The 60,937-nt window shown below is 35.9% G+C and overlaps 4 protein-coding genes and 2 pseudogenes across 6 annotated transcripts; 2 read left to right on the top strand and 4 right to left on the bottom strand.

Annotated features, from left to right (window-relative positions):
• Positions 1-18,370: 18,370 nt before the first annotated feature.
• On the bottom strand, positions 18,371-18,818 carry KRTAP15-1 (keratin associated protein 15-1; the record flags this gene model as incomplete). The annotated part of the gene is given in 2 exon segments (XM_082655348.1): positions 18,371-18,580; positions 18,582-18,818. Coding segments are annotated over 2 exon segments (447 nt in total).
• A 3,043-nt stretch (positions 18,819-21,861) lies between these two features.
• LOC309823238 (keratin-associated protein 13-1-like) lies at positions 21,862-22,377 on the top strand (annotated as a pseudogene). The gene has a single exon. The product of its transcript is annotated as a keratin-associated protein 13-1-like (transcript).
• A 4,086-nt stretch (positions 22,378-26,463) lies between these two features.
• LOC309823239 (keratin-associated protein 13-2-like) lies at positions 26,464-26,973 on the bottom strand (annotated as a pseudogene). Its single transcript has one exon. The product of its transcript is annotated as a keratin-associated protein 13-2-like (transcript).
• A 3,945-nt stretch (positions 26,974-30,918) lies between these two features.
• LOC309823205 (keratin-associated protein 13-2-like) lies at positions 30,919-35,226 on the top strand (the record flags this gene model as incomplete). The annotated part of the gene is made up of 2 exons (XM_082655347.1): positions 30,919-30,935; positions 34,749-35,226. The coding sequence occupies 2 exons, from the start codon at positions 30,919-30,921 to the stop codon at positions 35,224-35,226; spliced, it is 495 nt and encodes a 164-aa protein (XP_082511473.1).
• A 14,016-nt stretch (positions 35,227-49,242) lies between these two features.
• LOC309823204 (keratin-associated protein 13-3-like) lies at positions 49,243-50,699 on the bottom strand (the record flags this gene model as incomplete). The annotated part of the gene is given in 3 exon segments (XM_082655346.1): positions 49,243-49,452; positions 50,316-50,636; positions 50,640-50,699. Coding segments are annotated over 3 exon segments (591 nt in total).
• Positions 50,700-56,234: 5,535 nt separating this feature from the next.
• On the bottom strand, positions 56,235-56,738 carry LOC309823240 (keratin-associated protein 13-1-like; the record flags this gene model as incomplete). Its single annotated transcript, XM_082655385.1, is given in 3 exon segments — positions 56,235-56,276; positions 56,280-56,333; positions 56,337-56,738. Coding segments are annotated over 3 exon segments (498 nt in total).
• Positions 56,739-60,937: the final 4,199 nt, after the last annotated feature.

The raw sequence follows: 60,937 nt of genomic DNA, 5'->3' as shown, positions 1-60,937 counted from the left end.
AGTTAATAGCTGTGATGCCTTGGGGCATGTTATTACTTAAGTGCTCTGTGACATCTGTGGAATGGGGGTAATAATAGTATCTACCTCACAGGATGATTGTCTTAAATGAATTAATACATCTAAAGTTTCTGGCACATAATAAATATGAATAGACACTATTTTTACTATTATTATTACCAAGTTGAGATTCCTTGTCTCTATTAGTTGTCTGATTATCTAATAGGTAGCCTATAAAATCTGCAAGGAAAGTGCTACAACATTCAAGCCAAATATGTTTCCAGCTTTACCTAATGTACAAAGGCATAAAAGATAACTGCTCTTTAGTGTTTACTAAAGAATCTACTGAGAATTTAAATTCATGACTTGAAATAACTTGGGTTAACTGATTTTTATTTTCAAGATATTTTCTTACCCTTCACGAATTGATTTTTACTGCTAAAAATAAAACAAGTAAGCATATGCTTTTTGATGAGTTTGAGCTACAGTGCTTAGCAGTTAGTCTGGCTGGCCTCAAATTTAATCACTTGGGATCAATTGAATTTAATTTAATAAAAAATCAACCATTTAAAGCTGAATAATTTGCAACAACATGGATGAACCTGGAGGATATTTTGCTAAGTGAAGTAAGCCAGACACAGAAAGACAAATACTGTGTGATATTACTTACATGTGGAATCTAAAAACGTCAAACTCATAGTAACAGAGAATAGAATGGTGGTTCCAGGGTTTTCGGGCTGGGGGAAGTGAGCAGATGTTGGTCAAATGGTATAAACATTCAGTTATGAGGCGAATAAGTTCTGGAGACCTAATATATAGCATGAGGACTGTGGCTAATAATAATGTATTTTATACCTGAAAATTTTCAGGAGAGTAAATTTCAAGTGCAAAAAAGAAGTTAACTATGTGAAATGATGGATATGTTAGTTCACCTGATTATGGTAATCATTTCACAATGTATATGTATATTACAACAGCACGTTGTACACCTTAAATGTATACAGTCTTTATTTGTTAATAATACCTCTATAAAACTAGAAAAAAGTTGCCATTTAAATGTGCCATTTCACACTAAACATTCTATCCTCCTCATATATCTATAGATGGGGAAGAGGAAGAAAGAAAACCCCTCTCTTTCATAAAATTCACTAAGGTTTTATTCCTTTCCTTACAAGGCAATAGTTGTCAAAAGTATGTTTGGACTCATCAACTTATTTTTATTTGTTCAATTTCTTCCTTTATTATATTTTCTTTAGGTCACTTTTAATCTCCTTTGTCCAAATTTCCCGTTCTTTTCTCCAAACATTTCCTTTACTGCAAAAGACAAAAAATAATTCCTTTCCAACATGTTTATCTCCTTAAATTCTTCCTACATTATATCTCTAAATTAAAAGGAAATAATAGAAAAACGTACAGAATCAACTAAATCATCCCTTGACAGATTAGACAGAAACTATAAATATCAAAAACAGCTCCCTTTTTGGGGTAAATATCAAGTATGTGTTTGCATTTGAACAAATGCATATGTAGATTTTGAACTTTCTATATGTGAGGACCGTCTTGAAGACTATTTAAAATGAAATTTGTATTAATCTTTATCTGCATCAATTATAAGAGGAATACATTCAATTTTGAATATGACTGAAAGGTTTTTGAGCATCTAACCTCCAAGCAGAAAAAAAAGAGAAAGTACTTTTAATATGAGTTGATAAAATATTAAAGTTGGCTGTTTCAGTCTGAGTGTTCATCAGCTAGTGTTACTGAACTGTGAAGACATAATTTTAAACACATCACCTTCCATATCTTTTCTATGAGTCTCTTAAGGAAGAGAATTGAGTCTTCAGAAATCAAAATGAGAAGTGCAGAGAAAAGAGAAGAAATGTTTTGCTAAATTGCTTTAGTTCTTGTCATACAAAGATTGAGAAACAGTATTATAGTAGTATCATTGTATGAATATACCACATTTTCTTAACCCATTCATCTGGAGATGGATGTTTAGTTTGCTTCTGTCTTGAATAATGCTTAATAAACATGGGAGTGCAGATACTGCTGTTTCTATTTTGAGTGAAAGGTACTGAAGTTTCCATGGGTGACTTTATAAAGCATTGACCTTATAAAAAAATTAATATAGAGAAAAATGTAGTTGCAGAGAAGAAAAGATATGATTAGCTAGCGTTAAAGATACTAAGAACTTTAGAAGAGACAAGTACAATAGGAGAAATATAATATACAAAAATATTATAGACATCACTTATTAATTACCTAATTTAAGTCAGGCATTTTGAATACCTTACATAAACTCTGAAAAAATTACTATCCCCATTGTAAAGATAAGGGAATTGGATCAGACAGTGGAAGTGACTTGTCCAAGACCAAGCAGCTGGTAGGTGGTAAAGTTAGGATTTGAATCTGGATTCAAAACCCATGTTTTTTCTTTATGCTACACCCTGCTGTTGCCAGAGAGAGGCATCAGTGGTGATATTTGGGATAAATTGTGGACTGCGAGAGATGATATTGATTTTGTAGTCTTCACTGGTTAATTTATATTGAGCATTAATTGGTAAAACTCAATAGTTTTAGAAACCAGAAAAGAATAGAGAAAATGAATTTTGCTTAAGATCATAAGTTTTTCATTGGCATATACCTGGGAAAAATTTAGGAAACTTTAGTATAAGCCAACTGTGAGTAATTTTCTATAGTGTTTTGTTTTAGCATATCAAATTTTACATAAATTGAAATAGATATTAATAAATACTTTGTGTATAGCTGTTGAACAAGACCTATAATTTTAAGTAGAGGATGGACAGAAAATCACTTAAATAGAGGAAAATTCATAAGGCTCAGGATCACAACAGTGGGTCTCGGTCTAGTGGGATATGGGTGAAGGAAGAATAGTCATGTAAGCAGCAGATTCTAATCTTTCTTCATCCTCCTGTTACTCTCTCTTTTTCACCATGGGATATATAATGTCTCAAACCCTAACTTTTAAGGAAGGGAAACTTTGCAAATATTCTCCCAGGTGGAATAAGACATTTTGTGGGAGGTAGCCTAGGTATTTGGAAGGAGAATTTTTGAAAGAATAATCCAAATGGAGCACAGATTCTCAAGAAAAGGGAAGATGGACTCCTCTTCATGGAACATTTTCCTAATGTGCAATGTTGCCTAACACATAAAGTCTAGCTTCTCTGTGCTAAGAGTCGTTGGATTATTATTAGAGGGCAGATGGTTTGAACAGCAGAGGTCATATAAATGAAGCATTAATTAAATGTAGTTGTAAATAAAGTAATATTTGAAAGTAAAAACAAAAAATCATGGTTGTGGAAAGACTGTATTTGATTTTCTCAAGATTGAAGAGCCTCTAAAAATCCCTGATACAGGCAGACATCTTTTTCTTTAAGCAAGGCAAACGGCTGCAGAGGTACCTCTGTCCACCAGGGGGCATGTCACCATTGTTTACTCTCCACTTTCCACTTAGGAAATTTCGGAAGTAATTTTCAGAACTTTCATTCACTCCCTCTCTTGCTCATCAGCTCATTGATCATTTGATTATCTTTCAAGACTGCCTTTGGTCTCTTCTAATTTTATCCTGGAGTCTGAAGACCTTGAAGTTGGCTGGGAGTTTCTACTGCAAGTGTCGTTTATAGGCCGACTGAGAGACATTTTAAGATTGGAATAAATCTCTTCAAACTTTCTTTATTTCAAAGCCTAAATTCTTTGTTCTATTAAGCCTGACACTTCTGTTGAGGTAGAAACTGCTGCAAATTAGGAAGAGCACGACCTAGTTTTACATGCTTTGGATGGTTGTACTCCATTGCTAGTTTGCTGAGGATCTTTCTGACCTTACTTAGAACAATTCCCATGAAAATCAATGAAAAATTAGTGATACTTAAGGACACATAGAAAAAGCCCTAGAATACTGTCTAATGCTTCTTAAAGAAAAAATATTCATTAGCAAAAATCCTTTATTTTTAGTTATTAAAGAGTATATAGATTTTTGAAACTACTGAACCATAATCCTTGGTGTACAGAAGGTACTACTGCAGCCTTTTTGCCTTTGTCAACAAAAAGAAAAGGAGATTTCTCTCTCTCTCTCTCACTTGCTCTTTCTCTGTACACACACACACACACACACACACACACACACACACACACACTCCTTTATTACAATTTCAGGACAAATTGAAATGCAAATGTAAAATAGAATATAAAAACCGAGCATTCTCAGCCAATTGATTTTTAACACTTGAACCTGAAGGAAACAGAGGCTGTGTATCAATAATAGAAAACATGATTTTCAATTTGCCTTGCAAGGCACAGTCTCTGTAAGGTGAATCCCTCATACAGATCAGAGTTAAGCAACATAATGGAGAACAGCATCTGACGTGGTTTCTGAGGCATGCCATAAATCATATTCTATTTTAATTTGGAAATGTCTCTGCTGGCAACAACCTTTGCATTCGGGGATCAAGTGGAATACTCATCTCCTATTAAATCAATGCAAAATGTGAAGCAAAGCTTAGTGGCTGTGTTGTGGTTTATTTCTCAAGGGACTCTGGTAATTACAAGTGAAAAAACCCTGGACTGTTCTCATGATAGAAGGTTGTGGAAATAAATATACCAATGCACAAGTGTTGCTTAGCAACATGGTTTTCGTAAGGAAAAAGCAATTGTTGAACCTTTCAGAAAGTCATCACTGTGAGTATACCATATTCCAGTGCCTTTAGTGAAAAGGTGAGAAAATTGGAAAAAGGTACAAACACTTTTGACCTCACTGTTGATGCTAAACTAGTGATGTTTATGTGTAAGTTCCAATATTTATTTACTCATGCAAGAATTCACATTTTGGGGAACATCTGCTACAAGCTAAGTGTGCACTCCAAATGTGATGTCAATATCTCACCTCATCAGAACAACATCCACTATCTCTTAAAGAAGTAGCAGATTACAAATAAAATGATTACCATTTCATAGTACTTCCATATTTTTTAATGGCCATAAAATTGGAAAGAAGAGCAATATTGTAGGGGTCATTGTTTAAGACTGTTTAAAACATTGTTTGTCTAGGTAGCCTTCTCTAATTACATTAAGTCCAATGAAATAAATAAAAATGAAATTTCTAGTATATAACAATAAAAAATAGAAACCTGGGTTGGATGCTGTATTAGATTTTTAATGAAGTATGTACTCAAATGGTAGGAAACAAACATACATAAATTTCCCAATACAAAGAGAAAAATGGTTGTCATAAGTAGCAATATCATAGAACAGAGGAACACTTCTGAGAGGGTGAAAGTAAGAACAGGCTTAGAAAGAGTCGAGTATTTCAATATATAAAAAACAGAGCAAGGTCAAAAACAAAAGCAAATGTATATAAAAGCATAGTATAAGAGGAACTGATGAATAATTTGAAGTGTGTCAAGAAATAAACTGGAAACAGTGGGTTGGAACCAAATCATAGATTATTATGTGAAAGAACTGTACTGAAAAGACGAGTTTGGATTCAGACTGAGCTAAGAATCCTGGCTCCAAAAGTTATTAACCCTGTGTGCCCTGGGGCATATTATTTGTTTTCCCTGACTTCTAGTACCAACCACACAGAGTTGTGAGAATTAAGGTACCTCATGGCAAGATGAGACCTCATATTTAAACAGCAATGAGAGCCAGGCACTTTATATAAATAAGTACAAGAGAGCCACACATAAGGATTCAGTATATCGTTTTTCAAATGGTATCTTAGCTTCCTTTTTTTTTCTCACAAACAAACTTGGTTAGTGTGGTTAGTGTATTCAGTATGTAGAAATAATCTTTCACAAAGAAGTATGTGCTTTAATATTTTTAAAAACATAGAAACCTCTCAGTATTTTTTTCACTTTTGATAGAGACTAAGGTTCAAGAAATATTTCACCGCTTTTAAAATTTTACTGTATGATAGAAAACAGTGCAAGTACATTAAAAAATTCTAATCACATTGGTTCTCAGTTTAAAAGAAAGAGGTGAACTTCTGCAAAGTGAGGATCATATCCCAGGATAAAAGGAAATATATCTACAGTTTTAATCTATTGTCCTGTAGGAGTCAGTCTGAGACTTACCAGATTAAAAATAAAAAATCCGAGTAGCAAGATATCTTTTAATTTCTCCCTTTTAAAACCTTGAAAACCTATTCAAATTAAAAAAAAAAAACACTAGGGCAATCAACATATGTCAGTTGAACAAAACTTGGAAGAATCATTGGCATACAGAGATTCTCTATAACTACTTATTGAATGAATGAATGATGACTGACTGAATGAATGATTGATTGAATAAATGAATGCGGGACCAATGTGGCCCACAGTTTTTGAACTCTGAAGTAAAGTATGTATCATATATGCCAACAGATAGTTCTCAATAAATCTTTATTCTTGTTATTATCATTGGCAAACCACTGAACATCTTTAAGGGAAGAAATGATATTATCTGAACTGATTTAAGAAGACAACTTTGTCTTATTATTCAACTCTGTTTTATCAATTAAATTCTGTTTTATTCAATGCAGAGACTAGATTTATGTGGAAAGTAACCAGACGCAGGGAAGTTCTTGCAATATTGTCTGACAAGAGGTCACACAGGCCTCCATAAGAGAGTAGGACAGAAATGAGAAGAAATGGTAGCTATTCAGAACATTTTAAAGTACAGACTAATCCGATTTGTTGTGAATGAAGGTTAAGAGAAAGATAAAAATCAAACGAATGTCAAGATTTTTGAGACTCGGTTACAGAAGTAATGGTTTATCTTAATAGAAATAAGATATAACAATGAGTTCAAATGTAACAAGCTGCATCTGAGATAGTGATGGTTAACATACATGGCAAGACAGAACTTCCCTGGTGGTCCAGTGGTTAAGACTTCACCTTCCAGTGCAGGAGGTGTGGGTTCCATCACTGGTTGAGGAGCTAAGATCCCACATGCCTCGGGGCCATAAAAACCAAAACATAAAACAGAAGCAATATTGTAACAAATTCAATAAAGACTTAAAAAAAAAGGTCCACATCAAAAGATATATATATATAAAAAATTACATGGCAAGAGGTATAAGAGATACCTAGGAATTAGTTGACTTTCAAGACTTTCTTAGGAAAGTAGTTAAGATTTTGAATGCAAATTTTAAAATTATCTGCAACTTTGATAGTGGAAAACATGAAAGAAGATGCAATTGTCCTGGGAGGGAATATGGAGCTTAAAAAAAGAGAGAGCATGGTACTCCATCTTGCAAGATTCCTACATTTGAGGACTGGATAGGAGGACATGGGAATGGAGAACTTATGGTGAGGTGCATGGTGAGAGATCTGAATGACACAGAATCAAATAAATAGTTTCACGAGAAGTTCAAAGGAAGAGAGAATTTCAAGAGAACGTAGAAAAATAGTCCTATGACACAGTTTAGGAAGGGCAGGTAAGGTTAAGAATGAGAAGAAAAGTACTGAGTTTGATCACTAGCAGGGCATTGGTGACCACTAACAGCATTTCAGCCGAGAGGAAGTGGCGGTGGCCAACAAAGAGTGAACAGGTAAGAAAAAGAAAAGACATCAAATATGAAGTTTATTTGTAGGGACTTCCCTGGTGGTCCAGTGGTTAAGACTCTGTGCTCCCAATGCAGGGGGCCCAGGTTCGATTCCTGGTCGGGGAACTAGATCTCGCGTGCATGCCACAACTAAGAGCACACATGCCACGACTAAAGATTCCTGCACACGGCAGCAAAGATTCCACGTGCTGCAACTAAGACTTGGCACAGCCAAATAAATAAGAAAATATTAAAAAATAAAATAAAAAGAAAGTTTGTTTGTAGATGTCGGTAAGGGTCATGGAGGTGAAAAATGGGGATGGGACATGTAAGTAGTATGGAGGCAGGGGAAGGGGCTGCGTCAGGCAATCAGATTTCACCAACTTGTTCATTTTTTCTCTGTTCTCATGATATGTGTATTTAACGTTACACTTTTTATTTGTTACAAGTTGATGAGTTGTATTGTGATTGTTTTGAGTCAGTCTAGATTGTAAACTCAGCATTTGCATGAGCGCCTTGAATTATTATTGTTCCAGTGACTAGACCTGGTAATGTCAGTGGAATGTAAGCTCTCCGAAGTCAGGAATCTTCCCTATCTTGTTCAACACTCTATACCCAGCATGTTTGACACATAATGGGTCAAAGGATGTTGACTGATTGACTGATTGATGTAGAAACCCTTTCTGACTCACTTGCTCTAATGTTTTACATGCATATCTACTTCCTTAATTGGATTCTAAGTATCTTAATGGTGAGAGGTTTCAGTTTTTAATTCTTTTGGTTTCCCACAGTTACTTTGAAGATATGTGATATTCTTAAATGGTTTCCAGAAGGGTGGGTGGCAATTAGATTAAATTATAAGGTGAAAAATATCTGATAAACTGTATTATCAGACTATTTTTAAAGGCCTACTTTTTAGGCATCCAGTTAGCTCAGGTTGTCCTAGATGCTTAGTCATGGCACATACTCTAATTCAGTGTTTTGAGAATTAATGTCTAAAATTATGTGAAATAATTACTTTAAAAAGATAAAAGATTTCTGAAAATGAAGTATTTTATTAGATTTATAATATATAAATAAATCTCTCCCACCACCAACTCCTAGGAAATTCAACTAAATATTAATGATCATGACATTTCTGCCTGCAGTTTCATTAAGGTGATAGATTCATCCAAATATCATGGTTGGACATCACAACCATTAGTAAGGCACAAAGGTTAGAATACTGGGTGCAATACTTTCTCAGACCACTCCCTAAAAATGAATGCATCAGAACCATTATCAACTGACATTCTGGAAACTTCAGTCAGGTCCTTAGGGTTCCTTTTAGCATCTCTCCTTCATTCTTCCTATCCAAGTCACTTTATTCTCTTCCTCATACCTTTAACTTCTCTCCTTCATTCTTCCTATCCAAGCTACTTAATTCTCTTCTTCATGCTTTTCAAGATGGCTCTCAAATCCACGAAGGTTGCCATGATTCTTTCTGCAATGCCATTCACTATCTGTGCTCCACCCCTTTGTATCCAGCCAAAACTTTCTCCCTGTCTCATTCTTGACAAAGAATTTATACCAGATAGTGGGATTACAGAAATGGAGTTTACCATCTGAGCAGAGAATTCCCTGGATTTCCATCTTTAAGTTATGATCCCTTGTGATATCTCACCAGGTGGAGAAACTGGTCACCTTGCAACTGATACATGAGTGTCCAGGACCTATGGCTGAATGTGTGGGACTTACCAATCAATGTGCTGGCCCTTTTGTTGGGATTCTTCTGGTTTTGAATATTAGCAATCTGCAAATTCTCTATTATGAGGACATTGTAATACAATACCTTTGAGAAAGTAGTAAATACCTGTATCTTCTATAGTACAATAGATGGTGTTCACATGTAATGTATTAAAATATCATATAAACTGTAAAACACTATATGAAAATTAAGGAACATTAAAATTTGTTAAGAGTTTTACTTGAAATAATTCAAACTTGAATAGGTACTTGATTAATATGTTTTGATTACAAATATAAGCAGAGATATATGTGAGTTATTTTTTAATTGATTTAAATTTGCATCAACATACTTTCCTAATTGTTATTTATTCCTTTTAGAATAGCAACTCTGATTTTGTCCTAAATCATCTTTCCTTCTAAGGTTTTGTAATTTCAACTGAAAAAACATGTCTAGAAATCTAAGATTTCTTCTATGACCATCTAGTGACCCATGGTAGAACCATTGTTTAATAGGAATTTTGTTCCACTTACTGGGAGAGAGAGAGTGCAGTGTTATATAAAATAATGGAAAATGTTCGAGATAAGGTTAAGTAGAAGGACATGGAATTAGCTGCTTCAGTAACTCCCATGTGGGTAATATCCTTAGCAAAAGTTTCTATATGTGAGTTTTGTATCATTAATGGGTCACAAAATCTATTTCTTGATGGTGACCAGTACTTCTTCTAGTGAGGAATAATAGAATAGGATAGGATGGGATGGGATGGGATGGGAAAAAATTTCAGAGTTATCTCACACATTTTTTTCTGAAAGTTTGGTTTTTAAGAGAGAGTAAGACACACACACACACACACACACACACACACACACAGAGACACATACAGAGAGAGAGAGAGAAAGATAGTAGGAGAAATAGGTTCTGAAGTAAAATGTGTTTCTCAGTATCGGTCAGGGTTACACATATTTGAAAGGCTCTGATATTACAAGAACTTTCCCTGTCTCCCATTGCCCTGCCTGCATAGTGAAGGCCACTGTGTCAGGGATGGTGTGGAAAATCTTCTAGTAGAAGAGCAGATACAGTTCTGGATACTGTTCTGGATACAGTTTTAAAGACTCATACATAGAAAGAGAAATAGTAAAATTCCTATGCAAAGTGTCCATTTTACTCTTCCAGCACTTGAAAACAATTTTCTTCTTGTGCTAGATGGAGTCTATTGTTTCTAATGCACTTAAATACACATGGGGATTTTCTTTCTTTCTGCTACAGTTTTTCTAACTGCCATGTAAGTTGTTTGAGGGTAAGAACTATGTTTCTTCATTTTGTAAACCCAAGGCCAGAACCGCGACTGCTACACTGTTGACATTCAGGGTTAAGTATCCACTGAAGAAATCTCCATGCTTTAGGACATATAAATTAAAACTAGTAAAAATAATACATCAAAGAACCTCACATTTGTGGCCACCTTCCATTAGATAACAAGTGTTTTTTTATATAATGTCTCTAATTCCTAGTCTAAACCTGCCAAATATAAGATTTTATTCAATTATAAAAATGAAGAAATTGAGGTTAGGAGGTAAGTCACCAAGAGTCACCAGTTTGTATGTCAGGAAAAAGTCACCCCTGATAACTAAGTTTAAAAGGAAAAAAAAAATTAAGTAGATTTCTCAAGAAGAAGATGTGGAAACTGAGATGGGTCATATTTCCACCATAACTGAGCTCAGAGGATATTCAGGATCTCAGTTTCTCAATAAAAACAGCCTCTCTCTATTACTTAGTGTTATTAGTTTCAGAAAACACTTAAAAAAAAGGAAAACACTTTTATTCTTAATAGAGCTCATTTTATATATAAATATAAAATGGTTGTATATATTAAATTGTTGTATATGCAACAGAATAAGAACCATAGACAAATAATGAATAGTTATGTGTACTCATTGAAATATAAGGCATCTTTGGGGGTTGAGCTGAAGAATCAACAAACTAAATAAATCCTAATTCCTCATAATAGAATTTGTACAAAAATGGCCTATTTCATAATTTTTAAGGGGCTAGAATGAATTTGCATTCACTTGACCACTGCTTCACAGAAGCCTGGTACTATGAACTTAAGCAATTTAGAATTTATCATTACAGACTTGCATTCCTCTGTTTCAAAAGGCAGCAAAACATATTCCGTGCATGACATACAAAAGAGCAAATTAAAATGTTTCATAATTTTAATTTTCTTGTTGGTACTTTTTGTGTTCCTTCTATATTAATGTGAAATCTGATTACTTAAGTCGATCTCATAATAGTTGGAAATCTCTAATTTAGTTGTTATGAGAACGTGGTAGCCACATGTGTTTAATGAGACTGCATTGTGCAATATATAAGAAAGCCTGCTCTTTGCTTGGGTCTTCTGCATGAACACTCTTGTCTTTGTGTAGAGGTGTCACAATTTACGTAAAATAGAGTCTCTCTTCAATTGCAGACAATTTTGTCCAATTCTCCACACTATTTCTTTCATGTCATCATTTCTCAATTTGTACTTCACTTGCTCAAAAAATATTCTTAGATACCCATCATGCATATGGCTATAATTTTTCAGAGTGTTTTTCAGCATTCATTTTACCTTTTACTGGCCTTTACAAAATAAATTTGAAGAAATGCAATTTGTTAATGGTATAGATTCTTAATAACAAAATGCTACATTTTTCAAGGCCTTTGAAAAAGTAATGCTCAATATTTCCTTGATGTCAAAAGCTTAGAAAATATTAATAAGGAAAATAGATACTTTATTATCTAGAAGACTGTGATGGTTCACCATCATCAGGATGTGCTCTTTTTAAATTAATTAATTAATTATTACTCCTTGCATTGGGTGATATGTTAAAAAGATAAAGTTTTAAAAGTAAAGCTGAGTTTATAATACATCACTAACTAGCTGTATGATCTTGGACAAATTGACTTCTTTGTACATTATTTAAAAACAAAACAAAAACAAACAGACAAACAAACAAAAAAACTGAACTCATTGTCCTGTTTTATGGATTATAAGAGTATATTGTTATAACATATATTATTAAAAATGAAAGCCCTCAAAATTTAGACTACTGCTTTTAAAAGTAACATAAAAGTAGATGAATTAATGACTGTAATTGTGATAACTAATTTTTATTTTTGTCTACAATGAAAATTTTTAAATGTTGTGATCTTTTTTTCAGCCAGCAATAAAAGCCTAACAATATAATTTGGTATTAATGGAGCGACATTGTTCAAAACGTCCTTACACACAAGCATGTTTGAAATTGTCATTAATAAGAAATATGTGCTGCTTCTGAGATGGAACATTCAGCTCCTTTGAGAGGATTGCTCTGTCTCCAAAATTTTCTACTGTTCATCAGGAAACATGACCTGTCTGCAACATAATAAGATACATGTCAGAAACATCAGGAAATAACAGAGATTTTTGTCAATCAAGACAACTTCTGAGGGACAGAAGATATCAAGGTAGTTTTCTACATTTAATAAATAATTTATAACTAAAGTGCTGTGCTCCCTTAAAAGAAGAGTGACTCAATTGTTAGCATTTTATTAAATGATACTCTGAAGGTAACAAATTATGAAGAAGATATAGTTCTTGTCTTGGGGCTTCCTTTCAGGCAAGTGGGCAAGAGTTGGAAAAAAAGGATATAACCCTCTAACTACAAAATATTTCTAATACCTTTCTGGCCAGAATGATTCCAAATGATAAAACATGAAAAAAAAAAGTGAATTGCAAATATATTGCAAAAAATCTATTGACTAAAATAATCAAATGAAAGTTCTCATTTAAAAATCTGCCCCCCAAAATGCACATTAAATTGAGATGACAGAATGAAATTCTAAAATTATTACTCAGAAATTTCTATTGATCTCCAGTTTCTTATATAATATAATCTAAATTTGTAACTATGATACCCATGGCCAAATAACCTTTCTACTTCAAGCTGAAGCTTCTTTTCCACACACAAAGGCAAGGGAGTATCCTCATAGATACTCTTTGCCTATTTCACTTGTCCTATTTCCTGTGACTTTAATCTGCCTGTTCAAATGTATTATCTTCTAAGTCCTACCTTGAGCTTTACTTTTTCCGGGAAATATCTTCCAATCTTCATGTCTTGTCTTGTGAGATTAAATCAGTCTAACTAAAATTATAGTTAGTTTACAGTATTGTTGATAGCTGTGTGTCAGTTTCATTACATTATTACCTAAACTTGTATTCTCCAGGACCTAGCATAAACCCTGGCATATAGCAGGAACAAATAACTGTTTGTTTAAATAAACTTGTTTTCTTGTATTTGAAATATTAATCTCTTTGAGTAGATGAAATATTTAGCATGAAATATTTGGTAGATACAACTGAAGAAGTTCATAGTAAAGTACCCATATGATGAATTGAATTGAAATGTTGAGATACTTAGAGAGTAAAACTTGTGATGTCAGCTTCAAAGCCTCAAATTGAAGAAATGTAGTTTATGATCAACTCCATCACTGCTGGCACATACTAAAAGAGTTGAAGTCTTTTTTGTGGAGTACACAGAATGAGTCAGATAAATTGAAGAAAGCTCTCAGAATGTCCAAGAGATATTGCAGCAGAGTCTATAAACCAGAAATTGGCCTCAATTGGTCTTGACTATTTGAAACAGAGTGGGAAGATAACTAAGTCTTACTATTACTTTTTGGTCTGGGATGATCAGAATAGGTGTGATCCCAACAGACAACTTAGACATTCTAGAGCTGAGAAGCTTGTCACAAACATACCATTTTCTTTTCTCTAATTGCATTTGAACAGATCATTATAATTGTGATAGTTGTAAACATAATCACAACTACTATATTTATGTGCAACAGTGGAATAATATTTGCCAAGTAAGTATTCAACATTATTTTAGATTTATGAAGTATAAATATATTTATTGGGTAGTCATCATTCATAACACCTCATTAATCCATGGAATAAAGTACTATTGCATTTTTACTGTTCTAGCCCTATCCCAAACATCTCATTCTCAGAATACCCATCTAAATCAGTGGTTCTAAACAAGGGATAATTTCACTTCCAGGGGACATTTGGTAATATCTGAAGACATACTTGTTTGTCACAACTGGGGTGAAGAGGGGATGGTAGTGGGAAGAGACCAGGGATGCTATTAAACATCATACAATGCACAGAACAGCCCTATCCTAACAAAATAGTATCCATCCTAAATGTTGATAGTGCCAAAAGTTATGGAAACTGTGAAGAGAATGAATACATGTATAAAGTACAGGAAACAAAGCAGGAAAGTAGAAAATGATAAAAGAAGGGCATGACAAACAATGGGGGCATGAAAGAAGTTAATGAAGCAAATATGAGAAATATGATGACAGAAATAGCATAAGTTGAGCAAATAGATTAAAAATGATCTTGGAAATAAATTCTCTGAACATTGCCCTCTGTCCTAATAAGTCTCTTGTGCACAGCTGGGTCATAGTTGTGTTCTTAGCAGAACCACACTAAAGAGGCCAGAGGGCTCATTAGCAGAAAAGAAATAATTTTTGTGAACAAATATAGACATTTTATTGAGACTTAGTTATTCTAGTGAGTGATCATGAAATTGTGCTAGAAATCTCTCTTACAAATTAGACATAAGAATCTGAAAAATTGATTATTAAAAAGTATGAAAATAATTTTGTAAACTGAGAGGAAGATTGCTTATAAGTAAAATTTTGATTTACTCTCACTTTCAGTCTTGTGCAGTAATTTAAACTATATTTTTTTATGAAACAGAAACTGTGAGCCCAGATTTTCTTGGAAACAGAGACTTTGACGGTTAATTTTATGTGTCAGTTTGGCTAGGCTATGGTGCCCAGTTGTTTGGTCAAATACTAGTCTTGCTCTTGTAAAGGCATTTTCCAGATGAATTTGTCATTTATAATCCATTGACTTTAAGGTGATTGCTCTCACTAATGTGGGCAGGCTCATTCAACCAATTAAGACCTTCAGAGAAGAAGACATTCTGCCCATCGAAAGCATGCTGCCAGACTCTGCTTGCATGAGTAGTGTAGCAAGTGTGTGTGTGTGTTTCCTTTAGGCTAAGAGGGTTGGCTCCACAACAAGTGGATCCTAGCAGAGGAAAGCTGGGTAGGTGCAGCACTGGTGGTGGGCAGGAACTGAGGGTGAGGACCTACAGAGAAGTTATGGAAGTGTGTGTGCTGTCAGGGTAACGGTTCAGTGCAGAGGGTCCCATGGAGTGGGGCGGGTGGTAAGACGGTGGTTTCTGGAAAACATACCACCAGAAAAGAGCTAGTATTCAGACATGAGTGATAAGTGAGGATATTCAACAGCAAAGACAGAACCATAGGGGACACTTAGCACTGGCTAAGTGGAAAGACTTTTGATGTCCCTTTTGAACATCTCAGAATATCACCAGACAATCTGTTAACTAAGCAAAATGAAGTGTATTCAAACTTCCTGCAGAAAAGGGAACACCGTTGCATGGAGGCATTTGGCTGTGTCTCTATAGACAGACATTAGAAGTGAGATCTTGGGCTCAGATGGTTTCAAGGCACAGAATTGATCAGCACTGGGCAAATTTATTAGTTGATAGTTTAGAATTGATGGGCATGGCAAAGAGGGGGTACCAACACGAGTCTCTTGAAAAGTTAACTGTTGCTTAATTAGAGAGCTATTTTTCAGGTCTGCAGACTGTTGTATTCATACTACAGGAGTTTCCTGAAGCATACAGTGAAATGATTTATTGGTTTGGTCTCATCTTTTCCCAGGAAAAGTTTCCTGAATCAACTAGCTCATGCTGACACAGTTGGTCTAAAGCAGATTGAGACAGATGGTCTCAGCTGTCATTTCCTTTCCTCCCATCCTTTCTTTTTGGCTTGAAGAGGAGAAGCCAGGAGGAGCACATTAATGGAAGACAAGGGAGATCAAAGCAGGTAAATAAAATGATTGGGCCCCTCCAAGTCACAGGCGGCCTACGTAATCACATGACAGGCTTGAACTCAAGATAAAGGGAGGAGGCTTTAATATGGCTGTAAGACTGGTTCTTAATTTATACTGGAGTAAACTTAACTACTAATATGGAATAAAATGTTTCTTAATATCTTAATGTGATCATAGATCTGCACAAGGTATTATTCAGAAATTCAGGGAAGTTAGAGTCTGCAGGTCAAGAGTGAAGTTCCATAGCAGGAGAAAAATGAAGCACTTTCCTAATGATGCCCTACTGGGTCCAATCTGTTTAATACATCACTTGCATTTAAAATCAAAGATGGCCATCCAATAATTCTGAATTGTTTCTCACATTCGGTTGTAAGGTTTGACTTTCACTCAGTGAGTCCCATATAGGGTCTAATATAGGAATTAATTTTTTTGATTGATGAAAGTAAAATAAAGTATATTGAACTTAATTCATGGAAAAGTCTTTTTTTCAGTTATTATTATACTATTTGTCATTATTTCGGCTTATTTGAAATCAGAATAAATTTCATGAACATGGAAACTATGAAAATGTAGCTCTCAGAACTTCCCTGGTGGCACAGTGGTTAAGAATCTGCCTGCCAATGCAGGAGACATGGGTTCGAGCCCTGGTTCAGGAAGATCCCAAATGCTGTGGAGCAATTAAGCCCATGCACCACAACTACTGAGCCCACGTACCACAACTACTGAAGTCTGTGCACCTAGAGCCTGTGCTCTGCAGTAAGAGAAGCCACTGCAATGAGAAGCCTGTGTACCACAACGAAGAGCAGTCGCCGCTCGCTGCAACTAGAGAAAGCCCGCGGGCAGCAGCAAAGACCCAACACAGCCAAAAATAAATAAATTTTAAAAAAAATGTAGCTCTCATATCTCCCACTTCAGGGAGCATAACTGACTTACAGTCCCAGCTGCCAGTCTCTGAATCTACCCCCACGTTTATGCCAAGGTCATGCTGTGCCCTGTTCTTGGCCAGTGACTGAGCTTGGCAGGGATACTCAAGCAGGCCCATCTCTGTGACTTGCGGGTGACTTACCAAAACTTTCTTGGAACTGCCTGAAGAAGATTATTCTAATACAAACTTCCTTCCTTCATTCCCTCTTTCCTTCACTGAGTTCAGACCTGCATTGTTGTCTGCTGGATCTCCCAGAATTCTCCAGCTACCTCCCCATTTTCAATGACAGGTATTTTCCCCAATAAATATCTGTCATGTCAAATCCTAGAGAGCAGCTATTTCTCAAAGGACCACAACTAACACATTAGAACAGCAAGATTTATATTTTTATATGAACTGGTAATTTACATTTACTATTGTCAATAATGAGTTTTGTGTGATATTCTCACCATTCTTTGAAGTTTCTGTTCTTTGTGTTCCCTTTGAAACACGTTTTTATCACCATTTTGCACTTGCTACATGGCAGTGAGTTAAAATAGTGTGTGTGTGAATTCCGTGAAGGCAGGGAATTTATGTCTTCATTCAGCATAAATGCCTGGTCTAGCACCAGAACACAATAAATATTTTTCAACGAATGCCTACCTAAAAACAAAATTTTCTAAAGCAATTAAGTGAACAAATGCACCCATTGAGGAATATAAACCTGTTAAGATATAAGATATGCCATATATTTAGATTCTCTAAACTTCCTCTTTTCTACCCAGCAAAATATTAATGAAACATACGAAACAAAGAAAACAACAACAACAAGATGTTTAGCTAATGAAGACAGTTGAAGATACTGGATGCATTCACTAAATGTACCATATGGATAAAAAAATGGAATGCCATAATTCATGCTAGAGAAATAAGTTTATTTTAAATGCCATATCTATTTGAAGTACACTTAAGTGAAAGAGTCTCAGGAGGAAAATAAGAATCTTATTAAGATAGTAACAGAAATGATTCAGAACATTGGTATAGGAATGAAAATTCAAGATATATCTCACATGTCTGATTTAGAAAAGGTTACAGGCCAAGGTTACTTTGTTACTTCTGGGAGGACTGTGATAGCGAGTCCTAGTGTTGAAGATGGTCAGTAGTCAAAGATGTTGGAGAGGCTGAGTGTTAAAGTTTCATAAAGTGCAGATATAACCATGAGGTAACGGGAGACATTCAGTAAATTTATGCAAAAAAGCGAGAGCTAAAGGCTGGTTGGTAACAAGATGACTGGCAATTCCTGGAAGAAAAGTAAGCTGGGCAGCAGAAGCTGGATCCACACCCCAGAGACTGGAAGCCAGTATTTCCATAACCAAAAGATCCAAGGCCAGTATTTCCAAAACCTAGAGATCCAGTGTAATTTGTTTGGCAGGGACTGTGGAAGATGATATTTTTTTGGATGGAAGTAGGATTTCTGGTAGGATCTGGTCACAGCCCATGGTGTCTGGAAGCTGGTGGGCTTAAAGAAGTTCTCATGACAACCACCGTGGAGAGAGGAGCCCAGCTGGAAAGTGTTGGGGTGGGGGTAGATTATATTGATGGGGTAGAAAGAATCATAGGTGGAAACTGGGTACCCCAGGTAACCTCCGAGGGAGAGGGAGGAGAAGTTTCCGGAGCTGCAGTTGAAAGACATGTTGTCAGGAATTCTAAGTTCAACTGAGTTGCAGAGGGAAGTTTGTGAGTGTGAACATTACCTTCTATAGTGGACAGTTATATACTGTACTCTAGCAATGGGTGTAATAGCATGTGCCCATTTTAATAAGAACGCTTAATTAGGTTCTAGTCCAAATGAAATACATTAACCTTCAAAGACCTTTTTTTATGAATGTGGACTTTTAAATGAAAGAATTGCATTCGTTTTTTAAAGTAATTGTTCATGAAGCAAAAATGTTACTGTACTATAATTGTACCTATAAGATTGGTATTTTATTCATCCTATCCTTAAAGATATTGTATTGAATGGGTAACACAGTGAGAATTTTGTTGTGTTTAAGGCTCTAAAAAATACTTTGTATTCTGGAGGGGACATTTATTTAGTTCAAAGTTTAGCAACCAGATTGAGAAAAAGAAACCCTCAGTATCTGCTCCATCTCCCAAATTTTGTGTACCTTATAGAAGAAATAACCTACTTACAATCCTCAATTGGTACAAACATTAGATGAGTGTTTAAACACATTTACATTCTAGTTTTCTTATAGCACAGGTACCCAAGCTGCTCTTGTGTGCATGAGTTTTTGATTTAAAAGTAAGGGTTCAGTATTTGCAGAAGTGCTTTGAAGATTACATTATAAAAATACTTAAGTCAAGAAATTTTTGTTCTGAAGTTGATTTGCTTCTTGAAAGAACTCATCAATAAATTTAATTCTCAAAAAAATCTCTATCCCCATAAAGTTTAAGTAACTTTTGGTGGTGTTGATGTTACTGAGAAGTAAATGATAAGCAGTATACATTAAAAATGGGCTTTTATTCCCTTAGTTTTCACTCATAGAGTGGGATTTTTATTACAGAAGGTAAGTAAAATCAAGAAATTAGGAAAGTGTCTACCCCGGGTAAACTTCACCGAAAGATCAAGTTAGAAAAATTCATAGTTACAAATGATCTTTATAAATTGAACTGAGAGTGGAGGTTATCAAAATGTATGATAATGTAAAAAAGAGAATGAATCCTTTTGGGACCTCTGATGTGGTAAATATATCAAATGATGTATATATATTCTGCCTAGAGGACTAGTATAAGTATTTTTCTAGACTCATAAAGTTCATCATCGCTAACTGTAAATAGAGTAGTGCCTGGTACAGGGGATGGCTTAAGATAACCTGTGGGTATAGGCAAATCTCTTAAGACATCTATCCTCAAAAATTGATGTATTGTCCAATGGAAATGAGCTGAGACTCATTCTATGAAGACTTGAAATTACTAAGTGGAAGTTTTGAGGAAAGATTCAGCTAAAAATCTAAAACAAGGTACTTTTGCAGGTAAGTGAGATTTCCATCTTGGGGGCGCTTATTAGATATCCACCTAAAGAGGTATTGTAAATGGGATTCCAACATGGTAGAGTACTGAAGGTAATTGCAAAACTCCCTTCCAAACTGTAGATTTTATGAGTCTGAACATTTTGAGTAGACAAATTGGTCTTCAATCATGTTGCGTATACTAGGTAACATAATACGTGCTCCACTACTGTAATAAACAATTCTTATTTATTAGGCTTCTTAATTATGAATAGAAAAAAACATTCTAGTAGATTCCAAACCTTCCTGTTTTATTTGTTAATAAATTATTGAACATCAAAATATCCATATAAATAGTTAACTCAGCTAAATTGAATTTGCTTGCTTCAATGTCATCCACTCTTATATAAGCTATTTCTGTGGAAGAATATTCTATGAGATCAGATATTAAGTAATTTTGAACATCCTTTTCTCAACAAAATGGAGGTTTGTGTACCCAAGCACTTTTGTTCAAAATTAGAAGAGAAATGTTTTTCTATGAAATGAACAAATCAAACAGCACAGAAGCCACAGAAAGATAAACTTTCTTAATCTCTCCTCTTCTTCAAGGTTGTCAGTCTTCATTAGCCTACTACACAGAGGTGGAATACAAGTCATAGAACAATAACAACAAAAAAAAATGACGATTATTTTAGAAATTTTCTAATACTTGTCAGAAACACCTGAAAACAATTTAAGTCAAAGTGATATATGTCACTTTCTGAGGCAAAGGAAAAATATGCTTAAGATGACTCCTTTGCTCCAAAAGTTCAAGGCAATTACCTTATAAACTTTCTATAGAACAGGGGCATTTTTCAGATTCTGGGGAATCCTTTTAGTGGTAAACATTGCCTCTGATTAGAGAGAGAAATACTAGGCATTTTTGCCACATTTTTAATGTTTCTTTTTTCCAGCATCTTAGATAAATAACCTCTAGCATTCCAAACTAATATAAAGAAATTTATATTTAATACTTAACTCATTCTACAGTAAAGACACACACAGAAGACAGAAAAACTAAGACTGACTCATTAGTTTGCATACAATTTTAAGCAGGGACATCAGAAATAAGGGGATCTCTCAGTTAATATTTCACTAAAGCCATTAAAATCAAGATCTGATGTAAAAAAATAATCCTCATACATCTGCATGTTACCATTGCTGCTTCCTGATGGCACTGTCCATTAGGTAAACTTTCTACTTCCTGGTAACAGTCAATGTATGTTTTTGCTTTTGAAAAAATGACTTTGAGTAGATCAGTTAGCAACTTTGTTATCCAGATGGCAACGATTTTGAGACAGACTTTGAAAGGGGTATCAATTATTTTTAATTAAGCCCGCTTCCCTCAGCCCAGACACTACATCTAAAGTTTTCTGAGTGATCTGCTCAGTGATCTTTGGTAGAGAAGGATGACTAAGAGCTGTGAAAATTCAATAATATTACCTGATTCCAATTACCTGAATTCCAAGGCACAAACATGACTGCACTTTCCAGTTGTAAAAACACAAATACTACATATGTATAACTATGCTGATCTTTTCCAATTCATTTAAAAAGAGGAAGGTGACTTGTTTTTATAAACCATGTGGATGACACAGTCAATGATAAGATTATATAAATGCCCCTGTTGAAAAAGCGACATTCAAACTTAGAGTATTCCCATTGTAAGTTACATGTCCTGTCAACATGTCCTACTACCGCTGCTCTGGAAACTTCTCCTCCCGCTCCCTTGGGGACCACCTGCGCTACTCAGGCTTCTCCTGTGGCTCTTCTTACCCCAGAGACCTGGTCTAAAACACTGATCGCTGCTCTCCCAGCTCCTACCGTCTGCACTCCTCTCTCTACACTGGCTGTCAGGAGACTTGCTGTGATCCCATCAGGTGCCAGACATTCCATGTTGTGTCCTGTCCCTGCCAGACGTCCTGCTACCACCGGAGGACCTCCATGTTCTTCATTCCCTGCCAGATGATTTACTCTGTGTCTCTGGGCCTCTGGGCTTTGACTCCAAGTAACTTTCAATCTTTTGATTGTGGCATCCCATCTCTGGGCTTTGGATCCAGTGGTTTCCAATCAGCGGTTTGTGGTCCCAGTGCTTTCTCATCCCTAAGTTGTAGATCCAGCTTTTACCTTCTGACCTACTTCTCTTCTAGGAGCTGCCAGTCTCTTTCTTTCCAACCAACCTGTGGACCCGGCTTCTACTAATATTATGCGTGAACACAATACCTACTACATCTAGAAATTTAATGCAATACCTGCTATATCAATATCTATACTATTTATTGACCTTTTGTCGTACATTTAGCTTATAAATTTGACTTCTACTGTTACCTACTATGGCTTAGGGGTAATTTGAATACCACTAACTGGTATTACTAGTAGAAAAAAATGTTGTAAGTTTAAATAAAAATATTGTAGGGCTTCCCTGGTGGCGCAGTTGTTGAGAGTCTGCCTGCCAATGCAGGGGACACAGGTTCGTGCCCCTGTCCAGGAAGATCCCACATGCCGCAGAGCGGCTGGACCCGTGAGCCATGGCTGCTGAGCCTGTGCGTCCGGAGCCTGTGTTCCACAACGGGAGAGGCCACAACAGTGAGAGGACCGCATACCGAAAAAATAAAAATGTGGTATATGACATCCACATATTGGCTTTAACATTATTTGTTTACTTTTTGTCTTCAAAACTACTTCTAAATATCTGGCTGAATATTTCTGTATCTTGTATTCATCATTTAAAAAATCTTTACTTTAAAATGTAAAATTGCCCAGTGTCCTTTAGGTTTGGAAGAAATTATTTCATCTTTTATGTTTACTCCATCTGTTAATATCTTTATATGATAAAACCTGAAAATACATTTTTAAGACTACAAACAAATAACTGTGACCTTTGGTTTTGTCGTGGGTTAGAAATGAATATTTTTATATATAATAGTTACAAATTGTAAGGTGTATTAAATTGACTACATCATATAATTCCGGAAGGAAAGTTAATCATAAATACATTCTAAAATATTTGAGAAATTGAAATGGGGATATTCAGTAAGAACTTAGATTTTAGTGAGTTAGATTTGGTGAGAATTCCAGTTCTCCCAGCTTTACAGGCATATAAGAAATCAAATGAAATTTCTAATTGATTTATAAATGAAACATCTAACACATTCCAGCACTTATTAGCAAGTAAGCCCAACATTTTCCATACAATCTGTTATACAAGTTTGATGGAGTCCCAATTGCTACTATTTTTTTAGTTCTGTTGATAACATTTGTTTAGAAAAAAACAAACAAAAAGAAAATGAAATTCAAAAACAATGCAAATATTCTCTTGTTACAACATTCAACTAAATGTTTAAGGAGCTGATCACTCCTGAATCAGCAGTTATGCTCCAAACTTTTATCCATTATGTCAAGGACAACATTACTGAAAGATACAGATGACCTAGATTCTCACCCACAGGGTAACCATATGTCTTGGTTTATTCCATTTGTCTCAGCATCCAGTCTCATTTGGTAATTGTCTTAGATTTTTCACTTTTTATTTATAATGAATAATTGAGTTAACATAAGTGATGATCAGTTTAGGAAACCACTTTGCTTTTCCTATGGTTTCATCTAGTGGAGTATGACATACATGTATAGTGTACAGAGTTTTCACTTTAACCAGTGTTAAATCTGAAAGAAGACAAGCCATATCCTATCCTTTCTTTGGTCATCCTGCCTGAACAAAATGGAACTACTCCTTTTATTGCAGAGAGACCATGGAAAACAAATTACACTCAGATACAAGCGGTAGGACAGCTCACATGTTCAAATCTTGCTGGAGGGTCATTTGTCATTCTAACCTAGTCAGTACTGCTACGGCTCTTTCCACAGCCTGCAAGATGCAATAATACACCCCAAACTACCAGTTGGTGGAGATAGTGGGGAATTTAGAATTACTGATTAGGTGTACATAAAATATGGGCCTAAAATTGAGGGTGGCACACAGCATATAAGTATTAATCTAAATGCTCTTGCTACAGTGGCTTGGCCACATGTCGTATTGTTTAAATCTACAACTATTCATTTAATTGTTTGGGAGCATCTTTCTTCTTTAACCTTTGCAAAAAAATATCTTTTTAGGAGCAAAGAGCTAAAGCTAAAAGTTCATATTTAATTTAAAAATGTGAATACTTAATATCTATTACTAAAGCAAATTGATGGTGAATATATGACTTGTACAGCAATTCAATAACATTAACTCTCCACCACTGGGGTCAGAAATATCACTTACCACATGAAAAATAAAAGAGGCAATTTTGCTGAAGAAGCATCAGTATCTATTTCAAAAGATAGAAATTTTAAGACGATTATTTCCAAAGATAATTATTTATCACTAGTAGTTGCAAAAGCTGTGTTAATATATCACTCTGATGCATACATTTCATTTAGGTCACATAACTATTCTAAATCATTTTCACTCGTGTTAAATCCTAAGTTTTCTTGTGGAAGTAAAAACAAACAGGGCTTCCCTGGTGGCGCAGTGGTTGAGAATCCGCCTGCCGATGCAGGGGACATGGGTTCGTGCCCCAGTCGGGGAAGATCCCACATGCCGCAGAGCGGCTGGGCCCGTGAGCCACGGCCGCTGAGCCTGCGCGTCAGGAAAGAACAAGAAAAGATTAATTCAAGAGATTGGATTCTACTAGATCTTTGATGTATAACCTTGGGCAAGATTCTAATTCTTTATGACTTTTCATTCCTTCATGCCTAGAAAGATCTATATGACACAATATCTGTCTTTCTCACAAGGATGTTTGAGCATTAAATGCAAGTGGTATATCTGGTACCTTTGTATTCTCTGTTACATCCTCATTTTCTCACCTATGATCCCAGGCACAGCTATGGTGAACAATTTCATGCAGGTTTCAACCCTCTTTGCACAGACAGTCTCTCCCTTCATGCATAGACAACTTTTCTTTCACTCTCTACCTGGGTTTCTCAGAGGGCACAGCCAGGAAAACAAAAGGAACACACTATGAATCCTCTTTGCACAGGTAATGACGTTCCAGAAAAGTGACAAACATCAGGGACAACATTCTAGCAATGGGAAACAGAAGCTGATGCATAAATACTTCCCCCTGTTGATAAGATCCTGGGGTGGACAATTCCAAAAGTCATTCTATACATTCCTAAAAAGGCCCTGAACGATTGAGTCCCCAGTGCCCACCATAAAGTCAACCAAAAATTATGTCCCTTTGTGAAATTTTCGTCTTTCATTCTTTCACCTTCCATGGTCTCCCAAACTAGCTCCTTGGGGTCTCGTGGCAAATACCCTGTCTGCACCCAAGGTTTTGACTTCAGCTCTGCTTTCTGGGAGAGAGGGGTTCAGGCTAAAACTAATGGATACAAATGTTTGTTCAGCATTGCTCAGGTGTGTTGCTCTTAGTTGATGCAGTTTGAACCTTGGAGAAGCATCAGGAGGTTTTCCCACACCGCCTTAACCCAGTTACTCCCCACTTAAGGTCACTGTGCATCTCTTTACATATGTTCATAGGGACGGCTCACGAATGGATCATGCTCAGGGACCAGGCTCAGGGAAGGATCATGGCACTTATGCCAAGAAACAGGGAGCAAAACATCTATCTTAGCAGTTGTTTAAGGCTCATTTTTCTCTTAGCTGAAAATCCACACTCAGATACTAGACTTTCAGATACGTTTTTGGTCTATGTGTAACCTTATCTTATAAGTTATATTGTATTCTTGTTGCCTGCATTTCTAGTTTTGTGCCAATTTCTCTGTTTTCCTTTATCAGCAGAAATCCATGCCTCCATTCTCAGGCAAGTGTCACTGATATTGAGACATACAAAATATGGACCTCCAGGAAATAAATACTCCCAGTAGGGAACATATGCACTGACAAAAGAAATTTGCTCAAATCTATCAAAATGTGTGTTCCCAAACCCAGTTTCAGAGTCATATTGGTCTTTATTTTAAATTCCCAAATCCTAAATAAACTATAGGCAAATAATAATAAGCCGAACAATATATTTAGGTGCTAGATGACAATATAAATTTATCAGATTAAGGTTTTCATTTTCAATTGCCCTTCCAAGAAAATCCAATAGCATATTTTCTATCAATAGTACAGATATTAGGACTTCATACTGGGTTATTCATTAAATTCAGAGTCTCTCAAAAGTTGATGATGCAAGAAACTGATGATTTTAGAATAAAAGAACTGTGGTAAATGGTGAGAATGAAAATGATGGCTGTACTGAGTAGAGACTTTGATCTCAATACTCAAAAGGATCTAGACCGTCAACAAGTTGAATGATAGAAAGCAAATCCACGTGTTGTTCTGTAACACGATGATCGGCAGCTACTGGAGGCAAAGTTGGTTGGATGGAAGAATCTGGATCCACAGCCCAGGGAAGGGAAGCCACAGACTCCATGACCCCGGGGTTTGAGGCCATGGAATCCATAGCCCAGTGAGTAGCAGCTTCTGGGTCCAGAGCTCAGGGAACTTCAGCTGCTGGACCTAAAGCCCAGACACCCAGCATAAGTTGTCCAACAAGGACTGCAGAGACTGGAGGGCCTGGGGCAGTAGCAGGATGTCTGGCAGGGACTGGACACCACAAGGGACATCTGGCACCTGATGGGCTCATAACAGGTCTCCTGACTGTAGAAAGAGGAGCCCAGCTGTCAGGTGCTGGGAGAGCAGAGGTCAGTGCTGTAGACCAGGTTGCTGGGGTGGAAGGAGACTGGGTAGCACAAGTGACCCCCAAGGGAGTGGAAGGAGAAATTTCCAGAGAGGCAATTATGGGACATGTTGACAGGAGATGTGAGTTCAGCTGAGTTACTGTGAGAAGATTCTAAGTTTGAATGTCACTCCTGCACTATGGCATTTATATACTTTCAGCAATAGGTGTGACACCTATGGGGTCATGGGCCCTACGTTAGATTTCCTCTTTTTCATATGTGTAATTCAATAGTCTTCTCTGTAATTGCAGTTGCATTCGAATAGTTTTCCGCATTTGTTTTTATGGGTGCTGTATTTTGTTGTTATAGCCAAAGCCAATGGACTACTGCTATGTCAGAAATGCTGACTCTTTTACATTAATGCACATCCCATCATGGCCAGGAAAGCAACAAGACTAGGAAAGCTTTTCCTCTGGTTTATGCTAATCTGATTCCTGTGTATCCACATCTGGTTTTGCTGGTAGATGCTTTCCTCCTAAGAGTGGGGAGTGAGACAAAATCAATTTTCTTCTGGTACAATGGATCAGAGGCACAGTTTCTAGCTGGATAGAATCCTTCCTGGAATGATCCGCCTTGTCAACATTCATTCCCATTCTCCAAAATCACTTGGTGGTAATCTGTTATGGCAGCAATAGAAAACTAATACGCCAAGTATCACAGTTACATTGTATCTTTAATCTGATGAAGAGAGACCAAAAATAAATAAAACAGAGACTGAGAGAGAAATGGCTAGAAACTGAAAGACACTTTGCTGTGTATATAAAGATAAGATGACAAAAACAAAACAAACAAACAAACAAAAAAACAAAAAACGGCTCAGTTGAAATAGTACCAGGGAAGATCAATCTGGGCCCATCTCTATTCAGCCAGGAAGGAATAGTCTGATGAGGGGAGGAAACAAATGAAAGTGAAACAGAGAAGACTCAGGATTTTTTTTTTTCTATTGCACTAAAATTACTATCTGTTTCCTAATGTCTTTTTAATTAAAATTTTCAAAATTAGTATATTTTATGAATTTTCATATGTTGTTCCTTTGCAGAGCTGCAGTTTGAAGGTTTTTTTTTTTTTTTTTTTTCGATACGTGGGCCTCTCACTGTTGTGGCCTCTTCCGTTGCGGAGTACAGGCTCCGGACGCGCAGGCTCAGAGGTCATGGCTCACGGGCCCAGCCACTCCGCGGCATGATCCTCCCAGATTGTGGCATGAACCCGTGTCCCCTGCATCGGCAGGCGGACTCTCAACCACTGTGCCACTAGGGAAGCTCAGTTTGAAGTTTTTTTTTTTTTCTTTCCAGTTCTCTTTTCCTCTGCAGAACGTATGAATCTCTCTCTCTTCTCTCTTTCTGTCCCCACAGTAGCATTTTTCTTTCCTCCTTTTTCTGTGCTTAACTTAGACTTTCTCTTCTGTTTTTTCATATATATATATATATATATATATATATACACACACATATATGTATATATATATATACATATATGTGTATATATATATAGCCTCTACTTAACTACAGATTATAAGCTTAAAAACAAAATTTGCTAGATTTTTCATATTCTGAGAGTATAAACAGATACTTTCTAGTTCATTCACAAAATATTTAATGTTAGAATAAAACCAGTTAAATTATATTCCAGACTCAAGGAAATATAGTGTTATGGTTGATGGCAATATTTTCTTATTTTATTTTCTAATAAAACTGTTATAAACTTACAAAAAATAATAATGTTAAAAATATTGAAGTTTATCAATAAAATCTATGGCAACTGGGCTTCCCTGGTGGCGCAGTGGTTGAGAGTCCGCCTGCCGATGCAGGGCACACGGGTTCGTGCCCCGGTCCGGGAAGATCCCACATGCCGCGGAGCGGTTGGGCCCGTGAGCCATGGCCGCTGAGCCTGCGCGTCCGGAGCCTGTGCTCCGCGACGGGAGAGGCCACAACAGTGAGAGGCCCGCATACCGCAAAAAAAAAAAAAAAAAAAAACTATGGCAACTTTAAAAGTAACATAATGTAGACCTTATAAAAGGAAGAGGACCGAGGAAAGAAGTAAATACACCCAATTCAAATAGTTACTTGGTGAGTCCTTTATTTTCTGTTCTTCAAGACCAGAATTCATTTCTCCTTGCTTTGTGCCTCAACAAGTAGGTAAAATGTCTAATTGATACAATACTGTGGACACTATTCCTTCCCCATTTTTTCTGTTTTCAAACATAACTCTAAAAGTATTCTGATATTGGCCAAAGGGTACAAGATGTTAATTATACAGGATGAACACATTCTGCAGATCTGATGTACAGCCTGGTAACTATAGTTAATGATAACACTAATACTATTTTGTATACTTGATATTTCCTAAGAGAGATGATCTTAAGTGTTCTCACCACACGTACACACACAAATTGTAACCACATGAAGTGATGGATATGTTAGTTTGATTTCAGTAATCATTTCACAATATATACCTATAGCAAAACACCACATTGTACACTATATATATCAACTGTTATTTGTCATTTATACTTCAATAAAGCTGGACAAAATTTTTAAAATGTTTGAATATAAAATACCTGAGTTAAAAGGGGAGCATAAATTTATCTGGCAAAACTGGGAAATTGAGTGAATTTGTCTTCAGTTACTCCAGTTTCCTTGTTCAAGGACTATTCCCTGAGAAGAGGTAGTCTTCTCTTCCCTTTGCTCTAAATTGCTAAATTTTCATCTACCTTAAATTAATATAAATTCAAGAAGAATTTGTAAACTCCCTAATCGTGGACGAAATTAAGCCCAGAGATTATATTGTTTGTTCTACGTACCATAAACCTCCACCATTATTTTTGTTCTTTTTTTTACACTGAGTTATTTATAACAAAAAATGAGATATATATTTCATGTAAAATTTAACACTTTGAGCTGTGATCCTGTGACTTCTGATTTTTTAATTGCAGAGTCTAAACGCTTATGTTATGAACAAAGTTGTTTTGATATGTGAGGTGTGTTTCCAGCAGAATCTCATCCATAGTTAAAAGTTACAATGGTCGGCACCCAGCTACTACTCTTCTCCAAATGACCAGTCAACTTGTCACTAACCTGCTGGGGATCTTTCTTTTATTAATCATCTAGGTTTGAAACAATAAACAAAAGCCAATACTTCTTATATAAAGATCCCCTTTAATCACTATCTATTATTACCTATTAGCCACAAAATATGTTCTTTATTATTATCCAACATAGATTAGAAGTCTTTTGAATTCTGTGTTCTTAAAAATATATTCATTGAACAAAGATATCATGGCTGCCTTTCTTAAATGTGTCACATGCAATACTAAAGCACATTTCCCTTTGTAATATATTCTTGGTATTTTTCCCTAGGAATTTAAAATTACAATTTATTTATTTTTATTAAATTATGGTTGATTTAGAATACTGCATTAGTTTCAGGTGTACAGCACAGATTCACTTATAATGTACATATTATATATATATTCCTTTTCAGATTTTTTCTCTTATAAGTTATAAAATATTGAGTATAGTTCCTTGTTGTTATAATTACAATTTTACAAGGTGGAGAAACATCGAAGATTTTTCAGTAAATGTATTAATGAGGCATCCAAGTATTTTTCTATAAATTATCTGGAAACAAAGCTTGAGAACATGGATTCAAGGGCAAGTTTTTTACTTGGGAAGTGATCACAGTAAACACCTGCAGGGGGTGGGAAGATTGACAGGGAATGGAAGGAAAGCAGTACAGTGTGCATTACTAAGCCAGGCACCACTGTAGACATCTGGAGCTCAGTTCTAGTGGAGGATTCCCTGTGCAGGGGCTTAGCATGCCCTGGGAAGTGAAAAGGTCCTTAGACAGAGCTTTACAGATGCGCTGAAGAATCAGCCTTCAGAATATACAGATGATTACCCAGGAGACATAGGCAGGGTGTGGACAGCTTCCGTTGGGAGTGGGGTGTCACTTAGAAAAGCAAAGATGCAATAAATATGGAACAGAACAAGATAAGGTCTGGAAGGTTAAAACGGGATGAGAAAATCAGAAAGGTATGAAGGCACGTGGTGAGTGTAGGCCATATTGTAACAGTGTAAGGCACGGGAAGTGGTACGGGGGTGGGAGACAGGGTTAGAAAGAAAGGTTGATACTCACAACAGCAGCTTTAAATTCCATGACTTCTGGTGTCATCTATTACTACTTAAACTGCTGTAACAGACTTTTAAATGGTCACCTTCACTGTAGCTACTCCCTTATTTGAAATGCTCTTATGTATTCTAAACATAAATAAACCTTTCAAAATTACATAAAATTAGCAAGCTAACATTGTTTAAAACATTGAACAATTCCTTTCAATGAGAATAGAAAAGCTGGAGAAATTAAAAAAAAAAAAATCTGTGTTTGAAAACTTCAGAGACATATCAAAATGTTCCAGAGTCACAGGGATACTAGATGGGTCAGAACTGAAATCAAAAGAAACGAGCCTATATCTGGAGTTTGCTATTCCCTTCAAATTATATGTTGATTTTGGAAGTAGTGACTAAGAAGCTGAGAGAATTTTCATAAACTAACAGGACTAGAGAAATAAAATTAGAATTTTGGACTTACCAAAGAGTTGGGACCATGGAAAATATCCCAGACCATGGAGAACCAGTTCATGGAAGTAAAACTGAGTTGCTAATAGACAGCTTCCTATAAGAACTGAAGCCCAGGTTTGAATTCTCTCAATCCCTCTTTGGATTAAAATAATCTAGAATTCTGACATCTTTATCCTAGCAGCCTTCCAAAAATATAAGCAAATCTTTCTGGAGGGAGATAAAGTCACCCAGGTTTTTAAAATATATATGAAATATCTATTACTCTAAAAATATAGCAGGAATATGAGAAAATAAGACTGGAACAAAACAGAACAGCAGAAAATAGAATCTGAAATACACAATCCATATAATGGACATGTCAAAATCAGACATTAAAATACCTATGTAAAGAATTTAACAATAGGAAATAGGAAAATACTATTATCAAGGAATAGTTATGTTTAAAGAATTAAAGATAAGATTGAAGATTTTGACAGAAAACTGAAAACTAAACAACAGAAACTAATTGAAATTTTTAGAAATTTACAAAATAATAACATTTGGAAAACCTAATTTATATGTTTTATCAGGGGATTAAACATTGCTGAATAGACAATTAGTGAATTAGAAGATGGAATAGAAGGAAATTCCCAAAGTAAAGCATAAAAAAACAAAAAGATTGAAAATAGAGAAAAGACTGTAAGAGGCATATATAACATAGTTTAATAGTGTATTTTGCTTATAATTAGAATCTCAGGGAAAAAAGGAAATAAGAATGGGACAGAAAAAATACTTGAAGAGACTATAGTTGACAATTTATCAAAATTGATGAAAGACATCATCTCACATGTGAAATAGTAATGAGGAAAATAAGAAGAACTGGCCTAAGGTTGAGATGGCTGAAAGATGATGGGCTTTAGCAAACGTTACCCAGAGACAGCCTGCAACAAATGCTCCAAAGCTGAACTTCCAAACAGTTTTCTTTAATTATTAAATAACTGAAATAATTTTATTTGTTAACCTGGGTTGGCATGTACAAGACAGAATGTTCAGTCTGAATGTTTTACTACCCACCAACCAATTAGTTTAATTCCAAAAATGTGTAAACAAGATTCAACATACTCAGATTACCTGCATTTTTCCCTCACTAGAATCTACCCTTTGTATTTTAAATCTTATCTTGCCTTTGCTTCTTTAAGACAAAGTTTAATGACTGTCTTCCTTACATTTAAAGTAAGCATTTAGAATGTTTAACATGCAAAACAGAGAAATACATCTGGGAATTCTTTGACACACAGATTAAGGAACCATCACAAATTTCAAACACAATAAATACAAAGAAAAAGATGGCTCACACTGTCACACCAAAAAAAAATGACAATCTACAAAGAGAAATATACAAATCCACAATCACAACTAGAAATTTAATACTCTTCTTTCACTTCTGAAGCAGATGACAGACAAACAAACAATAAGGGCATAGAAAATATTAACGACATGATTAGTAAATATGGCCTAAGTAACATGCATAAAACATTGTGGTCAAAACTTCAGAATATCAGTTATGTTCAAATGTCCACAAAGCATTTACCAAAATAGATCATATGCTTATCATAGTGGTATAAGCTAAGAAGAAATAGCAACTAGAACAACAGAATTAACTAGTAAATCCTCATATATTTGGAAATTAAGCATTATGCTTATAAACAATCCATCCTCAAAGAAGAAAACACAATAAAATATAAAATATCAAAATTAAACTGTGCTTTGTAGGAAAGTTATAGCCTTAAATGCATACATTTTAGAATAATGGCTGAAAATCACTGAATCCATATCCACACTAAGGAGTGAAAATTGGAAAGTACATTAATCCCAGACTAAGCAAAAGAGTGAACTAACAAAAGGGCAGAATTTACTGTTAAAAAAATAAGGAAATGGAGAATCAGTAACACCAGATAGATTCTTGGCAACAAATCCGTAAGGCCTGGAAGAGACATAGTTGGGCTGGCAAAAGTCACTCCATAACTTACTGTGTTAGTACAGGTCATTCATGAAGCAGACACCAAGATGGAATTAAAGGTACAAGGATTGTACTGGGAAATGTCTGTGGGAGAAAAGAGCTGGGAGAGGGAGTGAAGAAGGCTAGGAGATGTCAGACTTCCATACGAGTCTGACCAGAGTGAAGAAGAGAGGGAAGGACATGCCCCAGGTAGCCACAGATTAAAGGTAGTTCCTCAAGGTCATTGGAGAATCCTCAGTTGTTGGCCATCAGAGGATTCCATGTGTCTCTGCTATGCTCAGTCATTGCCTGGCAGCAGTCACATGAATAGGAAGGCTTCCATGCCAATGAAGCGCTAGATTTCAGACCATAGCATGGAGGGGGGGCCCTTGGTCAATCAAGCCTCCTGCAGATGAAGATCTGAGAAGTAAATTCTCAGGGCTGCTACACATACAGATGAGAATCTGTTAAGACTACAGGTCTCATATCAGATACACTGAATCTAAAACTCAATTTTTCCTTCCCTCATCTCAATATTTCTTAGCTCTTTGATTCTCTTCATAAGGGTCCAAACTGGCCTGCATTTGTGACTCTGTCTTGGTTCTGTCCCTCACTGTCACTATGTCTCCAAATAATTGTCCAAGTTTCTCTCTGGTTGTAGCCATCAGTGATATTAAATTTGTCCTGGTTGAGATTTTTTCCTCTCCATTGTATCTGAGACACATGTGTAATAGAATGTAATAGATGCGCAATAATTTTGGAGAATGAGAAAACATAGGGACAAGTAAGGTCAGTATTTAGTAGATTCCTCATTCAAGCCAAAGTTGCACCTTTGATCCATTGACAAAGAAGAGATATAATTTTATCTTATTTAACCACCATTTGAGAAAAGTGTTTTCTCATCATTGCCAGACATAAAACACACAAGGATTATGACAAGAGGAAAAGGAAAATGATGCTTATCTCACCATTTCCTGACTACGATGGGATAAGCATTAGTGTGAAACAGTCATAGCATTTCTGACATAGTGTAGTTCATTGGCCTGGGCTATAACACCAAAATTATAGCACCCATAAATACAATATGGAGAAAACGATTCCAACTGCAATTACAGAGAAGATTACTGAGTTACACACATGTAAACGAGGGAGCACAAATATGTAAAAAATGACCCTGTAGGTTACCACACCTACTGCTGAGAGTATATATATACACACCTGTCCAGAAGGTTAAATTCAAACTCAGAATCTTCTCCCTGTAACTCAACTGAGCTCATACCTCCTGTCAGCACGTCCTACAACGGCTGCCCTGGAAACTTCCCCTCCTGCTCCCTTGGAGGCTATCTGCGCTGCCCAGGCTCCTTCCAGCCCAGCAACCTGGTCTACAGCACTGACCTCTGCTCTCCTAGTACCTGCCTGCTGGGCTCCTCTCTATTACGAAGCTGTCAGGAGATCTGCTATGAGCCCATCAGGTTCCAGACATCTCGTGTGATGTCCTTTCCCTGCCAGACATCCTGCTACCGCCCCAGGACCTCCAGGCTCTGCAGTTCCTGCTGGACAACTTATGCTGGGTGTCTGGGCTTTAAGTCCAGCAGTTGCCTCTCCCTGAGCTCTGGATACAGAAGCTGCTACTCAATGGGCTTTGGATCCCATGGCTTCAGACCCCTGGGTTATGGAGTCTGTGGCTTCCCTTCTCTGGGCTGTGGATCCAGATTCTGGCACCCAATCACGGAGTTTCCGTTCATCTTGTTACTGGCCAATCTGTAGATCTGGTTTCTACTGATTAATTTGTAGAAGAGTCAAATCCATTAAGAAATTTAGATTCTGTACTGTGATTATCTATTATCTTAATTTCCTCCATTGAAAAGTATTCTAATGTTCCCCGATAACCGGCAACTCTACCTCTCCAGCCCTCGAACACTGGGTGATAGATTAACTCTGTCAACCTACAAAATTAATGAGAAATTCAAATTGTTTTGTTGATAGAATTTATGGTTTTGTACTTCTCCCAAAGATAGATGGAAAATCAAATAATTTGATTTTAATAAACTCTTTATTCTGCTATCCAAATATGCTGTGAATATTGTTATTTACAAGTAATGTGTCAGCTAGGATTTGTATTGTCATTGCTTCTTTTAATGGGCTTTGGTAAGGTCAGATTTGGGGGACTATGCACTAATTTTGATTATGCTTAGATATTTTTCTTTTTTTTAAGCAAGAGTTTTCCCCGGATGCCCACAGTTTCTTGGTACAGACTTTCTCTAAAAGAAAATCCAAGTGATTTGAATACCTTTATTCACACAATAAACACGGACCATGCATCTCTAAAGATATTATGTATGAGAATGGTTTTAAGGGTGTAGGAAGAAAATTTAGACTTCTATGATGAGGCATGTGCATAAAGGGTATTAAAATGGAAGACTAGTGTGTGGGTGTACATTTTTAGACTAGGAGCATCTCTGAGCTTTAGATAATCACAGTGGTGGAAATTTTCTCATTTTTTTTAATTGACTAAATCCCTGTACCCCAGTTACTATTTTCAGTCTGCTCTAATTATCAACATTTGTATAAGAAGGCAGGCAACAAACTTAGATAGGAAGGAACTAGGCTCAGCAGGTGTGAGGTTGCACCTGGGTTCTTAGCCAACATAGAAACTGAATCTAACTGCAAACAAGAAAGCTTTAATATTATCAAAAATGAATGTTTCAATTGTATATTGAAATAAAATTGGATATTCTTTATTTTATGCCATTCTTCTGACATCCAAGTGTTACACAAAGTAACATACTGACATAATATAATAATAACTGGAAACTTAATATCCATATAAAACAAGTAATGTTCAATTATTTTTCTTATCTTTATTTTATAAGATTCTCAAACATCCCTGAAATTAGAAAATGGGTTGCAGGGTATGAGAGGTTTAGCAAAATCTAGTCTTATAAGTATTTCTCAGTCTTCTCATCACGTTCTCTTTACTTCTTCCTTTACGACCAACGTGATAAAATATAAAACATAAAGGAGTTAAATAGAATTTTACAAGATTACACAGCAAGTTATAGTAGAGTGACGAAGTAGAATGATTTTATTCCATCCAACTGTACCATTCTCTCTTTTCTCTTCCCTCATATGCTCCTTCTCTGCCTCACCTTCTTATCCCTCTTCCTTCTCCTCCCCCATGTTTAGGAACTAGTTATGGTGACTGTATAGTTAGAAGGAAAAAAATAAAAGAATAATGAAAAATAATTGGAAAAAAATTTATCAGCCACTGCATTATAAAAATTTAAATGATAAACAGTAAATCCTCTGTAAAGTGTCCTGCTTATGAATCTTAATGATTCAAGGTCATCTCATGTGCATAATCTCCAACCAAAGAAATAATCAAATTTTAAACTTCAAAACATTAGCAACTGCAGAACACTCATGGGGAACAACTGAAGTTGTTGGCCAAGCTGATGCCTCATCTATTAATGTCTCTCAATTTGAGATGCAGGAGTGGAAAGTTTTCTGACTTTAGGAATATACTAATATCTTAGTTTTTAAATTATTGCTATAACAAATTATATCAAATAAGCCATACATATATATATATATATGTACATATACATATACACATAATAGCTTAAACAACAATTTATTATAATTCTGTAGGACAAAATTCAGGCAGTCTCACTGGACTAATATCATGGTGCTGGAAGGACTACATTTCTTTCCAGAGGATCTAGGGGAAAACCTATTTACTTACCTTTTTTTTGTTTTCTAGAGGCCATCTGAATTCCTTAGCCAATGTCCCACTTCTTCCGTCTTCAAAGCCATCAATGGTGGGTCAAATCCTTCTTACAGTGTATGACTCTGACCTACTCTTCTGCCTCTCTCTTCCATTTTTAAGGATGCTTATAATCATGTTGGGTCCACCTGGCAATCTCTATTTTAACATCAACTGGTTAGCAACTTTAATTACATCTGCTACTTTCATTACCTTTGTCACATAACATAACATATTCAAAAGGTATATAAATAACTTTAAGGGGCCATTATTCTCCCTACCAAAACTAGTAAACAAGCAAATTTATAAAAACAGCTCAAAGATTTATTAAGTGTAACTAGCAGTATAATGAAGTGATCACAAATAAACACTAAAATTCAATGGTGGAGACAATGAATTTATAATACTACAATTATGTCTGAAATTAAATATAATATCCCACTTCAGGTAGATAGTCAAAATAAGAAAACTGTATTATTTTTACAACAAGAAACACAACTCCTGAACTGATGTCTTGCCTTTACCACTCAGAAAACTGCATCTTCCTCTGTTCCAAGTCTCTGACACATTATAAATTTCCCAGGGTAAAGATTTTATTCTTTCTCTATTTCATCAATTAATTATAGTATAGTGAATAATATAGTGGTCATCCAGATTTCATTAACTTAATCCCACTCTGCACAACTAAGAGGACACCAGCTGGCACTTATCTGGCTTCTAGCTTCTGAATTCCTCCTGGTGCATGCTTCCACAGGTGCATAACACCATGGACTGTGAGCCCAGGGGTTTGAGTCCCAAGCTGCTGTCCACACAACTAAATTTCCAGAAGCTGCTGATTATCTGTCTATCAACTTGCTTCCAGTTCTGATTTCCAAGAATAAATATACCCAGTTTCCCAGGAAATTCTCTCATGAATCATTTCTAGGCACTTGAGATAACAATTTCTATTTATCAATGTTTATCTCATTAGTAATTACAGAGAACAGCTTTATCCTTCCCAACTCCCTATACCCATGTTTTTGTTTTTGTTTTCTTAATTAGTCACACCTCAGAACACATTGTCAAACATTTTGCCAGTATTACTATTTTCACAATGTTTTCATTAAACCTCTACCATGAGCCAAAATCTCTGCTATGGGAATATATTGTTGAATATATCTTTTAAAATAAAATTGTTTTGTGTATTACTCCATAATGAAAAATAAAGTAAGAAAATGTGTGCTCTTTGTTCTAACAGGACTGAAAGTCTAACAGAGAAAGCAAATATAAAATAATGAGCTGTGAATGAGTCCTTGATGCTACAATAACATACATCAAGGGCACCTCATCTAGTCTTAGAAGTCAAGAAAAGATTCCCAGAGGAACTGCATTTGAAACAGGTCTAAGGAATAAGTAGGGCATAGATAGGTGGGGCTTGCAGAAGTGTTTTTAGGACCAGAGTCTTGATATGTGCATTATAAAACTAAAAGCCATTTTGTCTGGTCATTGAGGGGAAAGGAAGGAATGACTTGAAATTAGACCAGAAAAATTTGGGGGCCATTTTTCCCTATGTCTTTAGTGCTAATTCAGCATTGCACTTTCTTCTAAAAGCAACAAGAGCTGTTGAATGGTTTAAGCAGAGGTATAAGATTGTTGCACAACACATTTTTCCTTTTTTTTTTTTTTAGTTCTTTAAATGTATCCAGTGATTTTAATACCATGTGTTGAAAATACATTTTTCTGCATTTGAATTGATTTGGCATCTTTGTAAAAAGAAATCGACAGTATACTTGTGAATCTATTTCAGAATTCTATTCTGTTCCCCTGAATAATCACCTATACTTTTTGCTGTACCATAATTTCTTAATATATCTGTATATTAAGTCCTGAAATGAGATAATAAAAGACTTCCACATTTAATTCTCTTTTTAAATATTATTTTGCCTCTCCCTGCTCTCATAGAAATTTTAGAATCAGGTTTTCAATTTCTATTAAAATGCCTGCTGGCATTGTTGTTCAGAATATATTGAATCAAAATGTAAAATGGATGGCTAGTGGGAAGCAGCTGCATACCACAGGGAGATCAGCTCCATGCTTTGTGACCACTTAGAGGGGTGGGATAGGGAGGATGGGAGGGAGATGCAAGAGGGAAGAGTTATGGGGATATATGTATATGTATAGCTGACTCACTTTGTTATAAAGCAGAAACTAACACACCATTGTAAAGCAATTATACTCCAATAAAGATATAAAAAAATAATTAATTAATTAAGAAAAAGAATATTGAATCTGTAAATTAGGGATATTGGACAGCTTTCAATCTGTGATATATCTCTATTTATTTGAGTCTTATTTAATTTCTTTCTGCAGTATTTTGTAAGTATTAATATGGGAATCTAGAATCTTGAAATGTATTTTTAGATTGTATGTTTTGTTGTCATTACAACATATTTTAGACTTAATTTTTCATGTACTTTTGGTTTGTATATTGAAGTAAAATAGAGTTTTCTGTAGTAATTTTGTACATTCCTAGGATTTTTTTATGTAGACAATCATTATACCTGTGAATAAAGACCACTTTCTTATTCACTTGCTGATATTTATGCCTTTTATTTGTTTTTCTTGTTTACTGCTCTGGCTAAGACCGATAGTACAACGATGACTGGAAATGTTGTGGGAATATGGTAATGTGGCTGATTTTGTGTGTGTTTATATGAGTAAGTAGTGTGCTACCTTCTCTTTTCACAATTGATAAATGTGTATCTTTTTAGTTTTACGAGCCTGTTGTTTATAGTATCTAAGTATATCTGACCAAGGGAGTGAGTGAAAAATGACTGATATTATTAATCTAGTTCATTTAGAAGGCATTTGCAACAAAATCCCTGCTCTGTTATCCCCATGAGCCTGGGAGTTCCATTTTCAAACTCTCCTGAGATCAGGAAATGGGGTCTTTACACATAGTAATTGACTAATTAAATGTCTAATTCAAGATTGCCAGACTCACTCTACCATATTATCCCTATTACCTCACTCTTTAAATTTCACTGTAACTCAGTTCAGTTCCAATATCAGAAGATGGAAAGAAAACTTTTATTCGATGATGTAAGAATTGTAAAGGAAATGGCATTTAAAAATGAATCTAAAAGTTGAGACTCTCTTAAATATCGAAAACACAAAAGCTATGAGAATAGATAAGGGAAAATATATGAAGATGAAGTGAAATGACCAAAGCAGAGGGGAAAAATACACACGTGTTCAGGGAAGAATTGAAGTTCAGTTGGTTTATACTAAAAGGAGAAATCTATGTAGAAATGAGAGACAGAGATAGCAATGTAGGATGGGTACATGTGGATATGCTGACTTCATTAATGATAGGTTTTATTATTTCTGTTCAGATTGGTACAATCATCTAATTGGGTACCTTTGCTCCAGCTTCTACCTGGATCAAGCCATTTTTACTCATTCTCCAGACTTAGCTTCTAAAATACTTTCTCTGGGAAGCTTTGTTAACATCTCAGATTGTTATTAAGGTCTCATTGTCAAATGTACTTATATGTTGAAGAACAGCTCTTTTACAGCTTTACTTACTGTTGTAATTAAATTATTATTTGGTTAACCTTGCTAGTTGGTAAGTTCAGAGAAATGGGAATCCCACTTAAAAACCAGTTTTAAATTTTTCTTAATATAGAGAAGTATATGAATGAATGCATTCTCCCTGAAAAAAAAAATGTAATAGAACATTTGTTCATCCTGCATTCCCTAAGAACAGAGCTAAATGAATATTATTTTGAGGACTGGTGCTGACAAGATGTTTGACAAGGTACTACTGAGGCATGACTAATAAAAAATATGGGAGTTAAGGCCGGGTTGGGGGGGGGGAGAACAAAGCTGTTACCTATAATCACTAATGTGACAAGAATAAATAAATAGAAATTGGTGAAATCAATTGCATGGAAATGACTCATGATGAGTTTCCTGGGAAACTAAATACATTCATCCCCAGAAGTAAGAACCACATGCTGGCTGGTAAAAAGATGACTGGCAATTCCTGGAAATAAAGTTGCTTTGGCAGCAGGAGGTTGGGAGCTGAACCCCTGAGTTCAAATTTCATAGGGACATTGAGTGTAACAGAGGGACAAGGAATGCAGCAGGAGGAAATCAGAAATCTAGTTGGGGCAGGATCTAAGAAGGAGATAATGGGAATCTGGTAGAAAGTAGGGCTGCTTTTGTAAGGAACTGAAGACCCAGAATCCCTGTTGCTGGAATATAGGGAGAACCTTATCTTGATCCTGATAAATTCAGAGTGGCATGGATATAGATACACTACCAAATGTAAAATCGATAGCTAGTGGGAAGTAGCCGCATAGCACAGGGAGATCAGCTCCATGCTTTGTGACCACCTAGAGGGGTGGGATAGGGAGGGTGGGAGGGAGACGCAAGAGGGAGGGGATATGGGGATATATGTATATGTATAGCTGATTCACTTTGTTATAAAGCAGAAACTAACACACCGTGGTAAAACAATTATACTCCAATAAGGATGTTAAAAAAAAAAAAAGCTTTGAATCCGGCCTCTGTATCCCAACACCAAATTAAATCTCAGAGACAGTTTTGGGTGAAGTAGAAAAGAATAGCTTTATTGCTTTGCCAGGCAAAGGGGGGCACAGGAGGCTAGTGCCCTCAAAACTGTGTGTCCCAAGAACTGGGGGGGAGGGGAGTGGCTGTAAGGAGTTTTATAATCAAGGGGCAGGGTTACTAATAGGGACCGTGGTGCATGCAGGGCCCACATTCCCTCAATCCAGAGATCATCTGGTGTCAGGTGATGAGGGTTGAACTGTGACCTTCTCTGGAAGGAAGAATGCTTCATTAAGTAGTTAACATCTTCCATTTGGTGGTGGTTTTAGTTCTGCAGAAGAGCTCAAATATATTGTTATGTGTTTCCCTTGAGGGGGAACCAGGACTCTGCCCCAAGTCTGTACCCGGTGTTTCTTGACTGCTCTTCCCTTATCTCTGCATCCCCTCCCTTTCCTGATTAGCAACGGTTTGAACCTGCCCTTTGGAATTCAGGAAAGGGGACACAGAAAGGCTTTTGTGCCCAGGAACTCCACAGGGCCCTGCTCAGTTTCAGAGGTAGGGGTTGGCTGTTTCTAGATTGTTGTATGGGATTGGGACAGTTTCTTGAGAAATAATGATAAAAGTTTTTATACTTTGATACTTATATATTTAAAAGAGACTTTATTATATTTAACTTCAGCACCAGTTGTGATATTACAAATTTATTCTTTCCAACATTATAATTACTAGTTGTGTGTGAGTACTTCACTTTATGGCTGTATAAATATTATTGAAACTATCCCTGATTCTTCTTTAAAAGTAAGTTTGCTTTTTAACTAGAGTACTTCCGGAGGCCAGAGAACCACTTTCACATCTGAAATATGCAGGTAATTTTTAATCATCAGAGGCTGCTCCGACTTAACCAAAGTGGGCATTTGCATAAGGGGATAACTTGGATTATCACATTTTCAAAACTTATGGAAGTTATAAACAAAATATGATTATGTTCATAGGGGAGCAACCCAATATTACTATTTCAATTTCTGTCAGGGATGTCAAATAAAATTTCTATATTTTCTCTCATTATTTTGATCCCTTTAGATTTCCCAGTAATAGTCTAAAAACCATGAATATTTCCCAAGCATTCTAATAGCGATGATGATGGTGATGATGATGTGGAGGAGAAGAAGAGAGAGAAATGACTGAAGGGGAGAGAAGATGAGATCGCGTGGCACAACTGAAATTACATTAAAATGAAATAAGAGGGATTCCCTGGTGGCACAGTGATTGAGAGTCCGCCTGCCGATGCAGGGGACACGGGTTCGTGCTCCGGTCCGGGAGGATCCCACATGCCGCAGAGCGGCTGGGCCCGTTGGCCATGGCCGCTGAGCCTGGGCGTCTGGAGCCTGTGCTCCACAACGGGAGAGGCCACAACAGTGAGAGGCCCATGTACCTCAAAACAAAACAAAACAAAACAAAACAAAATGAATTGATATCGCCCCTTAAAGATTTTGTCAATCTGGACTTCCCTGGTGGGGCAGTGGTTGAGAGTCCGCCTGCCGATGCAGGGGACACGGGTTCGTGCCCCGGTCCGGCAAGATCCCACATGCCGCGGAGGCCACAACAGTGAGAGGCCCGCGTACTGCAAAAGAAAAAAAAAATGAAATAGGAATTAGGAGTTCTGTTGTTAGCCTTACCATTAACTTCCTGAGAGACCAAGAAACGAATGCTTCTAGTTCTCAAGTTCTACATCTGTACAATAAGTAAGTTCAGCTTGGGGATCTATACAGTTACTTGTGTCACTCATATTTAATGTACTTAGGAAGAGAGTGAGACATTTTCATTTCCTTAAAGAAATGCCATCTTTGGCAAGTCTGGTTCTCTTTGAGCCACTCTCTTCTTAAATGCTAAAAGGACCTTAAAATATAATGAGCAAATTCCTCACAGGTCTGCTTGAGGGTATAATGAAATACTAACGCTTAGGAAATTTCTTTAGATTCCTTGGCTCTACACAAAGATAGCATTTTATTTTTATGTTTGGCTCATTTACAGCAAGTTATATTTTTAGCAACTTATTATTTCCTGAAATTATATGTATATTTATAAAAACTTAGAAAATTACCATAAAAAATCAAACAGTAACCAATTTCATGGTGAGAGGCAACCAAAACGGACATATGGGCATTTCTAGAAGCTCATTTTCAGCTGCTTTGAGTTTGAGACTTGGGAAGGCATTGAGATGAAACAAATGCCTTCTGAACCTGACCCTTCTAGAGCTTCTAGAGCAGCCCATGTATCTGTTTTGGTTTTATCTCACCTAGGTTTAGGCATAACCTCCTTACATACACTTAAGAGAAATGAATCAGACTAGAAACTGGTTGTTGAAATGCAAAATTCAGATACTTTTGCCAACCAAAATGAGGCTAATTCAATGATAGTTAATGAAAGATCATAGGCATTTTTTTCTCAAGTTTACAAATGTATACTAGTCCTTCATTTACTTTTTTTTCATATGAACTGGAACATATGAACTAAATTATTTCCTTGTTTTTCCTAATTCTGTCCTTCTCCAGATACAAACACATGGTCAATTGTTCATGAGTGAATTCAGCTCTCCTCTGCTTCGGAGATTTATAGTCAGAGAAAGTTGTGCCTTCAGTGAAATTCCAGGAAATTACCATATTAAGACACTTAAAATTCTGAAGACATTAGTTTAGACCTTGCACAGAGTTAGGATTTCAAAGCCCATTCACAGGGGAATATTGATCTTTTGTTTTAATCCCACAAATGGACAAGAGAACAAAATTAGAAAATAAACAGATAACAAACCACCACATTGTTTTTGAATTAAGGGGTTTATTACATTTAATTCATGTGAATTTCATTTTGAGGAGAAAATCTATTGAAATAAATTCTATCACAAATGGTGACATTAGACGTTAAATTTGGTTTATTGTTCAGTTTACTGCTGGCAATACATTTTTAAAAGGTGAGAAATCAGTAGATATCAGATAAAAATAAACTACAAATTTTAAATAAAAAGAACCTCATATGGCTGTAAATTAACACCATTCATAAAAATTCAAACATCAAAGAAAAAAATGGATGAAAATTTGGAAATATTTTAAAATGCATAATGATGATATAACCCAGTAAAATTTGAGAGGTACAGCTGTTTAGAAGGAAAATTTTAGATTTTAAAGTATATATAACAATTCAAGAAAGCTTGAAATCAATTATTTTAGTACTTTATATGAGGAACTTAGAAAAAAAATAGCAATTTAAACCAAAAGTAAATTTAAGATAAAAATAAGAAAGGAAAGAACAGAAATCAATGAAATAGAAGTCAAATATAAAACAGAGAAAAAAAACAAGGTCAAAATTTAGATTTTGAGAAAATCAATTATTTTAATTTTTAAAAGAAACATCATATAAGAAAAGAAGTAACCAACAGCTTCACAAAATTTAAATAATTATTTGGAAAAATATTTATTTTTCTATATTCCAAAGCAGAATTAATTTTTTTTTCATTTTTTCCAGTAGGCAAGGTAAATATCTTAGCCTTCCTCATTCTCCCTCTTTTCCAAACACTTCCTCAAAATAGCCCTGTTGGCAAACTTAAGAGTAACCACAGGATGAGCAGGGAGCAGAACTACTCTTAGACAAAGTGGAAAGTTAATCCATTTGTTTTCAAAGGGTATAGAATCTTAGTTCATAACCTCTGCACCAATCAAAGAGGCTTATGGCCTCATTCTTTACTAGTTTATTTTCATCTTTAATTCTACATTTGTATTAAAGTGAATGATGAGGGTTATCAGTTGAAGGAGACTTCCCAGGAACTCAGAACCTGGTCAACCCAGCTCCAGTCTTGTATTGATTATTCTGTACAGTGTAGGTTTCCAGGGGCAGCTTTTTTTTTTTTTAAGAAAAAAACGTAATTATAAAACTGGGCATTTCCAAAATATGTGTGGTCTTTACCGTGGAAATATTGACTTGCAAGTTTTTTTGTTTGTGAGTCTGTATTCCTTAGATATGGATCCAATTCTTTCTGATATGAGAAGTGTTATTGATAGATTATAGTACTTTTTCAACTGCACCCACTTCTGGAAATTGTTGATCAAATCAGGCAGGGTCAAATTAATTATTTTACAGAAAATTTTTGAGGATAAAATTTTTCTGAAAATTTTTATTTTTTCTTTATTTTTGAAGGATATTTTGAACTGATATAGGCTGACTTTTTTAAAAAAACTTAAATCTTTAACTTTCTGTTTGAGAATATCCATTAGGTTGTTGTTGTTGTTTTTAAATGTACATATCTCTTAAAATTCCCTATATATTTATTAGTTATATCCATCTTTTTCTTAAATTATTCACATATCCATCATGAGCATTTTAGCCAACTAATTCTAATAAGTGTGTTAAATGTGAATTTCCTCTTATTGATTGTTATTCTTTTGATGGGGGCAGTAACACTTACATACTTTCTGACATTTTTTTGTAATGTTTTATTGCATTATGACATTGTATATAAAAGAACAGTGTATCTTGTAGTATAAATATTTATATTTTTGTACACATATGATTATATAATTATGTAATTGATACACATATATACACACAAATATATATATATGAAAATATTTTGATTTAATGTTTTCAAGAGAATGTAAGTCCTTTTTTCTGCATGTTAGATGGGTCAAGGGCTTATCAGTAATGTTCTTCTAATAACTGAGTTAGGCAGGCACCGTCTCTATTTTTTTTAATTTTTTAATTTAATTTAATTTATTTTTTATACAGCAGGTTCTTATTAGTTATCCATTTTATGCATATTAGTGTATATATGTCATCTGATTTTAATCAGCTTGATTGAACCTCTAGTTTGCCTATACTTTGACCAGGTATTCTGACACTCCCTTATCTGAGCTCATTATTATATTTTATTTCAGCTGGGAGGGATATTGGCCCATAGTTTCAGACTGTTTTAGTTTGCCTTTGAAGTCATTTGAGTTTTGTACATTTTAGTTACTGTATTTTACAGTTTTTGCATTTTTCATTTTCATCTTTATATATTCAAGCACTCTGTCAAAATTCTTAAACTCGTCTTTAATTTCTTAAGAAAAATAACCACAATTATTTTTGTGTATATTTCTAATATGTTCATTATCTGGATCTCCTGTAGACTTGTTTGTACTCTATGTTGTCTCTGTTCTTGTCTTGCTTTTTTTTGCAGTATTGATAGTTTTTAATCAATTACTATAGGTAATTAGAGGTCTATTTGCAGAATTTACTCTGGAAGTACCAAGCTGGGGTAAGATTAGTAATATTGTCATATCATCAAGATGGATGTAATTCAAAGGTTGACTTCAGTTCCTGTGAAACATATTCTGTTTGTATACCCTTAAAATTCTAGTGGAGTTTTAAAATCCTATAATGTTTCAAAATCCTAGAATGTTTACCAATATCCCCAGTTCCTTACAATGCCATGGGAGTCTAATTCTGTTCATTCACACTATGAGCCCATTGACGTTTTTGGATTTAGTGGGCAACTCTAGGAAGAAATCAGCCCAAATACCAACATTTCTTTTGACTTAAAACCTCTCCTAATTTTGATCTAGCAGTTCTTAGCCTGGTAATGCTCCAGTGTTTGTGCACAGATTATTTTATCCAGTTTTACTAGCGTTCTAGTAGTGATTTGAACTACCCACTCTGATGCTGACAAAAGTTATACTTGGTAAATGATATCATGTTACACTTCTATATATAAGGATGGTTGGTAAAAATATTTATTTTACAATATATGCAAAATTATTTAGAATAGACAAGAAATCTGGTGTGAGAATTATCACTGGAAGTCGGTTCCAGTAAATTTAATAGGTGGAGAGGAAACCTAGGATTAATGTCATTAATGTCATTCAAAATTCAAACTTCAAAATGATGGAGTAATGTGCAGCCATTAGAAATGCTATCTAAACCTATTTACCAAATGACTTAATTGCCCATTGTAAATTAATTGCCCATATATTCCCTGAACATACCAGGTAACTTTATATCTCTCTGCCTTATCCATTCCATTTTATTTTTCCAAACTTTTTCGATTCTATCGTATACTACTTCTGTTTTTGCTTTTAATAGGAGGTTCCATCTTTTAGGAAAATTGTGAACATCAATTTCTCTGTAAGACTGGGATCTTTGGCCGGATCTTGAGTCCCTTTGAACTTCCATTGCCTCATGTTTAAAAAACAAACAAACAAACAAACATGTAGCACACAAAAGTTATGTTCCTCTGAGTGCTATTTAAAGTTCTAAAGAAATAATGACTTGAAAATCTCTTTGAACGTTTATTTAGCTCAACACAAAGATAATGCCCTTTTATTATTAGATTTGTCTCCTTTTCAAAATGTGTCCAACAGCAATGTACCATTTTCTGAAATCTGTGTCCTATAAAAAAGATTAGCACATGACTATAAAAAAGTAAAAGTAAAGGATATCCATTTTTTGCTGACATAAAGGTTGTGGTTCTCAGCCATATATAGCCTGAGCCACTGGAAAGCATAGAGATAAAAACTCACACATCCTGAATCAAAATTCTTCACAACAAGAATAATTGGCTTCCTTCTTACATGCTGTAAAAAAATGACTTTCATGGAAAAGTACTTACTGAGATTCAAAAAGTCGGTCACTTTTACCAACCAACTTTGGATGAACTTAATAGAAGTTATTTAAGCTTTATATTTAGTATTTTCTGAAAATATACAGACACAAGTTAGATTTATATTTAATTTTTGTTTTATGTGCAAACCTAGAACTATACCTAAATTTTATTCTTTCTCTCTGCATTCCATACATATCCATTAACTTTTGTGCTTTTCTTCTCCTGTGAAGAGAGGTATAAGGACACATGATTTAAAGAACAAGGCTTTTATAGCTCTTGAGATGTTTATTTGTACTGTCTAATAATAATAACATATATGGATGCCAGAATAAATGTGTTTATTTACTTAAGATAATTAGATACTGTTAAATTTTGAAAGATATCTAATAATTGGATGATTTCCATCACCAATGCAGGTATATGATTTAAAGTTTAGGTTTGTTACTTAGTTTTACATTCTACAAGACCAAATCTGTAAGTTAGGTTGGGTGGCTGGCTGCAGAGTGAGTGAACAGCCAGTCTTTGGGGACCATGAAGAGGGTTGTTTCTTGTGAGAATAAAATAGTTGTCATTTGGGGTTTCCCTGGTGGCGCAGTGGTTGAGAGTCCGCCTGCTGATGCAAGGGACATGAGTTCGTGCCCCGGTCTGGGAAGATCCCACATGCCGTGGAGCGGCTGGGCCCGTGAGCCATGGCCACTGAGCCTGCGTGTCCGGAGCCTGTGCTCCACAACCGGAGAGGCCACAACAGTGAGAGGCCCGCGTACCGCAAAAAAAAAAAAAAAAAAAAAGTTGTCATTCTGCCAAAAGATCTAGACATCCAATAAATTGGTCTTTAGAAGCCAGATCCACAGATAGGCCGAAAATCAAAATAGGTTGGGTGGCAGAATCTGGATCCATAGCCCAAGGTAGGAGAGCCCTGGACTCTATAACCCAGGTGTCTGAAGCCACTGGATCCACAGCCCAGTGGGTAGCAGCTTCTGGATCCAGAGCTCAGGGAGCAGCCTCTGCTGGACCTAAAGCCCAGAGACCCAGCATATATTGTCTAACAGGGATGGTAGAGAGTGGAGGTCCTCGGACAGTAGCAGGATGTCTGGCAAGGACTGGACACCGCACTGAATGCCTGGCACATTGTGGGCTCATAGCAGGTTTCCTGACAGCTACTGTAGAGAGAGGAGCCCAGCTGGCAGGTGCTGGGAGAGTAGAGGTCAGTGCTATAGACCAGGTTGCTGGAGTAGAAGGAGTCTGGGTAGTGCAGATGACTCCCAAGGGAGCTGGAGGAGAAGTTTCCAGAACAGCAGTTGTAGGACATGTTGACAGGGGATGTGAGTTCAGCTGAATTAGACTGACAGTATTTTGTGGCATTAGACTGAGAATATTCTGTGGTATTTATATACTCTCAGAAATAGGTGTTTACAGCTACAAGGTCACCATTCCTACATGTCTGCTCCCTCATGTGCATAGTATTACCTCAATCATCATTTCTGTAATTGCAGCTGCATAGTTCCCTACACATTGTATTTATGGGTGCTATAATAGTTTTGGTTACAACACAAAGCCAATAAGCTAGTCATGTCACAAATGTTATGACCGTTTTATATTAATGACCATCCCATCACAGCCAAGAATGTCCCTCCTTCCTGGTATACGCTGCATGTGTATCTGAGTCTGGCTTTGCTGGGGTATGCATTCCTTCTAAGGGTGGAGATCAAAATGGTACCATCTTCCTTTTTTATTTGGTTAGAGGCATAGCTTTGGCCTTCTAAAAAGCCTTCTAAAGATTGAAACTACTTGTGACTATTCATTTTTTTCTCCAAAATTAATTTCCAAGTATTAAATATTAATGCAGATATATCCAATGGAGAAAGCTCAGCAATGTTACAAATGGAATGGAGGAGAGCTACTAACAGAGGGAACCCTGGGTCTAAAGCCATTGGATCCACAACCCAATGAGTAGCAGTTTCCAGATCCAGAGCTCAGGAAGTTGCAGCTGCTGAACCTAAATCCCAGAGACCCAGGGTAAGTTTTCCAGCAGAGTGTGGAGGTCCTTGGGTGGTAGCAGGATGTCTGGCAGTGACTGGACACCACACAGGATGTCTGGCACCTGGTGGGCTCACAACAGGTCTCCTGACTGTAAAGAGAGGAGTCCAGCTGGCAGGTGTTGGGAGAGTAGAGGTCAGTGCTGTAGACCAGGTTGCTGGGGTAGAAGGAGCCACGGGAGAAGCCTGGCTAGCACTGGTAACCCCCAAGGGAGTGGGAGGAGAAGTTTCCAGAGCAGCAATTGTAGGACATCTTGACGGGAGATATGAGTTCAGCAGAAATACACTGAGAATATTCTGAGGTCTAAGGTCATCTTGTGGACTGGGTAATTATATACTCTTGTCAATGGTTTGGCACAGTACTGGTGCAATCCTCTCACATTTTTCACTCCTCTTCTGCATGTGTGTAATTCATTAATCGTCTCTGTAATTGCAGTTGACTAGTTTCCTACTTATTCTATTTACTGGTGCCATGATTTTTTATAACACAAAGCCAATGACCATTCCTGTACAGAAATTCTAGGACAATTTGTCAGTTATCTTCATCCTATTAAGGACAGGAAAGCCCATTTTTTACTTCCTGGCCATGACTCCATGTATATCTACTCCTGCTTTGCTCTGGGATTTCTTCTGTCACTTTTCTACCATGTCAAGTGATCAGTGGCATAACTTTGTCTTTTATAAGGATGCTTCTAATGATTGATTCTACTTGTCACTACTGATTCACATTCTTCAAATTTATTTTCCATCTATCACATATTATTATACAGTGCTCCTCATATCCAATGGAGGGAAGAAAAATAACACATAATGAGAAATGGTTAGAAACAGAAAGGAATCAGGCAAACATTTAAAGACAAAGTTACTCCAGAAGACTGAATTAAGATGAAACCACAGGAAGAAACTGATTTGTGGCATGTGAAGAGGGAGTGGGGATAATGATGGTAGTTTGAGAAACTGGGAAAAGGGATGAAGAGACAGGGATTTCAGGTATCTCTTCTACTTGCTTTGAGACTATGGATCTAAATGCCATTACAAAAAAACTCTTCAAAAATGAATATAATTTATATATTTTCATATATTTTTATTTACCTCATAAAAATTTTAAAAGAACCTGGGTTCTGCATCCTAGAACAACTCAGGCTTTTCTCTGCTCATACTGTGAATGATTTTTGTGCATTTTTCAAAGTCAGTTCCTTTTCTGTAATTTCTTTCAAAAATATAAAATATTTTCCCTTTGTCACCCCTGTTCTCCATTTTATTTTTTCTGTTGTATAATATAACAGCTGAGTGCTAATTTCCAGTGGGCTAATTATATCAGATAAACTTGCACTGAAATAAACACAGAAATTCTTTAGGATGAAGGAAAATAATCTTAAAAGGAAACATTAAGTTTCAAGAAAGAATAGAATATTTGCTAGTTGGATTCTCCAGGAAGCAGACACTGAGACAGGAATGGAAGAACAAAAAGTTTGTAAGAGAGTAACACTTGTGAAAGAAAAAAAAGCCATTATACCACCTTGTTCAGTCATTGACAAGGGGCTGCCATGAGAAAAACCTGACTTTGGCTTGAAATCCGAGGCAGATTCCAAGGAAGCCAACAGAGAAAGGCTGTCAACTAACCTCACTTGTCACATCTGGATAGATATTCCTTTTTTGAAGTGATGTGAAGTGAGTTCCAGTGCAGATCTGTACCTGTCACAGTCCACCATTTTCACCTTGAGGGTCAACTTATCAGGAGAGAGATTCTCCGTAGCTCTGGTTGGCCTCTCTTCCTGAGGGGAAATGTTCAAGAGTGACTGGGTGGGATGAAACGCACTCTGTCACTGCATTTGATCTTGGAGCTGAGATGGATACTCATTATTTCCCTCCTTCACAATCCATTAGAAATTTGCTTCACCCTCAGCTACCACTTCTATTGGTCTCAGTGGATTTCTCGGTGGTATTACCTATGCCCTTTCCTAAGAAGTATGAACACTGATAACCATACCCTTTTCTTGCTATAGTTACTGCATATGACAAATCACATCAATTGGGCGGGAATTTTCAAGGGCCATCCAAGTAGATCGACTGAGCTCCACACATACTCCTTCTTACCTTCACTGTGTAACAGTAACCCTACTATTTTCTACTAAACAGGATCATCTACCCTTGGATTAGATGGTAACTCTTTTTTTTTTTGCTTGCTGGTACCTGAAACAAGGAACTCGAAGTGCTCAGACAGCAGTCATAATTGTAGTTCAATGAGACCCTTGGTATGTCCGTTAGAAAGTTTATCTTTGGGAACAGGTCTTCTATCCTTGGAAATTCCAGTTGCAGAAATAGGAAGCACAAAGTTCTTAAACGGGTCATTGGGGATGACCGTAAGTGGATATTTGGGACCCAATCTTTGAGGACATTGCTTCCATGCTCCAAGCAAACTTCAGCTTTGCCGTCAGTGGGGCTATTTAATGCACTATCAGGCAGACAGCTTCAGGGTCCTGTGGTTTTTGATATAACTTGTGGATCCCATTTCTTGCTGTCTCTACTATGAAGTGGATTTCCTGATTAGATGCTGCCTTGTGAGGAATTCCATGCTGGTGGATCAAGTTTTTCATCAGCTCCTGAATAATATTGCTGCTGAGATAAGCACAAAAAGCAGAGGCTTACTCTGAATACGTAGTTATGTGTTTGAGGATGAACCACTGATCCTTTCAGGGCACAAGGGGGTCATGTTAACTTGCAACCAAGTGACCGGTTGGTTTCCTTGAGGAATAGTGCCATACTGGGAGTTTAGCATTAGCCTCCATTGCTGACAGATTGGACATTTGTAGTGGCATTAATTATATCAGATTTGTAAGTGGGAGCTTATGCTGTTGGACCCATTCATAGCCTCTTTGGTCACTTATTCACATGCTCATCTTGCCAGCATGGTGAGGACTTCTGGCAAAGGCAAGCTAGCTCGACTGACAGTCATTTTGTCAACTTGATTTTTTAGTTCCTCTTCCATGATAGATGCATTCTGGTGGGCATTGAGAAGAAATACAAAGATCTTGACACTTTGGACCAACTTGCATATATCCATCCATATGTCTCTATACCAGATTTTATTGTCTGAATATTATATATTCTCCCTTCCAGGTTTTTAACTAGCTGCTCAGGTCAATTGCAACTGTCCAGGAATCTAGATGTATCATCAACTGGGACCACTTTTCTCTTTTATACAAAGTGGATAACCAGGTGCTAGACATATGATTCTACACATAGAGAAAGCATATTTTTCTCATCATGGTGTTTAAAGGCATCCATGCAATGAGCCAATCCATCTGCAAGCCTTGCTTGGGCTTTTCCCTTCCTCCTTCAGCTGGTCATTTGAGGCACCAAATGTGACCACATATGTGATCTGAGAAAGAGGTGGTGGTGCAGTGCTGGTCGGTGACATGGAGGTCTGGGCTTCTGCTCATGGAGCCTGCTTTCTTGTTCTGCTAGTGTTCATTCCTCTATGAGCTATTTCTGTCTTACAATGGATTGCTACTGAGTCCACCTGACTTCATGACTTGGAAGTTTCAACAGAACGCAGCTCACGATGGAAGCTACAGATGCATGATCACTTGTCCCACAGTCAAGTTTTGTACCTCTACCAGGTCCAAGTAGTTTCCAAGGATCTGATTATCCAAAGATATGTTAATTTTCAACTACAGATTATAAGACCTTGTTCTACAACTTTATTTGCCTGCATTGTGATTTTCCCACTGAGGTGTGCCGTAAACTTCACATTGCAGTTTTATTGTATTTTTATTTTTTTCAATACCACAGATGCCACCAACACCATATGGTCTGCCAGATTGTTTGACCCAACCAGTAGGGTTGCTTGCATCTGAGACTAGACCTACAGAATCTTTTCCTGCTCCTGATCTAAAGGAAGCTTTGTATTAGGCCAGAGAGGTACTTCTACTTGGGGAGTATGTTTGTTCCAGAACCCCAAAAAGCCTGCCAGATGCTCTGCTACTTTATTTGTAGTTGGGGATTTAAGAGATTTAACTGTTTGTTATATTTTTTATATTATTTTATATATTTAATATGAATATATAGAAAATAAGGAAATATAATGACATACTATTTTACATAATATTTGACAAAAGTTTTATTTTATAAAGTATTTTAAAATGTTTAAATAAGTAGAAAATAAAATGAAAATGAGCAGGCAGAAAGCTATTTTAACAGTATGAATAAGAGAAGATGAATCCTAAGATTAATGTGATCCAAAACTCAAGATATCCAAAACAATGAAGTGAAAGAGACCAATTATACCTCTCTAGCTGATTTTCCATTACTAATCCATACAAATTGTAACTTGATTTTCAATAATTTCCTGAACACAAGTACCTTTGTACCTCTCTGCTTTGATCATTTTATTTCACCTTCTCAGAATTCTCTTTATTCTCTCCCATGTTGCTTGTGTCTTCACTTCTTATATTAGTCCTCATCTATCATATAGATAGATGGTTTTATTTGGTTTTATTGTAAGACTGGGACCTATAGTGAACCCTTAATCTGCTTTGAGTCTTCATTTCCTTCTGTGTAAATTAACTAGTTCATAAAATGTGTGTTTCTCATAATTCTTATAGTGATCTGAAAAATGATGAATAGGAAAATTCTTTGAACCTTGTTCTTTATCTCTGTATAAAGATACTGTCTTTTGGCTATTTTCTTTAGACCTTATCAATATGTTATCTATACTAGCATTATGCTGTTTTCTGAAATATGTGACCTATAAAATGTCAGAATTGCAACATAAAACATAAAAACAAGGAGTGTGTAAACGTGTATTGCAATATGAATGAAATAGCGACTTCTGATGGTTTGAAAGCCTTGTTTTTCCAGCCATGTTTAATTTGGATCTTGGATACAATAGGTGAAAATCTACATCTCATGAACCTAATTAATTCTCACCAAATATAATTGGCTTCCTCTTTACACCTGTGAAGAAATCAATTACATACAAAGATACTCAATGAGATGAAGGGATATGGTTTTTTTGCCACCCAACATTGACTGAATCAAAGAAAGCTCTCTAAACTAATGTACAAAACTTTTCATATAACCTAAAATTTTTCCCCATTCAGTTGTATTTTCCAAATTGCTTGCTTTTCTCCTTCAGTCAGCAAACATCAAGGCCCCATATTCTTTGAAGAAAATGTGCTCTATGCCACTCCTGAGATTATTATTCACGTGAAGTTTATACATGCAATGTAAGGATTTCAGAAAACAGAAGTTTTGAAGAAGAAAATGTTTAAGCCCTCAAATAAATTAGTTCAAATCTCTCAATTAGTTTTTCAAAGTTTGCTTTCAGAGGTATAGTAAACGTTAACTCAAAAACAGCCTCCAAAAAAAGCAAAAGGAAAAAAAACCCACTTAACTAGTTAAAACTAACAATAAAATTAGTAGCATATTTGCAAGCCAGATTGAATGAGTTTATTAGATTATATTCATTTAGATTTTTATCCATTTTGTGAATAAAATTCATGAACAATGATCCCATTAATTTATTAACATTAATTCATTGTTTGTTAACATGAATTTCATTAATTGATTTAGTAATATATTTCATTCATTTTACTAATTCCGTTAATTTATTCCATAAAATTAATCATTAAGTTCAGTATATGTGGCAGACAGTTTTTTGGTCAGTATTTTACGAATGGAAAAAAGATGAAGAACAGGTGATATTCCCGAAGATCATGAAGATGATAGAAGCTCTGTATAGAGGTTGGACACATTGCTCACATCTGAATGTTCCACAAGCTGATCAATAGAAGGCAGATCCACAGATTGTTCTGTAACACAGTGATTAGCAACTCCTAGAGGCAAAGTAGGATGGACGGCAGAACCCAGATCTATGGCTCAACTAAGCGAAGGCATAGACTTCATAACCCAGGGGTCTGAAGCCATGGGATCCAAAGCCCAGTGTGTAGCAGCTTCTGGATCCATAGCCCAGGGAGAAGCTTCTGCTGGACCGAGAGCCCAGAGACCCAGGATAAGCTGTCCAGCAAGGACTGTAGAGCATGCAGGTCCTTGGGCGGTAGCAGAATGTCTGGCAGGGACTGGATAGCACACAGGTTGTAAGGCACCTGATGGGCTCATAGCAGCCACTCTGGAGAGAGGAGCCCAGACGGCAGGAGCTGGGAGAGCAGCGGTCAGTGCTGTAGACCAGGTTGCTGGGGTAGGAAGAGCCACAGGAGGAGCCTGAGTAGCACAGGTGGTCCCCAAGGGAGCGGGAGGAGAAGTTTCCTGAGCAGTGATAGTAGGACATGTTGACAGGAGATGTGAGTTCCAATGAGTGACAATGAGAAGATTCTGAGGTTTAATGTCACCTCCTGGACTGGGGTGTTTTTATACTCTTAGCCATGGGTGTGGCATTCTACACAGTCACCTTTCTCATGCTTGTAATCTCTCATCTCTGTATGTGTAATTCAATAATATCTTCTGTAATTGCAGATGAAAAATTCCTTTCATCTCATATTCATGGGTGAATTCACCATGTTGTTAAAGCACTAAGCTAATGACCTGTTCCAAAGTCAGAAATTCTATGACTACATGTCTTTGATGCCATCTCATCATGACCAGAAAATCCCCTACTCTTCTCGCTGGCCAAGATTCTTTGTTAATTTGACTGTATATTGGCTGGAGGCTTCTTACCTCTAAGGGAAGAGATTAAGATGAAGTAATTTTTTTTTGTCAGTGGAATAAAGGTACCCTATTTGCCACCAATGATTTTCTTTCCCTAACTTTATTTCATTGCCTAAAATTATTTTTATATATTTTATTATAAAATTGCTTCTCAAATTCTTTAGAAAGAGAAAATAGATCAGATAAACTGAATAAGAAATATGGTGGATTACAGAGATAAACCAGAACAAATGTTTAGAGGCAAAAATGACTAAAGAAGTCTACTTTGAAGCAGAAACTCAGGGGATGCCAATATGTGCACATGTGAAATGACTCAGAGTCAAATATTTTAGAGTCAATTGGAGATAAGTAGTGACTTTATGGGGTTTTCTTTCTCTGTAGTTTAAATTAAAAAGTTCAATATGAGTATAGTTTATGGCTTTTCATATATATATTGTCCCTTTTGTCATCTATATTTAAAATTTTCTAGAGGTCTTTCTTCTCTAGAACAACTCCCAAGTAATACCTTCTGAACATTTCTACCTTCAGATTCTTTCATATGATTTTCTTTTTCATTTTAAAACATACTTTTTATCTACTCTATTCCTTTAAGATTATTTTTCCACTGTAAAATATCCAAATATCTTCTTTTTATAGAGCTTTCCATAACAGGTAAACCTGAACTAAAATGAATATTGAAGGATTTTCTCAAATTAAAAAGACAATAATCTCAGGGGGAAATTTGGAATTGCAGGAGGGGAAAAGAAGACTGAAATATGAGTAAATTATGTCTAAATACACATTGTACACAGCACTAATTAAGTGGTTCTTAATATATAAGAAGAAGTAAACAGTAATAAATTAAGAATGATCATTAAAATCTAAGATTTTGCTTAAAAATTAAAAGCCTGGAAAAAATAACAAAAGAGTAAAATTATAGCATTAAACCATTTTATTACTCCTCAAATGCATGAAAGGAGACAAAAAGAAACATAAAAGATGGATTAAATAACAATAAAATAGTAAATATGAAGGTAGAAATCTGACTGTATCAATAATTAAGTTAAATATAATATGACAAATAGTCCATATAAAAGACTTAGAATATCAGACTGGAATGAAAATCAAAACTATTTTCTACATAAAAGAGATTTTCTTAAATATGAGGAAACAGAAAAGGAAACATAAAAGATATATCTGGCAAAAGAAACAAAAATGCTAGTTCTACTTTATTAATTTCAAAGTTTGCTATATGTTAAGAAGTTTATTGTATATTAATCAAGATATTTCTTAACAATCAATCTGTCGGACTACCAGGAGGATACATATTACTTCATTAGTTATTTAAATGTTACACTAAGACCACACCATCCAATAGAGTAGGCACTAGCCACATATATCAAATTCAATTTGCATACATTAAATTAAATTAAATTAAAATTCAGTTCCTCAGTCATATTCATCACATTTCAAGTGCACAACAGATAACGTGTGGCTAATGGATACCAAATATTGGAAATTGCAGATAAAAAATATTTTCAGCATCAAAGAAAATTCTCTTAGGCAGTGCTGCCTTAGGGATCACAGCCGATTTATTGATTTGTTAATATAAATTCATATTTTTACTGTTTTCTGTACAATGCAAGAATGTGAGAAATCTTAAGGCCATTTATCCTTACACCAATTCATGTATTATTATGTTAGTATTTTCATTTTATGTATGCTTATGCATATTGATAAATATTGGTCCCCATGTTTTTACAGGCAATATTTGCTTAAATGTACCCAATATATATTTTTTATTTACTCTTTATTCTTTCCTACATTTTTTTGCTATAGGCTAGGATCATTTTGCTTTTAACTATGTATAACTTTTATCTATATATTTTGTGCTGGAAGGCTAGTGACAAGTTCTCGAAGTTTTCAATTGTCTGAAAATATCTGTATTTCTATTTCCTTTTTGAAACAGATACTCACTAGTGATGTATTCTAGTTTTAAATTGTTCTTTCTTCACAAATTTGAGGCTATTTAATTTTTTTCCTACCTTCCCCTTTCTATATGTTTAGAGTTCAGTTGTCAATTTTATTGTTGTTGTTGTTGTTTTTGTGGTACACAGGCCTCTCACTGTTGTGGCCTCTCCCATTGTGGAGCATAGGCTCCAGACACTCCGTGGCATGTGGGATCTTCCCAGACCGGGGCAGGAACCTGTGTGCCCTGCATCGGCAGGCGGACTCTAAACCACTGCGCCACCAGGAAAGCCCTATTGTTGCTTTTTTTTGAAGGTAACTTGATTTTTTCCCCATAGGTTGTTTTACATTTTTTTTCTTTTTCTTGTTCATCAGTTTGACTCCATTGTGCCTAGGTGTGGGCCTTTCTTCATATTTGTCATACATGGGATTTGTAACATTTCTTGAATTTGTGAATTGATTTTCCTCTATTTGGAAAATTCTCTCTGGATCTGTTTCTATTCTATGCTTCGTCTCTTAGATTTGGTGATGTCTTGACTTGTCAATGGCTGTTAATTTTTCATTGAATATGAACGTGTATATATATATTTATATATATGTATATATACATGTGTCTGTGTGTGTGTGTATATATATATATATATATATATATATATATGTATACATACACACACAACTTGTTTTAGGACTCCAGTTGAAATTTTTAGACCTTTCCATATTCTCCATGTTCCATATGCTCTGGAATGCTGTTCAATATTTTTATGCTTTCTTAACTTTTTAGTTTGAACATACTCTTCTGAACAATCTCTAATAGTTTCTTCAGCTATGTCTAATTTATTTTTAATCCAATTGTAACCAATTCTACATTTAATTTATTGCATTTTTTAATATTAGAATTTCTACTTGATTCTTTTAATATGTTTCAATGTTCTGCCAAAATTTTCTATCTCTATTTCTTAAGCATATGGATTATAGTTATTATAAGATCTATGTTCTACCTTTCTATTTACTGAATCCCTTGTAGGTCTGTTTATACCACATAACACATATTTTGGTTTTAATAATTTCTTAACTTCTTAAAGTCTGATAAATTTTCCTTGGATATCAAACTATAACTGTATCACCTATATATTCATCTATATTTACATATTCATTTATAGCTATATATTCATTGGTAATTATAGCTATATAAAACTATATCTATAACTGTATCTATGTGGGGATCCACATCCTACAAGGGAATCAATCTAATTTCTGATTCTGAGATATTCTATTCAAACAATACTCTTCCACCAGTTATAGTCTGAGTAAGAAAAATATCTGAGGTCCTCTAAAATTTGTTCAAATCCCCAACTTTGTAGGATTTCAGAACCTATTCCCATGTGCATATTGATCTTTTTCTTTTTTTTGCGGTGCGCGGGCCTCTCACTGTTGTGGCCTCTCCCGTTGTGGAACACAGGACATGCAGTTTCAGCGGCCATGGCTCACGGTCCCAGCCGCTCCGCAGTATGTGGGATCTTCCCAGACCGGGGCACGAACCCGTGTCCCCTGCATCGGCAGGTGGACGCTCAACAACTGCGCCACCAGGGAAGCCCTGATCTTTTCATATTATCTTTTTTATCTATCACAATCAAACCCTAGTCAATAAACACTTTTATCTATTATAATCACATAAACAATAATAATAAACAACTAACAATAATAAACATAGCTGGATATCAGAATCAATTAATTTATTAGATTATAATGACTTTTCACACAATTTTGGAAGAAAATACAATGTCAATTCTATCTGCAATGCAGACTTTAGACTTTATTTTGAGTTAGTACTTTAATAATAAAAATTGTTAGATAAAGTTTGTCAGCCAACGTTCA

The sequence above is a fragment of the Grampus griseus genome (genome assembly GCF_964374135.1).
Source record: "Grampus griseus genome assembly, chromosome: 5".
NCBI classification, from domain to species: domain Eukaryota; kingdom Metazoa; phylum Chordata; class Mammalia; order Artiodactyla; family Delphinidae; genus Grampus; species Grampus griseus.
Note: the sequence above shows the minus strand (reverse complement) of the source record. Positions and strands in the feature narration are given on the sequence as shown.